General features: G+C 44.5%; 2 long non-coding RNA genes across 2 annotated transcripts; one reads left to right on the top strand and one right to left on the bottom strand.

The window, feature by feature from the left end:
* The first annotated feature begins 44113 nt into the window (after window positions 1-44113).
* Window positions 44114-68085, top strand: LOC141104478 (uncharacterized). The gene is made up of 2 exons (XR_012235484.1): window positions 44114-44390; window positions 66799-68085. It is a non-coding gene; the product is annotated as an uncharacterized lncRNA (long non-coding RNA).
* LOC141103602 (uncharacterized) lies at window positions 55531-57222 on the bottom strand. The gene is made up of 2 exons (XR_012235345.1): window positions 57165-57222; window positions 55531-56883 (listed from the first exon to the last, which is right to left on the bottom strand). It is a non-coding gene; the product is annotated as an uncharacterized lncRNA (long non-coding RNA).
* Window positions 68086-72089: the final 4004 nt, after the last annotated feature.

Genomic DNA, 72089 nt, shown 5'->3' with positions numbered 1-72089 from the left:
AGTGGACTAGTGGGATTCAGAACACAGGGGTCTCACATATGTGAGGGGCTCCAGAATTGTTTTTCTGGATGAAGAAAACAATTTCATTTGTTTTCTCATTCCTAGATTAGGGTCTGGAGACTCGGAGGCTTCAAAGAGATTTGGGTGGGAGAAGCCTCTACCCCTGTCCCCATTCCGTCCTGAACGAGGCCCTACTTCTGCCTGCTGCCTGTAGGACCTATGCCATCATGCCTCTGCCTGTCGCATGAACTGACCACACCACATGGACCTGCCTACTACCAGAACCAATGTATTGGCACTGCTGACAATCTCTGCCTGCACTGACCCTGGACTGTATATGGACAGTATCCCTGCCTGCTGCCTGTACTGACTATGGACAGTATTCCTGCTTGTTTCCTGGAAAATTACGTTCGCTTTTGCTGACCAAGTCCCTGCCTGCTGCCTGGACCAGTGCTATCCTCCTGTGTACAGCTGCGCTACTACAACTACAGGTAATCTTTTGTTTACTCTTTGCTCAGCATAATGTATTTTGGGGTGTAATTCTTGGTATGTGAATGCTATGTGTCCCTAGAACACCTGATGGTGTTCCTTGCATGTTGGGCCTCTGTATGTGGCCAGGCTGTGCAAAAGTCTCACACATGTGGTATCGCCGTACTCAGGAGTAGCAGAATGTATTTTGGGGTGTCATTTTTGCTATGTACATGCTATGTGTTGGAAATATCTTATAAATGCACAACTTTGCGTAAAAAAAATGCGTTTTCATTTTTTTTCCATATTTTCCAAAAACTTCTGGAAAAAAATGAACCGTTCAAAAGACTCATTATGCCTCATAGATTATACGTTGGGGTGTTAGTTTTCCAAAATGGGGTCACTTTGTGGGCGTTTCCATTGTCCTGGTGCTCCAGGGCCTTCAAAAGTGTAATAGGTGGTTGAGAAATGAGATGTGTAATTTATGCTCCTAGAACGCCTGATGGTGCTATTTCAATATTGGGCCTCTGTATGTGGCCAGGCTGTGTAAAAGTTTCACACATTTGGTATCGCCATACTCAGGAGGAGTAGCAGAATGTATTTTGGGGTGTCATTTTTGCTATGTACATGCTATGTGTTGGAAATATCTAATAAATGCACAACTTTGCGTAAAAAAAATGCGTTTTCATTTTTTTCCAACATTTTCCAAAAACTTCTGGAAAAAATGAATCGTTCAAAAGACTCATTATGCCTCATAGATTATACGTCGGGGTGTTAGCTTTTCCATGTATTTTGGGGCGTAATTTATGGTATACACATGCCATGTGAGAGAAATAACCTATTACAATGACAATTTTGTGGAAAAAATAAAAAAATAAAAAAATCTTCATTTTGCAAAGAAAAAAAAATGACAACATCAAAAACCTCACAATGACCTTACTAAATACCTTGGAATGTCTACTTTCAAAAAAGGGGTCATTTGGGGGGTATTTGTACTTTCCTGGCTTGTTCGGGTCACAAGAAATGAGATAGGCCGCCAGTACATCAGGTGTGATTCATTTTTTATGATTTGCACCACAGCTTGTAGACTCTCTAACTTTCACACAGACCAAATAATATCCACTAATTTGGGTTATTTTTACCATAGATATGTAGCAGTATAAATTGTGGCCAAAATTTCTGAAGAAAAATTAATAATTTGCAAAATTTTATCACATAAACTAAGAAAAATGCGTTTTTTTTTTTTTTTTCTAAATTTTCGGTCTTTTTTCATTTATAGCGCAAAAAATAAAAAACCCAGAGGTGATCAAATACAACCAAAAGAAAGCTCTATTTGTATGAAAAAAGGACAAAAAATTCATTTGGGTACAGTATTACATGACTGAGTAATTGTCATTCAAAGTGTGACAGCGCTGAAAGCTGAAAATTGGTCTGGGCAGGAGGGGGGTTTAAGTGCCCAGCTGTCAAGTGGTTAAACCATTTGGAAAAATAGTGTTGAGAAAATGTATCCAATGTACCTCTCTTCTCCTAAGTGGTGAGTTCACGATCACCACCTCTCCTGTTTTTTTCAATGCCTTCTAGTACCATATATTTTAATTGTGAAACTGTATGTCCTTGTTCTACAATGTGTCGGGCAAGTGGCAGCTGTATTAGCTTGTCTCTGATTGAGTATTTGTGTCTGGCAATTCAGTCTTTCACCTTCTGTGTAGTTTCCCCAATATACACTAACCCACATGGACACTTAATAGCGTACACTACAACAGATGATTGACATGTGTAGTGTCCCTTAATAGGAATATTAAAACCTCTATGAGGATGTGTAAAATATTTACCCCTAATCATTGAATTGCATTGGATACAGGATAAGCAAGGGAAGGATCCCATGTTTTTTGGTCCCAAAAAGGTTATCGTGGGAACAACTGAAGAAAATTTGTCCGATCTCACTAATCGGTTACGTATAGTCCTACCCTTTCTATATGAAGACATAGGTGGACTCCAAAATTCTTCAATAGTAGGATAACTAGTTCTAAGTAAACTCCAATGCTTTTAAATAATGTTAGAAATTATATGTGAGAATGAATGATATTGTGTGACAAAGAGGATTCTTCTAAGAGATTTTTTGGACGTCCTAATACCTAGATTTAACCGTTCCATTTTTATAAATGCTTCAGGATATCCTCTATTTATAAGTTTCCTCTCCATTTCATCTAGTCTCTGATGACAGCGACTCATCATCAATGATCTTATTTCTCACAGCAGTTGTCAGAACACCTTTAATTCTTTTTTGTACTTTAAACACTGGACTCATATCCATGTCAGCACTTACAGGAAATTGGATATGAGTCCGGTGTTTAAAGTACAAAAAAGAATTTTAAGCGATCATATAAACCATGACAAGCAATATGAATAAACTTGATAATGTGCACAGGTGAATCAAAAAAAGTCCTCTAATAGAACATTGCAACTTTTGAAAACTTCAAAAGAGCAATATCCAAGAAAAAAAACAGTGACGATCTTCAACTTCATATGTGTATATAAAATATAGTGATAGTCTTCAACTTCATATATGTGCATATAGTATGGGGACAAACTTCAACTTCAAATGTATACATAGGCTACGATAGTAATTAACTTGATAGTAGATCCACCACCAGAAACACCTAAATGCTTACCTATTCCCAAGAGGCGAATAGGTCACGTTTGGAGACCTATTGGATCCACCAATTACAGACCTATTTGTCTCTCGGATTAAACATCGAATGGGATATTAATGCTTTTATTAACCAAGCATGATGTCTTCCCACTCTAGATATTATAAGGTGCAGTTGGAACATATTAGAATATTTTTTATATTTTTATATTTTTTACATATATTTTTTATGAATATATTTTTAACATTTTTATATTTCTTATGAATTTTCCATATTGGATTAAATATTTGTTTGGTCTCTATCACGAATACCAGATCTATGAAAATTAATCACTAATTGTTAATTTTTTACATTAAATTGTCATTTTTTTTATATATCTCTTTTATATACTTATTTCTCATTTATCCCTGCATTTCATGTTTCCGCCAGGGTAATGTGTAGATGTATGGTAAATTCTGTCTTTATGATTACTACATGTAGCGTTTTTCCATTCTAACGCTGTTTGTGGTATTCTGCCTCTATGAGCGGCAATTTACTGATTATGCACCATGTTTTGTTGTTTTTTTGGCCCTCTGACAAGCGGCGCCATGTTTTGGGTTATACATACCTGACATGGCCCCGTTTGACGTTATATCCACTCTTACGTGTCCCTTTGAACAGCGCCACCATGTTTTAGGTTGTCTAAGCCTGACACGGTCTCGCCTGACGTCATATCCCCTTCCACATGTGAGAATGAGGTTTGGAGCGCACGCTACAGCGCCATTTTGGCAGAACCAGGAAGTATTCCCCATAATTGCATTTTCAATAAGACAGAGCTGCTATTCATTATGGGGGTATCCAGTATCTATAAAAACTCAGCTAGCACAGTGGTCCAGCACCCCAGATGATGACTTCGAAACGCGTCAGGAGATTTTGGACTGAGACCACTGTCACCTTATATCTAAGCACTTGTTTTTACTGCTATAAACGTCTATCTTGAGGTCATACCCGGATTGCGAGCCTGATATCCCCTTGGTATATTATACCACAAAGCCTGATTTACTCACTAGGTATACCCCTACTTGAGTTCAATCCTTCCAGTAAGCATATAGGTGTTTCTGGTGGTGGATCTACTATCAAGTTAATTACTATCATATACAATTTAAAGGCTGCGCTGCTAGTGCAAATACATGATCATATTAACTGAAAATACCATAATTATGAATGAACACAAGTGAATTGTTTCATAACACAAAAAAAAAAAAATGCACATAAATCGCATGCAAAAAAAAGAATCGCATGCAAAAAAAATGAGTGGAACATTCAGTAAACAAAAACGATTAAGTAGAGTCCATTTAGTCATAGATTGAAATGAACTGTAGGTCTTGTGGGTGTAGAAAATGGTTGGATAGAGGGAGAAAGACACCCTTCCTTCAAGTGATATAAAGATTATCTCCGTAGGGAGCGTGATGTTAAAATAGAGAGAAGATCCTCCACCTCAAGTAAGGTAAGCCCCTTACCAGATCCAAAGATCTCCTGTCACAGAGATCATGCACACATGTGGCTGTGTCCCCCAGCCACTGGGTCTCTGTCAGTGCGCAGATCGGAAGCCACCTCTCCAGGAAATCAATCCAAACGTGATTTATCCGCTCACAGACCATGGATAAATAGGAAAGAAATGCTCCATAGCGTAATACAGTTAAAATCCACTTTAATTTATAAAAGAAAAGCACTTACAATTTGTGCAGTAAAGATCGCTTATAAAAACATGTAGCGCCGGCCGGCTTCAGCTGCTGCCCGTTTCTTCCGGGTTCAGCGTGGTATGGTGGTGACGTCAGCACGCCGCTCCTCCCTACGCCGTTTCGACAAATCTGTCGTCTTCCTGGGGTACGGGCGGCATGCTGACACACCACCTATATGGGAACTCAAAGCAGGGGAACGCCCCCTTCTGTGATCAGGGCGTCCGAGGCCGCTGCCGCCATCTTTGTATGGGGCAAGCGGAAACTGTATGTTGTTGATTCACTACCATGTATACCGTCACAACCCAGGCAAAAAGGGTTATAACAGGGCGAATAGGATTATACGCTCCATTGTTGCCAACAGCGTATAGACCACAAAAAAATGGATGTCAAAGGGATGCAGAAATTCAGATCGGAAAATACCGCATCTGATATTAGATGCATAATAAGCAAAAAATGAAAACAAAAATACAAACTATCTGTTAAATAAATAACATCTATTTAAATAAAAAAATCTATGTAAAAATGCCCAGGTGGCCTGATATTATCATTAATTGGGGCTGAAACTAGGTAGATTCGCCACTGGGGACCCTAGTGAGCTAATGCAACATCAAGTCAAGGAAAATTTAACCCTTAGGTTCCAAGGTTTTCTTGTATAGAGTAACCCTTTGTGTTCTAATAAAAAATTAAATGAATAATAATAATAAAACTTAAAGACGATCACACCGTCAGTGTGTACCTATACATATTGGTCCATCTCTGCAACAATGGAGCATAGAATCCAAAGAGAAGTTTGATTGTAGAATGCCCTATGAAAGTCCAAATGTAAAATGAACATAGAGAATGATGCTCTATAAAAAACACAGCCCTCCATGTCCCAAATTTCATTAATAAAAATAAATAAACAGAAAAAAGGAAGAATGTGCTATGGGGAGTTTTTCTTTTCCCATACCTCATTAGCCCACCTCCGGACACCATGATCTCAGATGAAGGTTACACACATGAACAATTAACCATTATCAATGAAGGCGTTCACATCAGTGTCTATATTCAAACCATAAGGGGTGTAACACCGGACATTTTTGGGGATAGATAGGTACAGTGCACACTGGAGGGGTGGATCCTTAGTCAGAGAATTATCTAGATTGGAAATGACTTGGATCCATCGTGTCCGGTGTTACACCCCTTATGGTTTGAATATAGACACTGATGTGAACGCCTTCATTGATAATGGTTAATTGTTCATGTGTGTAACCTTCATCTGAGATCATGGTGTCCGGAGGTGGGCTAATGAGGTATGGGAAAAGAAAAACTCCCCATAGCACATTCTTCCTTTTTTCTGTTTATTTATTTTTATTAATGAAATTTGGGACATGGAGGGCTGTGTTTTTTATAGAGCATCATTCTCTATGTTCATTTTACATTTGGACTTTCATAGGGCATTCTACAATCAAACTTCTCTTTGGATTCTATGCTCCATTGTTGCAGAGATGGACCAATATGTATAGGTACACACTGACGGTGTGATCGTCTTTAAGTTTTATTATTATTATTCATTTAATTTTTTATTAGAACACAAAGGGTTACTCTATACAAGAAAACCTTGGAACCTAAGGGTTAAATTTTCCTTGACTTGATGTTGCATTAGCTCACTAGGGTCCCCAGTGGCGAATCTACCTAGTTTCAGCCCCAATTAATGATAATATCAGGCCACCTGGGCATTTTTACATAGATTTTTTTATTTAAATAGATGTTATTTATTTAACAGATAGTTTGTATTTTTGTTTTCATTTTTTGCTTATTATGCATCTAATATCAGATGCGGTATTTTCCGATCTGAATTTCTGCATCCCTTTGACATCCATTTTTTTGTGGTCTATACGCTGTTGGCAACAATGGAGCGTATAATCCTATTCGCCCTGTTATAACCCTTTTTGCCCGGGTTGTGACGGTATACATGGTAGTGAATCAACAACATACAGTTTCCGCTTGCCCCATACAAAGATGGCGGCAGCGGCCTCGGACGCCCTGATCACAGAAGGGGGCGTTCCCCTGCTTTGAGTTCCCATATAGGTGGTGTGTCAGCATGCCGCCCGTACCCCAGGAAGACGACAGATTTGTCGAAACGGCGTAGGGAGGAGCGGCGTGCTGACGTCACCACCATACCACGCTGAACCCGGAAGAAACGGGCAGCAGCTGAAGCCGGCCGGCGCTACATGTTTTTATAAGCGATCTTTACTGCACAAATTGTAAGTGCTTTTCTTTTATAAATTAAAGTGGATTTTAACTGTATTACGCTATGGAGCATTTCTTTCCTATTTATCCATGGTCTGTGAGCGGATAAATCACGTTTGGATTGATTTCCTGGAGAGGTGGCTTCCGATCTGCGCACTGACAGAGACCCAGTGGCTGGGGGACACAGCCACATGTGTGCATGATCTCTGTGACAGGAGATCTTTGGATCTGGTAAGGGGCTTACCTTACTTGAGGTGGAGGATCTTCTCTCTATTTTAACATCACGCTCCCTACGGAGATAATCTTTATATCACTTGAAGGAAGGGTGTCTTTCTCCCTCTATCCAACCATTTTCTACACCCACAAGACCTACAGTTCATTTCAATCTATGACTAAATGGACTCTACTTAATCGTTTTTGTTTACTGAATGTTCCACTCATTTTTTTTGCATGCGATTCTTTTTTTTGCATGCGATTTATGTGCATTTTTTTTTTTTGTGTTATGAAACAATTCACTTGTGTTCATTCATAATTATGGTATTTTCAGTTAATATGATCATGTATTTGCACTAGCAGCGCAGCCTTTAAATTGTATAGCTAGTAAGGTGGAGGTTGTTTCACATCTAAGGTTGCAGCAGCATTTTACATTTCAATTTTTGGTTTGAGATATTTGTCTTTTCATCACACACATGTGGGGATCATTTCCACTTATGGGATAGCGCAGTATTTTTTACGATATTATAATTACTATCATAGCCTATGTATACATTTGAAGTTGAAGTTTGTCACCATACTATATGCACATATATGAAGTTGAAGACTATCACTGTATTTTATATACACACATGAAGTTGAAGATCGTCACTAATTTTTGTCTTGGACATTGCACTTTTGAAGTTTTCTTCTTTCTTATAGAAAGAAGAAAACTTTATTAGAGAACTTTTTTTTATTCACCTGTGCACATTATCAACGATATGTCTCCTCCCCCAGTCAGTCTAATCCCCTCACAGTTAGAACACGTCCAGGGAACACACATTTGACCCCTTGATCGCCCCCTAGTGTTAACCCCTTCCCTACCAGTATTAGTTACACAGTAATCAGTGCATTACACTGATCGCTGTATAAATGTCAATTGCCCCAAAAATGTGTCAAAAGTGTCCGATCTGTCTGTCGCAATGTCGCATTACTGCTAAAAATCGCTGATCACCGCCATTACTAGTAAGAAAAAAATAATAATAATAAAAATGCCATAAATCTTTCCCATAGTTTGTAGACGATATAACTTTTGCGCAAACCAATTAATATACGCTTATTGCGATTTTTTACCAAAAATATGTAGAAGAATATATATTGGCCTAAACTGATGAAGAAATTTGTTATTTTAAAAAAATTGGGGGGATATTTATTATAGCAAAAAGTAAAAAAATATTGTTTTTTTTTTTTCAAAACTGTCGCTCTTTTTTGTTTATAGCGCAAAAAATAAAAACCGCAGAGGTGATCAAATATCACCAAAAGAAAGCTCTATTTGTGTGAAAAAAAGGACGCAAATTTTGTTTGGGTACAGCATTGCATGACCGCGCAATTGTCAGTTAAAGCAATGCAGTGCCAAATTGTAAAAAGTGTTAACTGTAAAAAGGTTAAGCATTATTAAAATCACTGCTCCTGAAAAAACGGTAATTTTAAAAACTTTTTGCTTGCATTGACATGTACCCTAGGGCAGTACCCGGTCCCCATACACTTTTTATGGCAATAACTTGCGTATAAGCCTTTCAAATTAGCACTTTTGATTTTTCATGTTCGTGTCCCATAGACTTTAATAGGGTTTGCATGTTCGCACTAATTTTTTGTCTGTTCGCATGTTCTGGTGCCTGGTGTTCTGGTCTGGAGTCAGGCTTGGAGGCCAGTAGCTATAGTAGCGGAGCAGATATTAACACAGGTCACCCTGGCTGATGATGCAGTTTCACCTAAGGTGTGGGGTCTAAGCACTAATCGGTATTCACCAGAGCTCCTGATGGTAGAGATGGGCTTTGCTGCCTGTTAGTACCAGGTCGCGGGCCTCAGAATAGCCCCACCAGGATGTGAGCAAGCCAGGGTCCAGTAGCAGATATAGCAGGTAGGGGTCAAGCAGAAGTGTAGTCGAGAAACAAGCCAAATGTCTGTAACAAAAGGTAGCGAAGATACGGTCGGCAGCAGGAGAGACAAGAGCGAGATATTGGCTGGTGAAGGCACAATATTCTGGCGACCAGGAAGTGCAGAGACATGGTTTAAATCAGGAAGTTCATGGGAGGAACAAAGAGTTCAAGGTTCAAGGCAAACAAGATTCAAGACAAGATCATTCAAGGAATTGTCTAAGGCACTGTTCAGCATTCCAGGTGGCTCAGCAAGTAAAGTCACCGTCAGACACAGCAGAGGTCTCAGGTTCAAGTCCAGGTCCTAACAGTACTCCTTCCTCCCTGGACATCTTAGAGCCAGGTTTCTGAGGAAACCTCTGGTGGAATTCCCTTGTTAATCTAGGGGCATGAACATTCTCTTCAGGCTCCCAAGAATTTTCTTCTGGTCCATATCCTTCCCATTGAACCAGATATTGCTATTTGTTCCTAGAGATCCTGGAGTCAAGAATTTTTCCCACCACAAATTCTTCTTCACCCTGTACCTCAACAGGTGGAGGAGGAGGATGAATTCTTCCAAAAAAAGGATTTTCATGAAACGGTTTGAGTAGCGATATATGAAAAAGAGGGTGAATCTTCATATTGTCAGGAAGTTTTAGGCAAAAAGTGACCGGGTTGATGTGAGCAGAAATCTCAAAAGGTCCCACAAACTTTTGACTCAACTTAGCACATGGAACCTTAACCTTCAAATGTTTAGTAGATAACCAAACTTTGTCAGCTATGTGAAATGTAGGAATTGCGAGCAAAGGTTAGACACGAAGCCACATAACTCTTGACATCTTTCTTGTACCCAGGCTACCAAAAGGAACGCAATAAGAGTTCTTCTGTCTTAGAAACCCCAAAATTACCAGCAAGTTTAGAGTGTCATGAACCAACCTGCGGGCTTCTACCCGAACTGATTCAGGTACATAGAGGCAATGCGCTTGAGTCTAAAAACCATTGTTGTACTTGAGGTTAATGTCCTTAAGAGGATTATTAAGAAGTGGGTCATTCTCAAACCCCACCTTGAGAAGATTAAGAAATGTCTTCGAACTCATGGCCCTAGAAAATTCTTTTGAGGCAGGATCGTACATTCAGAGTGGCTTTCCTGGAGAGGCCCGGACAACATCCACCCGAACTGATTCAAGTACATAGAGGCAATGTGCTTGAGTCCAAAAACCATTGTTGTACTTGAGGTTAATGTCCTTAAGAGGATTATTAAGAAGTGGGTCATTCTCAAACCCCACCTTGAGAATATTAAGAAATGTCTTCGAACTCATGGCCCCTAGAAAATTATTTTGAGCCAGGATCGTACATTCAGAGTGCCTTTCCTGGAGAGGCCCAGACAACATCCACAATAGGGCATCGGCCTTACCATTCCTTGAACCATAGCGGTACGAGATAACAAAATTGAACCTGGAGAAGAATAGGGTCCAACATGCTTGTCTAGATGACAGCCTTTTAGCAGAACAAATACATTCTAAATTTCTATGATTGGTGAGAACAGTTACAGGGTGCTTAGCCCCTTCCAGCAGATGCCTCCACTCAGAAAATGCTTCCTTAATTGCCAGCAGCTCCTTGTTTCCAATGTCATAATTCCTCTCGGCTGAAGACATCAGTCGAGAGAAGTAAGCGCAAGGATGAAGCTGCATTTTTTTCTCCAATTCTCTGAGAAAGGATAGCTCCTACATCAGAATTAGAAGCATCAACTTCTACGATGAAAGGTAGTTCTGGATCTGGATGTACCAGTATTGGTGCAGAAGTGAATGGAGTCATTCATTTACTAAAGGCAGCCTGTGACTCACTCAGGTGACAACAAAAAGGGCATCCCTTTCTTTGTCAGCTGTGTAATTGAAGCAATTACCTTGGAGAAATTCCTTATAAATCTTCTGTAAAAGTTGGCAAATCCAACAAATCATTGTATCTCCTTAACATTCCTAGGGACACGTCAATTCACCACTGCTTTGATCTTACAGAATCCATGCTTACCCCTTCAGAAGAAATTATGTATCCCAAGAACTGGATCTGAGTTTGTTCAAACTCGCTTTTCTCCGGTTTGATGTAAAGTTGATTCCGCCTTAATCTCTCGAAAACAATACAGACATGCTTGCGCTGTTCTTCCAAATTATCAAAGAAAATTAGAATATCATCCAGATATGCTATTACAAACTGATCCAGCAAATCTCAAGAAGCATCATTAATGAACTGTTGAAAAGTTGCGGGAGCATTGCAAAGTCCAAAGGGCATGACCAAAGACTAAAAATGTCCAATCAGCTGATTAATTTTGTGCTGGAGGTTGGATTACTGGCAAAGTGCATTCCTAAGAACTGAGTGAGAAGGGTGTTGTATTGTATTTGAGCAGAGGAGAAGAGATATTGTCATTGTGTGTGTTAAAAGATTCAATAAACAAACGACTTTCCAAACTACGAATCATTATCATGAATGTATATACATACATAAATATCTAATTTCCACTAATATGAACGAAATTATAGTGCATATAACAAATGCATTGGACACGATTCGAGATTCAGTATAACGAATATCGACACTCTACAGAAATAACGAATTATCCAAAAATGTATTAACGTAACATAACGAATATAACAGAACGAAATTATGTATTTTACGAAAGACAACGAACCAAAACTAAACAGAATTTTCCATTGTGCACAAGTCTATTCATCTCCAGGATGAATGCGGACAAGGTTGTATGCCCCATAAATCTAATTTGGTAAAGAGCTTGGTGGAGCAGAGTCTCTCAAGCTTTTCTGGAATCAGTGGGAGTAGATAGTGATTCTTAATTCTGATCCTGTTTAAATCTCTTTAGTCAATACACGGACGCAGGGTGGGGTCCTTTTTCTCCACAAAGAATAAGGCTGCCCCAGCAGAAGAGGTGGAGTGTGTGACAAAACCCTTCTCTAGATTCTCATTATTCTACTCCCTGAGCGCCTTCCGTTCAGGTTCTGATAAAGAATAAATGCGACCAAATGGTATTTCTGCCCGTGGAAGCAATTCAATGGGACAATCATAAGAGCGATGAGGAGGCAGCTGATCTGTGTTCTTTTTATCACAAATGTCCCGAAACTCAAGATATTGTGGAGGTAACTTGTCGTATGACTGTGTAGTTGCCAAAACTGCTTGCAAATCTTGGGTTGGTGGAGGGCTTATTTGATAAGATTCTTTGTAATGTTCTTTGCAATGGTCAGATGCAAAGTTTAAAAAACATGTCTCCTAGTTGATGGAGGAATTATGGATAGAGAACCAAGGAATGCCCAGGATAATAGGGAACTTGGGTGATGTGATCAGCTGAAAGCTCAGTCTCAATTAGGAGTTTAAACAGGACGGTCTCGTGGGTAACAGGTCCTGAAGACAAAAGGTGAGCCATCCACAGTTTCCATATCAATAGGGGTGAGTTTATTTCTTATTTGAATGCTGAATTGAAGGGTCAAGGGTGGATAAAAAGGTTTTGAGGGTTGAGAGTAGATTGGAATTTGGGAGATAAATGTTCGCAAAGGAACCATTCATATCCCCCCTCCTTAATAGATTTATCTTGGCCCCTAAGGATAAATCTGTTAAGGAGGGGGATATGAATGTTCTTTCTATACTACCTATTCCAGTCAGCACAGAATGGTTAACCAACTGCTTAAAAAAGCACTGGAGAGTATTAAAAAGTGATGAGATTCTGGGCCCTGCTTTCCCTGAACAACCAAAAGTGATCTTTAGGAAGGCCCCCAGATTGAGACATCTAATAGCCCCCAATGTTGTGGAACCACCAATTAGGCCCTCTTTCGTTGCAAATCTAAACATTTTTTTCCCTTGTCGGAAGTGTCCAGTATACAAATGTGTGGGTCCAAATTCCATCAGGACCACAACATTTTCATCTAAGGTAACAGGTAAATCATACCCGATTGAAAACTTTATATTTCGTAACACAAAGAATGTGGTTTACCTACTGGAATGCAGTTGTGGGAAACAATATGTTGGGAGGACCAAGAGGGCGCTACACGTTAGAGTGGGTGAACATCTAGCCAATATCAGTAAGGGATTTCCAAAACACAACCTTTCCAGGCATTTCACATTAAAACATAATAAGGACCCATCACAACTGAAGGTGGTGGGCATACCACATTGGAGGGGCATGAACATGGTCCGACATATATTCAGGCAAGAAACTCACTGGATATACGAACTCCGATCCCATCAGCCAAAGGGGTTACATGTTGAGTGGGACATCAACAGTTTTATTAATAATAGTTAAAGAATTTATTAGGGGACTACATTTATTCAATATTTTATTTAATAATTTATTTAGTATTTTATTGATAATATTTACCATCCACCATATAAAGGTACCAATATGCATATGCCATTAGAGTAATTGGAATATTATAATATATATTATTCAATCGTATGGTCTGGTCTGGACTTGTGTTGACATTCTAAGGAATGGAGTCGAGATAGAAGGTCGGACAAGTTTTGAGGTGACGTTTCTTGGCTGCATGACCATGTTTAAGTATGATTCCCCTAATATAGCATTTGTGTGTGGACCACACAGAGATCGGATTTTCCACAGAGCCCACATTAGTAGAGAAATATAAGGTAAGTTCCTTACGGATATCTGCCGCAATTTCGGGGTCATTCAAGAGGGCCTCATTGAGTCGCCACGTGGAAGTCTTGGGGGACGCTTGGGAGAGAGCAAGCTCCAGAGTGATTGGGGCATGGTCAGAGAGTGTGATGTGGCCAATGTCTGTCTTGGTGACCAGAGGTATCGCCGAATGTTTTCGAAAAAAATAAGTAAATTCTGGAATAAGAGCCGTGTAGAGGGGATAAGTTTGAGGAAGAATCCCTGTGTGGGTCCAAGGTCCAGTTGAAGTCCCCTCCTAAGACAAGGGTTCCCTCAAGAAAATAGTCAAGGGTGGATAAAAAGGTCTCGAGGGTTGGGAGTGGATTGGAATTTTTTAGATAAATGTTCGCAAGAGTGAAGGTCTGAAAATAACTTTTCCCCTTGAGAAGCAGGAATCTGCCCTCTTGATCATGGTGCTCATGAAGGATTTGCCATGGAAGGGATTTGGATATGAGGATACTTGTCCCTTTAGATTTATAGGTTGAGGACGGACTATGGTAGGCCATTGGAAAGTATTTGTTGGATAGTCTGGGTATCTTGTCTGTCCTGAAATGAGTCTCTTGGAGAAATGCAATGTGCACTCTGTGTCTCCAGAGCTTGGTTAGACAGCTAGTGCACTTCTCCAGGGAATTCAGCCCCTTTACGTTCCTAGAGAGGATCTTGACAGACATACTGCCAAAGGTTCCGCTTCTGCTGCTGCCCACTCCTGGGGCGTGGGGTAGTGAAATAAATAAATAGATAAAAAAGGGGGGGAGTTTAGAAAATGAGAGAACAAGTAAAGAGAAGGAAGAGTCTAGAGAGAGATAGGAACTCCGCAGAGAATAGCTACTGCCACCAGGGCAGAGTATACCTAGTGTGGGGAGTACTAAGTCACAGGAAAAGGCACAGAGCCCCAACCATTGGGGTCCCCGCGGCCAACATTGACCAATGTTGGAGCACCAGCATTGCCTAAAATGTGAGGTAATAAATGTAGAACAAACCACAGATTAAATACATTGGTAATAAATTGAATATTGAAAAATCCCCCTTAAAGGAGATGGCGAAGTCGGCACTGGTCCAGTGCTCTAAGCACGGGGCAATGCGACGGGACCTGTCCCAAGGTAGAGCCATGACTCCTAAGTGTGGCTGTAAAATTTACCGTCCAACCCATGACGCATAGAGTAATTAGGAAAGTAGGAGACAGTAAGATGTAATATCAATGGGCATAAAATGCAGTGTAACAAGTAATGTAAAAGTCAAAAGGGGAACTATATTAACTCATTATAGCGCAAGGGAGGCCCTTGCTGTTCAGCGGACCAAGGCATGCTATCATATCAATGAAACTTCAAATATAGAACCCTCTGTAGGAGGAAGGGTGAAATCAGTACTGGTCTAGTGCGCAAAGCCTGGGACAGGTTGACAGAACAGCCCCAAAATTTTAGGGGTATCCAGCCACTGGACCTGTCCCAAGGTGGAGCCACAACTCCTGAGTTCTCAGTCCAACCCTTAACACTCAAGGTACATAACTAGGGAGGCAACAGACAGTAATATGTAATATCAATGGGCAGAAAATGCAGTGTAATAAACAACGTGAAAGTAAAAAGGGGAACCATATTAACTCTTTATAGCGTAAGGGAGGCCTCTGCTTTTCAGTGAACCGAAGCATATCAAAGTTCATATCAGGAAGACCCTGGGCTCGCTGGTCATTCCTCTCACAGGCCAGGGTTGTCCCTCATAATAAAAAAATAAATATAAATATATATATATATATATATATATATATATATATATATATATATATATATATATATAGTAGAGGTAAGTAGTTCCTATCCATTCACAGGTTGCATCTGAAAGTATATTCGACATTGCTTAAGGAACCCTCTAAAATGGCGACGGTCTCCGTTAAACTTGAGTGGTAGGGGCATTCGTGTGTTAGTATATACGGCAGCAGTATCTCAGGCACGAAAGTCCCCCAATTGTCTATGCAGATCAAGGATGTCCTCTTGTAGCACTTTCACTTGAATTTGTAACTCAGCAAATTTGTTCTGGTAGTTAACACAAAATGTCTGCAACTCAGAGATTTGCACTCTGAGAGACGCCACAGCAGCTGCTACAACATCCTCCATGCTTTGGGCCAGAATATTCTGTCACGGTCTGGAGTCAGGCTTGGAGGCCAGTAGCTATAGCAGCGGAGCAGATATTCACACAGGTCACCCTGGCTGATGATGCGGGTTCACCTGAGGTACGGGGTCTAAGCACTAACCGGTATTCACCAGAGCTCCTGATAGTGGAGATGGGCTTTGCTGTGTGTTAGTACCAGGTCGCGGTGCTTATGATAGCCCCACCAGGAGGTGAGCAAGCCAGGGTCTAGTAGCAGATATAGCAGGTAGGGGTCAAGCAGAAGCATAGTCGAGAACATAGGCATGCCCACGGGGTGTGCCGGGTGTGCCTGGGCACACCCTAATCCCCCCAGCAGTGTTTAGCCCTATGCCGCCTGTATCCTGAGATCTGCCTGGGCTGATGTGCAATGTGTACCCTGCACTGCCTGTGAGGCAGTATAACATTGCCGATACTGGGGCTCGTAAGATCCACTTAGTGTGACACTGTCCTGAGGAGCTGTCAGAATTCATGTATGATGTTGGGGTGGGCGGGACCAAGCAGGTATCGAATACCAGCCAATGGGATGGGTCTGGCGGGGCCGTTACGTGTATGTAGTCCCGCCCCTTTTCTCAAGCTGCTCAATTATTAGCTGATGTTCAATAGCTGCTTGGTCCTGCTCGGATGTCACACAGGCACAGCGAGTGAAGCCGCCTCCCCCTCCAGTGTTTATGTGTACACAGGGGGAGGGGACCTGCTGTGCCTGTGCCGCGCTGATCTGAGGTACTGAATGGGATGGGGGGAGGGGGTCTGTCTGTGCTGAAGGGGGGGCTTGTGCTGAATGGGGGGCTCTATCTGTGCTGAAGGGGGTGTGTGCTCAATGGGGGAGTCCATCTGTGCTGAAGGGGGGTGTGCTTAATGGGGGGCTCCATCTGTGCTGAAGGGGGGGTGTGCTTAATGGGGGAGTCCATCTGTGCTGAAGGGGGGTGTGCTTAATAGGGGGGCTCCATCTGTGCTGAAGGGGGGGTGTGCTCAGTGCGGGAATCCATCTGTGCTGAAGGGGAACTGTGCTTAATGGGGGAGTCCATCTGTGCTGAAGGGGGGGTTTGTGCTGAATGGGGGTGCTCCATCTGTGCTGAAGGGGGGGTGTTTAATGGGGGGTCAATCTGTGCTGAAGGGGGGTGTGCTTAATGGGGGGTCCATCTGTGCTGAAGGGGGATGTGCTTAATGGGGGGGTCCATCTGTGCTGAAGGGGGGGTGTTGAATGGGGGGGGCTGTGCTAAAGGGGGGTCCATCTGTGCTGAAGGGGGGTCCATGTGTGCTGAAGGGGGGTCCATCTGTGCTAAGGGGGGGCTGTGCTGAATGGGGGGTCTGTGCTAAAGGGGGGGTCCATCTGTGCTAAGGGGGGTCTGTGCTGAATGGGGGGGTCTGTGCTTCCGACTAATGCCACCTGTCTATGCCAGTCAGTGCCGCCTGTCAGTTTGTGAGTGCCAATTAGCGCTTCTAATCAGTGCCACCTGTGAGTGCCAATCAGTGCTTCCAATCAGTGCCACCTGTTAGTGCCAATGAGTGCCAGCGCCACCTGTCAGTGCCACCTGTCAGTGCCAAACAGTACCAGCGCCGCCTGTTAGTGCCAATTAGTGCTTCCAATCAGTGCCACCTGTCAGTGCCAATGAGTGCCAATCGGTGCCAATCAGTGCTTCCACTCAGTGCCACCTGTCAGTGCCAATCAGTGCCAGTGCCACCTGTCAGTGCCAATTAGTGCTTCCAATCAGTGCCATCTGTTAGTGCCAATGAATGCCAAGTGCTTCCAATCAGTGCCACCTGTCAGTGCCAATGAGTGCCACCTATCAGTGCTTCCAATCAGTGCCAACTGTCAGTGCCAATCAATGCCAGTGCCACCTGTCAGTGCCAATCAGTGGTGCCAATCAGTATCGGTGCCGCCTGTCAGTGCCAATCACTGTCAGTGCCAATTAGTGTTTCCAATCAGTGCCACCCATTGAGGCGGAGCTTTTTTCTTTTTTCTATTTTTCGGGTCTGGGTGCTGTGATTGAAGATGGATGGACATCGCGGGACTCTTTTTTTAAAAAAATTTTAATAAAGGAATTGTCCAAAACTGTCTCCTGTCATTTTTAGTTTTTTGATGCTTTTTTGGTGAATGGGTAGGGGTACATTCACATGGGGGGGAGGGATCTGGGGGCCCCCTTGTTAAAGGGGGCTTCCAGATTCCAATAAGCCCCCGCCCGCAGACCCCCACAACCACCGGGCAAGGGTTGTGGGGATGAGGCCCTTGTCCCCATCAACATGGGGACAAGGTGCTTTGGGGGGACCACTTTTTCAGTGGATGAGTAGGGGTACAATGTACCCCATACCCGTTCACATAGGGGGGCAGGATCTGAGGGCCCCTTGTTAAAGGGGGCTTCCAGATTCCGATAAGCCCCCTGCCCACAGACCCCCGCAACCACCGGGCAAAGGTTGTGGGGATAAGGCCCTTTTCCCCATCAACATGGGGACAAGGTGCTTTGGGGGGACCCCAAAGCACCCTCCCCATGTTGAGGGCATGTGGCCTGGTCCCGTTCAGGAGGGGGGCGCTCGCTCATCCCCCCTATCCTGGCCTGCCAGGTTGCATGTCCAGATAAGGGTCTGGTATGGATTTTGGGGGGGACCCCCACGCATTTTTTTTTATTTTTGGCGCGGGGTTCCCCTTAAAATCTATACCAGACCTGAAGGGCCTGGTATGGATTTTGGGAGGAACCTCCATGCCATTTTTTAGAACAAAATTGGCATGGAGTTCCCCTTAATACCCATACCAGACCAGAAGGGCCTGGTATGGACTGGGGGAGACCGCACGCCATTTTTTTCAAAGGTTTTTCATCTATATTACCGGGAGCCGGCAATACATTACAGCTGCGAGCAATTTTAGATGAAATTTTTTCCTCTAGAAGTGTCATTGGAAAGATGCGGAACTTTACAGGCAGACTAAGAGGACCCCCCAGGTATGATAGTTAACCACTTCAGCCCTGGACCTGGCTGCCCAAAGACCAGAGAATTTTTTTGCGATTCGGCACTGCGTCGCTTTAACTGACAAATGCGCGGTCCTGCGACGTGGCTCCCAAACAAAATTGACGTCCTTTTTTCCCCACAAATAGAGCTTTCTTTTGGTGGTATTTGATCACCTCTGCGGTTTTTATTTTTTGCGCTATAAACAAAAAAGCGACAATTTTGAAAAAAACGCAATATTTTTTACTTTTTGCTATAATAAATATCCCCAAAAAATATTTAAAAAAACATTTTTTTTCCTCAGTTTAGGCAGATACGTATTCTTCTACATATTTTTGATTAAAAAATCACAATAAGCATATATTTATTGGTTTGCGCAAAAGTTATAGCGTCTACAAAATAGGGGATAGTTTTATGGCATTTTTATTAATAATTTAATTCTTATTAGTAATGGTGGCGATCTGTGATTTTTATCCTGACTGCGACATTATGACGAACAGATCGGACACTTTTGGCGCTATTTTGGGACCATTCACATTTATACAGCGATCAGTGCGATTAAAAATGCACTGATTACTGTGTAAATGTGACTGGCAGTGAAGTGGTTAACCACTAGGGGGCGCTGCAGGGGTTAAGTGTGTCCTAGGGAGTGATTCTAACTGTGGGGGGGCTGGGCTACGTGTGACACAACACTGATCACCGCTCCCGATCACAGAGAGCTGTGATAAGTGTCAGTGTCACTAGGCAGAAAGGGGAAATGCTTGCTTACAGCAGCATTTCCCCATTCTTCCTCTCCGTGAGACGATCGCGGGTATCCCAGAGGACATCGAGTCTGCGGGACCCGTGATCACACTCACGAGGCTCGCGGCGGCGCGCGCACGCCCACAATGTCGCGTCTTAAAGGGCAACGTACAGGTACGTCAATATGCCTTCACGTGCCCTTCTGCCGACGTATATCGGCGTGAGCCGGTCGGCAAGGGGTTAAAGGAATAATTCATTTTTATTGTTTCACTTTAAAGCATTCTTAAAATCACTGCTCCTGAAAAAATGGTCGTTTTTTTAAACCTTTTTTTTTTGCATTGATACGTGTTTCCTGGGGCAGTACCCCGTGTCCCCAAACACTTTTTATGGCAATAACTTGCCTATAAGCCTTTAAAATTAGCACTTTTGATTTTTTTATGTTCGTGTCCCATAGACTTTAAAGGTGTTCGCATGTTCGCACAAATTTTTTGCCTGTTCGCATGTTCTGGTGCGAACTGAACCAAGGGGGGTGTTTGGCTCATCCCTACTGAAGAGGTTTATAGCTAGCCTTTTTGACCCTTTGTTGACTCAGGGGTCCTATCATTGAGGTGAGCGGCAAAGAATGTTTTATGGTGGAGGTCACACTTCTAGCACCGATTTTCAGTCTTCATTAATGCACATTGTCACTTTTTGGAATCCTGATTTCTATATGAACTTTTTATGATTTTTCCTTTCCAATAACTATCTTTCATGTATTGATTTATTGGATGAGGAGATGTATTCATTGCGATATTTAGAGCTGCACTATTCTTTGTACTATTATTGCCTGGGATTTTTTTGTAAATTTGCCTTGAGTGTTCAGCAGCTGTTTATAGTTTAACAAATTTTTTGCACTGGTATAATTTTATACCATTAATGTCATACTTACCCCCTGTGCAAGGCCCCGATCCTGCTTTTCTGGGGTCCCTCAGCAGCTCTCCTGGCTCCTCCTCTTCTCGAGTGCCCCCACGGAGAGCCACATTCCATGGGGGCACTCGTGCGTGTACACTCCCGAGTCCTGCAGCTGCGTCCATTGACACAGACAGCAAGACTCAGTCAGGTAATAGGTAGGGGAAAATTGGCGCTCCCTATAGTGATGGAAAGCTGAGTTTCTACAAGAATGTTTAATACTACATTCAAGTATAGATGTGCTCCATCCACCTAAAAGTGGTGATATAAATAAAATAAAATAATTGAATAAATGTGGATTGTGTGTTTGTATCACTAAGTGTGTATCCCTTTAACACACAAAAAAACAAAAAAAGAAGAAGTGACTTAGGCCCCTTTCACACGATAGGACCGTTTAGGTCCGCCTGTCAGTTTTGATGGCGGACCTGAACGGGCGCTCCATGTTAGCCTATGGAGCGACGGATGTCAGCGGAGACATGTCCGCTGACATCCGACCCGGTCCGATCCGCTAAAAGCAGACGGATGGCCCTACGTCCAGGTCCGTCGCTGGCGGATCGGGTGAGATCTGATGAAAACGGACATGCTGTCCGTTTTCATCCGATCCCTCCATAGGCAGCAGCGGCGCCTGACAAGCCCCTCCCCGCTCAGTGAGCAGAGAGGGACCTGTCATCCGCCGGCTCAGCGGAGATCAACGGACTGATCTCCCGCTGAGCCGGCGGACCGAGGCGCCTCGTGTGAAAGGGGCCTTACATATGTATACTACACCTTGAAAATAAATAAATAAAATAAAAAAGAGAAATTAAATAAAAATGTGCCTCCCCTAGTATAGGCAAGGTGTAGAATGTGTGTGTCACTGTGTAGGAGATCCAATAACGAAACACCTGGTGCAACCACAGGACAGATCCTACAATTATGCACCAACACTGGAAAATGGAGATATCTCCACAGGAAATAATGTGACAACCACAAACCAATATATATAACAAACGATGGAATCCAAAACACATATGAGATTCCACAATTGTGAAAGTGAAATGCTAAATTGACAAAGAGTGCAAACCAGCAAATACAATAACAAAAAGTGATACAAGTGGCCAAAAAATAAATAAAATCAAAAATAAACCTCCAAAAATGGCATAATGTTCATTACAAAAAATGTTCATACAAAAAAATGCACAAAAAAATCGGGTCTGAAAAAGATATATATATATATATATATATATATATATATATATATATATATATATATATATATATATATATATATATATAAATGTTCATAGACATCTAAGGTGACTCTTGTGCTCCACACAGCATCCAGTGATATCTGTGATCCCCCTCAAGGGTCCCCACTCACCAGCTCCTGGCACCCCCACGGGGGTAAAAGCGTGTAGTATAAAGGTGGATGAGCTCCTATCCCGGATGGGATGTAACCCCCGATCCTGTATTCAGCACACCCGTATCCAGGAGATGATTAATCAGCTGTCAGTAGTCACATACTCTTTGGGAAAAGAAGAACGGGGCTCCCATAGTGTAGCAGTTTAAAACTTTTAATTGTAAAAATGAATAAAAACAATAGTCTCCCACCAGGGGAGAAAAAGCTACAACTGTGGTGATAGATTTTGCAAAAGTCCAGGGAGCGAACGGCACACGGTGTGCGCCTCAGCTACGATCCGAGCTCCCTGCCAGTAAACTGGGTGTGACGTAAGTGCGTAGCGCCGCCTTACGCGTTTTGTCATAGACATTATCAAAGGCGTAAGCTTCGTACTGCATCCCAGAGTTATATAGAGCGAGCGGTCATGCAGGGTCCTCCCCTACTACCTCCCCCAGTTCCCACATACAGATGTACGGGTTGCTATGATCCTCCCTCCTTCAAGTGCAACATTAAGGGGATAAGGGGATTGGATGGACACCCATCCAAGACTATTTCGCGAACCAGGTCTCATTAATCTAATGGCCCATATGCAACTCCGCTCGCCCCAAATTGAACAGCAGACATATTACAAGGAGATAGTCAGGTAACACACTAATGCGCACCCTAGTGGTGAACGCAAAAGAATTACACATATTAAGCCATAGTAGGATATTACCATGTAAAATCCGGTTACATCTGTATAAAACCACTAGGCTAAAACCATCAGATAATGTGCTTCCCAAAAAGAATTAAACATACATGCATTAATATATATGGCTATCATACAAACTATATATAAACTATAACCTTAAAAATTATAATAAAGGCAGCCTATATAACACATACATGCATTATTTGTCTCTACACCATACCAATGCAGTTATTATTATTAAAAATATATATGATAGGAAAATCTTATTGTGTAACCCCCCAGCCCCCAATACTCTAATTTGAGGCCAATGCATTCCCATCTATTAACTAAAATATGGCATATACATGATCTATAATGTATGCCCCAAAGAGAATCAAGCCTGTCCCATAACTTGAGAGAATTGAGGTATCACACCCATATATAGCTAAGTGCTGGCCCTCTTACTATGGGTCCTAACCTACACCCCCTAAGAGGATGAAAAGGGCAAAGTTGTTTATTGGTTAAACCACCCTCCAAGGGGCCAAAAAGTTTGGCTCCCTAGACGAGTTTATATATCCCAAGGTAGGACAATGTCTATGGGTTAGCTATGAAACAGTTGAGGTCTATGTCCACGTTAAGGCCCCTAGGGGCAAGGGACCCCAACCGGTATATCTACTCCGTTTCATTTCTGGAGATAAGTATTTGGTTGTTGCCCCCTCTCCAGTGATTTTCAACATGGTCTATACCATAGAAGATAAGTCCGGTAGGATCCCTATGATGTACTTCGGCAAAATGCCTGGATAAATTATGCTTTGGGAACCCTTTCCTAATATTATTAATATGTTCCCATATTCTCACAAAAAGTGTGCGGGTGGTTCTGCCCACCTATTGAAGATGGCATGGGCATTCTATTACATATGTAACGTGAGTACTCTGGCATGTTATTAGTTTTTTGATCTGGTATTGTTTCTGATCCACCATAGATGTAAATGCTTCTATTTTTCTTGGTTGGGGTTTGCTGACCCTGCAGGGCAGGCATCTACGACATCTGTAGAACCCTTTCAACTCTGAAAAAATCTTTACTTGTTTGGGAGGGTCAATGACATTGTGTACCAAAAAATTACGAAGTATAGGCGCTTTTCTGTATATAAATTTGGGTTTTCCTGGAAGGATTTTGGATAAAACACGATCTTCTTGCAGAATGGGCCAGTATTTCTTAATGATACGTTCGACATCTTTATATTGGTTATTGAACCCTGTAATAAATGCTGTTTCTGTTTGTTCTTTCTTTTTCCTGTTGTTGTTAATAAATAAAGCCTTTCTGTCCATGTTTCCAATGTCACATTTAAGCTTACACAAATTCTCCTTTGAATATCCCTTCTCTTGGAATCTGTGGATAAGCACGTCTGCCTGTGCTTCAAAATCAGCAAGTGAGTGGCAATTTCTACGTATCCTCAGTAATTGGCCCTTTGGAATGTTACATTTCCACTTAGGATGGTGACAGCTGGAAGTGGGTATATATCCATTACAGTCAGTAATCTTGAAGTACATGTGGGTACATAGGGATTCCCCTGATTTAAAAATTTCCAGGTCTAGGTAGTCGATTTTTTGACAGTCCCATTTTCCTGTAAATGTAATCCCATACCTATTCACATTGAGGTCTTCAAGGAATTTTTCAAACGCCTCTGATGTACCATCCCGTAAGATAATTAACTCATCAATATATCGCCTGTACATTTTGATTTGAGAGATGTTTCTGCTGTACACATACTCTTCTTCCCACATGTTCATGAACAGGTTTGCTACACTGGGGGTGTCCTGAGCCCCCATGGCAACACCTTTAGTCTGCACAAAATATTTCTTGTCATACCAGAAATAGTTGCATTCCATGGCTAATTTTAGGCCCTCAAGGATGTAATTAATTTGCTGTTGTTTCATCCCCGTGTTCTCATGTAGGGCCTCCTCTACTCCGGCCAATCCATCTTTTTGCACAAATGCTAGTGTACAGCGAGTTAATATCTATTGTTGCCAGCAAATAGTTTTCAACCCCCTTCAGTTCCTGAAGTTCTTGAATGAGCTGTTGACTATCACGTAGGTATGACTTGCCCTGCTGTACCAGTGGTTTCAGATATTTGTCCAGATATTCTCCCAACCGGGAGAAGACCGAGTTGATCCCACTTATAATGGGCCTTCCTGGTGGCTTAACCAGCCTTTTATGGATCTTTGGTGTATGATATATAACTGGGGTCTTGGTGGAGTTGGAAACCAGGTACTCCGCTTCTTTTGGGTTTAGTATCCCTATAGTTTTCCCTTTCTCCACATACCTCTTCAGTTTTCTCTTATAGTTTACTTTAGGGTTCCCCTTAAGCTTTTTTGTATGTGTTCTCGGCTTGTAATAAGTTGTTCATCTCTTCCTGATAGTTGCTTTTATTCAAAATAACTAGTCCTCCACCCTTGTCCGCCGGCCGTATCACTACATCATGTCGATTACTTATCTCCTTAATGGTTTTCCATATGTTGTTACCTTTTTTGTTTCTCTTATTCATATTCCTCAGGTCTTCTTCCACCATCTTCTTAAAAGCAGTCAAACATTGACTTCCTGGTGTTGTAGGGTTAAAGATGGAGTTATTTTTAAGATTAGTATGGATATATTCTGAATCCTCTTGCATTCTATTGTCTGTATTAAGGGCAAAATGTTTCTTTAAATTGAGTTTCCTCACAAATTTTTGGAGGTCAATATAGGCTTCAAACTTGTTTAGCATCTTGTCAGGGGCAAATTTCAATCCTAGATCCAGAACCTTGAGTTCTTCATCAGAAAATGTTGAATTACTCAAGTTGTAAATACCTTTCCCTAATATACTCTCCTTCTTTTTCTTTCTCCCTCCTCTCCTTCCTCTTGTCTGCTTCTTCTTTCTGGGTTTCTTTGCACTGGTCCCCTCTCTCTCACAGACAGCAGGACTCAGCCCCACCCCCGACTCACGTGTCACTGGATTTGAAAAACCTTGAGGGTTTACAACCCCTTTAAGCTAACCCCAGTCCCAGACACGTGAGGTATTTCACTTTGCTGTTCTTTCCTTCCTTAGGGTGTATGGCTGGCTTGTACTCACATACTCTCTTTAACCACTTCTGGACCGCCCCACATACATTTACTGCACCAGGGTGACCTCTCTGTGCAAAATCACGTACCTGTATGTGACTTCGCTCTTCCGGGTCTGGGTCCACACGCACGCCGCCAGGGACCAGCCAATCAGCAGGTCCCGATGTCCATGGGGACCCACCGATCGTTGTAAACAAGCGTTTTTTGTTTAATAAAGGACTTGTAAAAAACTGTGTGTGTTTTCATTTATTTTTTACTGTTTTGTGAATGAGTACCCTATACCCATACACAACTATTGTTTAAGGGGGCTTCCAGATTCCGATATTGCCATTCCCCTGGTCCACAGACCCCACCACCATTGGGCCTGGGTTGTGGGGAAGAGGCCCCCATTCTTATCAACATTGTGACAAGGTGCTTTGCCTTGTCCACAGAACATATTTAACATTTTGAGATGTTTCAAAGTGGCATTCATCCTTTGCACAGCATTAAAGTGATATTAAAGGCTCTTTTTTTTGTAAAGAAACCTATGTTATACTTACCTGCTCTGTGCAATGGTTTGGAACAGTGCAGCCCCGATCCTCCTTTTCTTCGGTCCCTGCTGGCACTCTGCCCCCCCCCCCCTTGCCGAGTGTCCCCATAGCAAGCTGCTTGGGGGGCACTTGTGCATGATCACTCCTGAGCCGCCTCTGTGTGTCCATAAGACTCAGCTTTGCTTGGCTTGGCCCGGCGCTCCACTCCCTCCTCACTGGCTGTGTCAGTGGCGGTGTGCCACGGAGTCACCGCTCGCTACCGAGGCGGGTAAACAGCGTTGGACATGGCTGTTTACCACGTGATCAGCCGTGATGAAGTCACGACCGATCACAGATGGTTCCACCCCAATGTACATGGCGCATGCGCGCGATCGCGAGTGCGCTGGGCGTGCATGTCGGTGGCGGCGTGTTCCCGGGAACTCTGCTCGTCACAGACGCTGGTAAACAGCCATTGGCCGGCTGTTTACCTACGTGATGGGCTGTGATCCTTTCACAGCCAATCACTAAATGTAAACACAGAGCGGTAACTAGCTGTTACCAGCTCTTCTCTCCTCACACACCGTTTCCATTGTGAGGAGAGAAGAGCCAGGAGCAGTGAGTTACCGATCTGTGTTCTGTAGTGTCTGCACCAACACCACACTTGTCCCATCGCCCCCCCTCGATTGTCATCTGTCACCCAACAGTCACCCCATAAAGTGCACCTGTCACATAAGAGACTGCCATCAGTGACCGTCAGCGGTGCACCTGTCACCCATCACCCGTCACCCATCAGTGACCATCAGCCATCACCCGTCACCCATCAGTGACCATCAGCCATCACCCATCACCCATCAGTGACCATCAGCCATCACTCGTCACCCATCAGTGACCATCAGCCATCACCCGTCACCCATCACCTGTTACCCACCAGTGACCACCAGCCATCACCCGTCACCCATCAGTGACCATCAGCCATCACCAGTCACCCATCAGTGACCGTCGACCATCACCCGTAACCCATCAGTGACTGTCAGCGGTGCACCCATCACTCATCAGTGACCATAGCCTGTCATACATCACACGTCAGCCATCAGTGAATGTGCCCTGTCACCCATCAGAGACCATCAGCAGTGCATCCATCACCCATCAGTGACCGTGGCCTGTCACCCGTCTGTGACCATCACCCGTCAGTGATCATCACCCGTCACTGTCCGTGGCCTGTCACCCATCAGTGACCATCGCCTGTCACACCGTCATCACCTATCAGTGAACTTCACCTGCCACCCATTGCACAACCCATCAGTGACCGTCACCTGCCACCTGTCACATAGCCATCAGCGTCATGTCCAAAAGAGTATACAACAGTGAGGAGGCGTTCCAGATCCTCTCCATGACCGATGAGAGCAACGGGGAGTTCTCATCAGATTCCAATTCTGATTCCGAATCAAATTCGCCATTTGAACTGAATAGTGAATCGGCAAATGATTCAGAGGAAGAATGGGTCCCTCCTAAAAGGGCACTCTGGAAAACAGGATTATATTCCCAGGCCCAGTACCAGCGCTGCCACCAGCAATAGGCCCCAAGAACAAATTTCCAGTACCAGCGCTGCCGCCAGCATTAGGCCCCAGGAACAAATGCTCAGTACCAGCGCTACCGCCGGTGATAGGCCCCAGGAACAAATGCCCAGACCCAGTACCAGTGCTGCCACATCACGCCTGAGTACCAGCAAAGAAAATTCCAATCCAACTACTGGAGTGTCACGCCCCCCCAAGAGCCAGGGCCTCTACATACATGCCAGATGGTCTTGCCAACCCAACATGGCTGCCTTCCAACTCGGCATCACCAATTATTCCCCCTTTCACAGCACAGCCAAGTGTGCAGACCAACACCCAAAATTTCTCAGAGATTGGTTGCTTTCATCTGTTTTTGCCCGACACTTTGCTGCAATTTATTGTGGACCAGACAAATTTATATGCCCAGCAGTATATTGCCAATAACCCCCAATCATCATATGCCCGTCCGTTCGAGTGGAGAGATCTGAATTTGGAGGAGTTCAAATTGTTTATGGGCCTCACCATAAACATGGGGGTTACAAAAAGAAATGAAGGACATGCCTATTGGTCCACCAACCCTATCCACAACATGCCCATTTATTCTGCCGTAATGTCCAGGTCCCGATACAAGATAATAATGCGCTTTCTTCACTTCAGCGACAACATCCAGTGCCCTCCCCACAATCATCCAAATTAAGACAAGTTTGCCCACTGATAAATTTCTTTTCCCAACAATTTGCAGAACTCTATGTCCCTGATCAGAATATATGTGTCGATGAGTCCCTGGTACCCTTTTCAGGCCTGCTAGGAATAAAGCAATATATTCCTAGCAAAAGGGCCAGATACGGAGTAAAATTATACAAGCTCTGTGAGAGAGCCACGGGATATCTGTATGCGTTCCGCATATATGAAGGAAGAAATTCCCAGCTCCAGCCCCCTAAATGCCCGGCCTATATGGGCACAACTGGAAAGATTGTATGGGACCTGGCATACCCACTTCTGAACAAAGGATATCACATATACCAGGTGTTGCAAAACTACAAGTCCCACCATGCCTCTGCATGGTTCTGCAACAGCTGGAGGTCCGCTAATTCCATATCACTGACATATACCTTGACAACTTCTACACCAGCCTGCCCCTTTTCAAACACTTATACATCGCAAAAACCCTGGCCTGTGGAACCTCCAGAAGGGCTTCCCACAATCTCTAGCGAACAAAAAGCTGCAAAGGGGGGAAAGAGCATCATTGAGATGCAAGGAAGTGCTGGCCTTGAGGTGGAAGGATAAAAGGGACGTGCACATGATGATGTCCACCATCCATGACGACACTACAATCGAGGTTCAAAGAAGACGAGGTCCCATTGAAAAGCCAGAATGTGTCCAAGATTATAGTCTCTACATGGGGGTGTGGATTTCAATGATCAAAGGATTCAGTCCTATTTGTCAATAAGGAGATCCAGATTCTGGTACAAGAAGGTAGCAATTTATCTCATCCATTTGGCCATTTATAATTCCTACGTAGTCTACACCAAATCCATGGAAATCCCCGCCCCCTTCCTAAAATTTATAGAAGAAGTTGTCACAACCCTCATCTATCACCAAAGACCCCCCCCAGAAGACCTTCGCTCTGAGGCTGTTTGTCAACCTTATGAGCGCCACTTCCTCTTCAGCATTCCACCATCTGAAGCAGGCCGAAGACGGCAAAAGAGGATTTCGAAAAGATACCAGCTACCATTGTCCCCAGTGTCCCTCCCAACCTGGCCTTTGCATTGGTGAATGCTTCCAACTTTATCATACATCCCTAAAATATTAGCCCATTTTTTTAACCATTTCCCCATTTTCATCATCTGTGCTGACCATTTTCCATGTTTCCCCAAATAACCATGCCACTGCCTTCCACGTGAGCTGACCCTGGCCTGTTTTTTGACTATGCTTCTGCCTACCGTTTGGACTGCTTCCACGTGAACTGACCCTGGCCTGTTTTATTAACCAGGCTACTGCCTACTGCTTGGACTGCTTTGCATGTGAACTGACCCTGGCCTGTTTTATGGACTATGCTCTTGCCTACCGCTTGGACTGATCTGTTGCCCTGCTACTGTAGTACACAAGGGTCTCACATATGTGAGGGGCTCCAGAATTGTTTTCTCCGGGTTTTGGAATTTCCAGATTAGGGTCTGGAGTCTGGAGGCTTCATAGAGATTTAAGTGGGTCAAAGCCTCTACCCCTGTGCCCCTGTGGACAGGTCTTACCTGTATGTTTATGAAGGGCTGGAGAGCAATACAATAATGAGTGTCTGCAGGTAACAGTGTACAAGGACCAATATTATGGCTGTGCTGGCTGTCTCTGCCTGGACAATTTCTATGGACTGTGCTGTGCTGACAATATCCTTGTGCTGACTATAGACAATATTCCCGCCTGCTGCCTGGATAATTACTATTGCTGTCGCTAAGCACATCCTTGCCTGCTGCCTGGACCAGTGCTCTCCTCTGTGGATACTACTAAAAGCACAGGTAATGCTTTTTTTTACCCTTTCCGCAATAAAATTTATTTTGGATTGTAATTCTTGGTGTGTACATGCTATGTGTTAGAAATATGAAGAGCTTTCAAAAATGATAGGTTGCCAGGAAATTATATAAGTCATTTATGCTCCTAGAACGACTGATGGTGCTACTTGGATGTTGGGCCTCTGTATATGGCCAGGCTGTGTAAAAGTCTCACACATGTGGTATTGCCATACTCAGGAGGAGTAGCAGAATGTATTTTGGGATGTCATCTTTGCTATGTACATGCTATGTGTTGGAAATATCTGATAAATGGGCAACTTTGTGTAAAAAAAAAAAAAAGCGTTTTCATTTTTTTTCCACATTTTCCAAAAACTTCTGGAAAAAATGAACCATTTAAAAGACTCATTATGCCTCATAGATTATACATTGGGGTGTTTGCTTTCCAAAATGGGGTCCTTTTGGGGGCAATTCCATTGTCCTGGTGCTCTAGGGCCTTCAAAAGTGTAAAAGGTGGTTGAGAAATGAGATGTGTCATTTATGCTCGTAGAACGCCTGAATGTTGGGCCTTTGTATGTGGCCAGGCTGTGTAAAAGTCTCACACATGTGGTATTGCCATACTCAGGAGGAGCAGCAGAATGTATTTTGGGGTGTAATTTGTTGTATGCATATGCTCTGTTGGAGAAATAACCTGTTAATATGACAATTTTGTAAAAAAAAAATTTAGGAAGTATTTGCACTTTCCTGACTTGTTAGTGTCTTAAGAAATGAGATAGGCCGTCAGTACATCTGGTGTGATCAAATCTGATCAAATTTCAGTGATTGGCACCATAGTTTGTAGACTCTGTAACTTTAAACAAAGACCAAATAATTTACACTAATTTGGGTTATTTTTATCAAAGATATGTAGCAGTATAAATTTTGGCCAAAAAAAATTATGAAGAATTTGCAAAATTTTATGACAGAAACAAAGAGACATTTTTTTTCACAAAATTTACGGACTTTTTATTTATAGCACAAAAAAATAAAAAACCCACTAGTGATTAAGTACCACCAAAAGAAAGCTCTATTTGTGTGATAAAAGGACGCAAATTTCATATGGGTGCAGTGTTGCACGACTGAGTAATTGTCATTCAAAGTGTGAGAGCGCTGAAAGCTGAAAATTGGTCTGCACAGGAAGGGGGTGTAAGTGCACTGTATTGAAGTGGTTAAGTAACCTTCTCAAAATATCACAATTCCTTGTAATTAAGGCAGTATTCTTGAAATAATTAGAACAATCCTCAGTTTCTAGGCACGGCTCCTGTCAATGTTGTTTTCTTGCAATTCCTTTATGGATTATGTGAAAAAAGCATGTCTCCTCCGAATTAACTCAGACTGGAGCAAGTTCTTTTGCTACAAAACAATTTATTTTCTGTAAATGTCAAGTTTTGCCAACTTTTGAACTATAGAATGGAGGGCAAAAACTCTGGAACAGAAAATTGCTTTTAGTTCATGAAAATTGCAGGGAAGAACTGTTTGAAATATTCATAGTCATTATTTAAATGGACTGCCATCCAAAAATATTTCTGTTTTGTAATGTGTAAGGAATTTGTCGACAAATGTGTTTATTTATAAACATCATTTACCTTCTATGCCTCCATGTTCCAAAGTTTGCAAACTGTTATATACTGCCATTAACCTGTCATAACTGACAGTTGTATTTATTCTACAGAAGTACCAATAGATTAGCCTGACATTGCTCTGTTTGGAGCACATTTAGACAAATATGCAAAAATCTTTATCCCAAAAAGAACAATACTGTTGCTGTAACTGCTTAAAAAGGGTTGGCAGGAGTTTGGCTTCAATTTCTGAGTGTATTTAAATCAGCTAGTCCATCTAACATCTCCACCCCACACTGACAATTCTGCTGCCCAATGGTGACTCTGTTGCTCATACATCCAGAGTGTAGGCACCTTAATGCAGGATGTGTGCTGCAGGTCCAGTCACCAGGTGAAAACAAAGGGAAAAGCCTAAAAAAGAAAACAAATGCTGCCACCACATCTAATAACTGGTAAGCTGCAATATAATACATTTTTTATTTTGGGCCAAATACTGCTTTAAAGTGGTTGTAAACCCACTTAAAAAAAAAAAACTAACACCTGAAAGACAAAGGCATAATGAGCTAGTAAATATTACCAACAAGTGGACTGACTGCATCTTCTGAATTCATGGCCTTCGCCTACTGTCAGAAACCATGAATCAGACTGAGACTGAGTACAGTTAATCACACTTGTTTAATAATAATAAAAAGGTAAACAGAGTAAGCGTAGTCAATACATAGCCAGAGTTCAGTAACCAGATCGGGTAGTCAGCCAATGCCAATGTCAGAGAGCCAGAGATCAACGTAGTAGTACAGCATGCAGGATCAGGAGCCAGAAGGGACGTCAGCCGAGCAAGTCTTCGACAGGAACGTAGGAGAAAGTCTCAGAGATGTGACCAAAGGCAAAGGCAGAGATGAAGTGAGCTGGATGGCTTTAAGTAGGCAGGACTGACGAGCAGATCATCAACAGCTGAGTCACTGTGGAGAGAAAGGAGCTAGCAATTAGCCGACAGCTGAGCGGGCAATCCCTTCAGGCTACAGATCCTGCTTGATGTTCCACTACTTTGATCCCTGACTCCTGGCTTGGCTGACGATCTGACGTTACTGAACTTTGGCTATGTTTTGACTACGTTTGTTCTTTTTACTTTTATTATAAAAAAAGTGTGATTTAACTGTACTTCTGTCAAAGGCCATGAATTTAGAAGATACAGTCGATCCACTTGTTGGTAATATTTTTTCCAGATTGGATGAGCAAGATCACCACATGGATCAGTTTGCCATAGTGTTACAAATGCTCCTGAGTCGCATGGCTCACCTGGAATCTCCCACTGTAGCTGCTCCGGTACAACCTGTGTTGCAGACCGCCCCTGCTGCTGAGCCAGTCTCTGTGCAGGCACCCGCCTCGATACCTCTATAAGAGGTATGTCTGGTTCCGCTCCGCTTCCCCAGCGATTTGGGGGCGATCCAGTTCAATGCAGAGGGTTTTTCAACCAGGTTGAGATATACTTTGAGATGCTGCCCCAGGCATTTCCCACGGACAGAAGCAAAGTAGGTTTCATGATATCTTTGCTTTCTGAGAGAGATGGGAGCTGGCAATTAGCCGACAGCTGAGCGGCCAGCTCAGAGAAGGAAGGGCTGAGCCCAGCCCTGACAGTGAATGAGGGAGTTTGGGGTGGAGGAACTTGACTGGCCTGCACAGAGTCCTGACCTCAGCACGATAGAACACCTCTGGGATGAATTAGAATGGAGATCCGGCGTGACTGGATGGAGGAAAGAATGAGTGAGCGTGTCTGGTGTCTCTCCCTTGCTCCCTGTCTCTGCACCAACTGGGCTGTCCTGTGTGGTGAGCTGGTCGTACCTGGCGTTCTAAGGACTGCTGAGGTGCCGGAGCGGAGGCCTGCCTGTCTCCTCTCTGATGCCTGTCTCGTCCCTGGCACCTGAGCTGCACCCGGATCCGGAGTCGTTTGGGTGGCCTCCCGGCTGCATGACGTGCCGCAGTCGCCCCAAAGCCATAATCCCGCGAGATCTGCAGGATTTGCTGAGACGCCACTGAACTGATCAGCTGTTCGGAGGACACGTACGCTACGGCGAGAGAGGGGAGAGAGGTACAAGCAGTGAGTGCACTGCGGGGGGAGCAGGTAGCCCCCCCTTGGAGATTCAAACCCCCCCTCTCTGCACTAATAGCCCGCACAATAGCCTGCATCATAGCAGGCACAATAGCCTGCATCAACAGCTTATAAAAATTCTTTTTTTTTTTGGTCAGTTTAACTACTGAATTGTTGCTGAAGCCTTGTGACATATTTAACAAAAAATGACCAGCTGATGAGCAGCCACCCCAGGAAGGGACGCAAATGACTCGCTCCGCAAAAGAGAAGGAGAAGGGGAACCAGGCAGCGGTAGCAGCATCCGCCTGCAATCAAATTGGAACATTTTGCTCATACAGTCTCCCCGTCTCCCATTAAGGGGGGTCAGCAGCAGACAATGGCGCAAGCCAAAACTCTGGTGGGTCCTGCACTAGATAGGAGTCAAGGGCATGGCCAGACATCTTCAAACTTTACCACCCCATCCAGCAATAAAATCACGAGTACCAAGGGGATAGGGGGTGGAAAAACAGCACCAGTATCAACAAAATCCGTGGCAGCTGGGGCGGCCAGTATGACCAGTACCATTTTTGAGGGCGAGAAGCCGACATTGAGGGATGTTTTCTTGCTTGTTAACGCCTGCAAAGACTCAATTGTTAGCCTCGACAGTCAGCTAAAAAGCATTAAAGATTAATTACTCTCAATGAGCCAGGTACTGGGTAAGACTGTAGAGAGGACTACTGCCTTAGAAGAGAGACTGAGTACAGTTGAGGATAACCTATTCCCATTAAAGCAAGAAATCAAGGGACTACAGGAACAAATGACCGCACAGGCTATTAAACTTGATGAAATGGAAAATAGAAATCGTAGAAATAACGAGCGAATGATAGGCCTACCAGAGAGAAGCGAGGGTCCCGATCCCATAGCTTTCCTTGAGGGGTGGTTTAGGGAGACTTTTGGGGCCACTACTTTTACAGCATTATTTGCAATTGAAAGAGCCCACCGAGTCCCCCTCAGGGCTTGTCAGTCAGGCGAATATATTAGGCCACTGCTCCTGAAACTTGTAAATTACAACGACAAGGTGATCCTATTACGCAAGGCCAGAGAGATGGGGGTCATTATGTACAATGGGGTTAGGGTCTTGCTGTACCCAGATTTCTCTCCGGAGCTCCAGAAGCGCAGGGCGGAATTTATACCTATTAAGCGAACTCTGCATAAATATAAGCTAGCATATGCTTTGCTGTACCCAGCTCGCTTGCGGGTGACAGCATTGGGTGGAACTTTGTTCTTTGGCTTCTTTGGCGGAACAGTGGCTGGAAGCAAATAAGAAGGATCTGTAAAGGACATTGAGCATGGAACTATTTTTATTTTTTTTGGGGGGGGGGAGGGGAGAGAGGGGGTGATCTGGCTGAGTTTGTCAAGCCTTGTCGGGTTCGTGGGCCCCTCTCTTTTCCTCCCTCCTTCCCTTTTCTCACCATTTCGCTTTTTAAAACATTGATTGCACTATTTTTGCTCATCATTGTAACATCACTACTATACAATGGAAATTAGTCTGTCTGTTTGGTTTGGAGGGAGTGGAGGAGGGGAGACACTTTTTTGGGTGTATGCTTGCAAGTAGGGGAGTGAGTGAGTGTAAGGGACTCCCATGATTAAGCTTTATATTAAAGTCACGGGGTCGGAATATGTGGAGGATAAGATGGGAGTGGTATGACAAGGTCAAAGGTGAAGCCATTAGGGTAGGCCCTGATGGGCAGGTGGGGTGGGTATGGGTGGGGGGTGGGAGAAGGTAAGAGTGGGTCTGGGCCTGGGTGGGGGGGAGAGGGGTAGGGTGAGGGTTAAGAAACACACATCACTAATATTAGTATTTTGCAAGATACAAATTGAGAGAGGGTATGGAGAGAGGGAGAAATACACAGATTGGAAAAATCACTCGCGTTCAAGAGTAGTGAGTGTGACTGCTAGGTTGATCACTCGTTCACTTAATTTTGTGTTGCTTTCTAGTGTTGAGTTATTTTTATTTATTTTACCATGCAAGAAAAGAGTCGGTATAATCTCATGGAATGTCTGGGGCCTAGGGGATCCAATTAACAGAGCCACTGTTCTATCGGCATTAGAGGGGAGGAGGCCAGGACTACTTTGCCTGCAGGAGACGCATTTGACTAATAACACGGCGATACAATCGCGCAGTCGCAAGTTCCAAGCCCAATACCATTCGGTCTATTCCTCCTATTCAAGGGGGGTAAGTATCCTGGTTGGGAGAGGAGTGGCGTTCTCCTGCAGGGAAAGATGTATTGACGAACAGCGCCGTTATATTTTTCTGCTTTGTTCGATTGAAAATAAATTATTTGTATTGGCGAACATTTACACCCCCCCCCCCCCATTCAAGCTAGAGATTCTATGTAAGTCATTGGAGTTTGTGCTGGATAAAGCAAGAACTCCGATAATAGCAGTGGGTGATTTTAACGAAGTACTCGACTGGAGTCTAGATAGATTCCCGTCCGGGCATAGGTCCAATACAGCAGGCGAGAGTCGGCTATCCCGATTCCTAGTGGAAATGGGATTGAGTGACATATGGCGAATGCGCTATCCGCAAGAAAGACAGTTCTCATGCTTCTGAAGTTCTTATCTCACCCTTTCTAGAATTGATTTGGCCCTGGGTAATGGGGAGGCAATATCAACAATAAGTAGTATAGAGTATGGCCCGAGAGGAGTCTCAGATCATTCTCCGCTTGTGCTGACAATAAATGCTGGGGGTAAGACCCTTCTTAGAGCGTGGAAAATAAGCACCTGCTGGCTGGAATTGATTGCCAATTCTGGAGAAGTGGTGTCTAGTCTAAAGGAATATGTACAAATAAACACAGGTTCCGCATTGCAGGATGTGGTTTGGGAATCCTTGAAGCCCTATCTCAGAGGCCTCCTGATCCAACAGGTGGCAAGAACCAAGAGAAAATCCAGAGAGTGGGAAGGGGATATTAGGAAAGAGGTGACACTGGCAGAGATATGTCGAAGATCCAACCCTAGATAGGCAGAGGGAATGGTTAGATAAACAAGTGTACAAAATGGCTATTACCAGAAGGACGGAAAATAGGCATATATTTCAGAGGCAGTGCCATTTTGGGGAGGGGGAAAGGGTTGGCCGTATGCTGTCCCTCCTGATTAAATCGAACACTCCCCCCTCTTCCATCTCGGCGATTAGGACTCCAAGAGGGGACATCATTACCGACGGGATAGATAATGCAGGTATTTACTAATTATTACTAGTCTTTGTATAAATCTAACAGGGGTGAAGGGAGTGAAATAACGGATGATTTTCTCCAGGGAATATCAATCCCGTCCTTGTCAGAACAGGATAGAATAGATTTGGAGGCACTAGTGACTTTGGAGGAATTAAAACGGGCAGTAGCTGGAATGTCCAGCCAAAAATCACTGGGCCCAGGTGGGCTTCCAGTGGAAATATATAAAAGATATGGAGAGGTACTTCTCCCAGAATTGCTGGAAACATTAAGATGGGCACTAGCTATTGGGAGACTTCCTACCTCAATGCCAGGAGCCACTATTATCGTAATACACAAGGAAGGGAAAGACCACCTGGATGTCTCCTCCTATCGCCCAATTTCATTATTATGCACTGACGTTAAAATCTTGGCGAAAGTTTTAGCAACCCGTTTAAATAGATATATTCAAGGGTTGATACATCCGGACCAGTCGGGTTTCATTCCCAATAGATCAACAAGCATTAACATCAGAATAGTCTTCTTAAACATGCAGATTCCCACTGATAATTTAGGCCCTAAGGCCATTTTTGGCCTTGGATACCACCAAGGCTTTTGATAGTCTAGAATGGGACTACCTATGGAAGGTGCTAATCCGATTTGGGTTTGGTCCCTCCTTCATTAGCTGGGTGAAGCTACTATATAATGAACCAAGAGCAAAAATTTTAATTAACAACAAATACTCGGAAATGTTCCAGTTGGAGAGAGGGATGAGACAGGGCTGTCCCCTGTCTCCCCTATTGTTCGCCCTTGTAATGGAACCCCTAGCAATCATGACTAGATCAAGGCCAGACATACAGGGGTTCCGGCGCCAGCAGGAAGTGGACAGGATAGCACTGTTTGCAGATGACGTCCTGTTCTTTCTTAGGGAAGTTGAAGCCTCACTAAGATGTTTATTGGGGTGTTTGGAGGAAGATAGAGTCTTGCCCGGTACTACCGAAGTAGTGTTGAGATGTTTGTTCCTAGTGAGAAAATTAATTGCACAGAAATGGCAGGCTCAGACCCCCCCGAAGGTGGAGAGTTGGATATCAATTCCATGGTTTGGAGTGAGAGAGTGCTGTATATTAGACAGGACAATATCAGAAAGTTTGAGATAATGTGGTGACCTTGGCTGCAGAAAATGGGATGGCCCGTATGAGCACCTCGGCCTTTTCTTTTTTTTTTTTTCTCCCTATTATATGGTCTCTTCTTTATACCTTCCATCTGTCAATGGTGAGGTTTTCCTTTTCTCTTTGGTTATAGAGTTAGATAATTGTAATGATGACAGGCATAGATAATGTTTGAGCGATGTGTGGTAGGGAGGTGGGACTAGGTTGGGTTGGAGGGAGGGGGAGGGGATATAGTATGATAATGTTTTTGCAACTTGTAATACTATATGTCAATTTATGATGCTGTATGCTTTTAACTTTTGCAATATGAAAAACAATAAAAAGAAGTAAACTAGAAAAAAAAAAAAGAATGGAGACTGTGAGCCAGGCCTTCTCGTTCACATCAGTGCCTGACATCACAAATATGTTTGTGGAAGAATGGTCAAACATTTCCATAGCCTTCCCAGAAGAGGTAAAACTGTTATAGCTGCAAAGGGTGGGCCAACTCAATATTGGACCCTATATTGGATATTCAATATTGGAGTAAGACTAGGATACCATGAGGCTGGGTTCACACCATTGTGAATTGGATGTGAGTTCCCCACATCCAATTCGCAATAGCAGGAGATTTTGACCGGTTCTCTATGGAGCCGGTTTACATATCACTGCTGTGGCTCCAGTGCAAATTTGCACAGGAGCCCTGTGCGTCTTTTGATCCGTTTCAACTCAGAATTCAGCCAAAAATTCGGGCTGAAATGGTTAACCAGGATGCACCGGACCCCTGCTGGGAGCCGCATGCGGCGATGGTGTGAACCCAGCCTTAAAGTTTATGTGCGTGTAAAGGCAGGCATCCCAATACCAATACTTTTGGTGATATAGTGTGTGTGTGTATATATATGTGTGTGTGTGTAGCGCTGGTAGATTTACAATCTACCGCAGGTTAGGTAAATTTAGTAAATTGTGCGTTAGGAAGGTAAAAGTTTGCCTCTGTTCCAGCTTGGCTGACGTTGTGTGTGTTTCCGTGCTGACCGGTGGGTGTCGCTGTTACCACTAGTCAGTGTTGGAAAGGCAACGTGTCAAAGTGTATAGATGCTCCTCTGTCTCGGAGACAAGCTCGGTGGAGGTGGTCCTCCGAGTTGCATTCTGGGAAGAGGGTATTTATGGGACAGACTCCATGTTCTAGGGTCGTTTTACAGCCACCTGCTGGCCCTCCTGGCCGACAGCTATGCGTTAAGGAGCTACCTCGTGGTCCTCCGATCGTGAGGCCCATGATGCTGCGGCGCAGGGGTGGGTCCAGAGGCTTGTCTGGGGCCTACCACCGCGGCTGAGGAATGGTCCTGAGCTATCGGTCCTGTGTGACGAAGCTGGACAACCGAGGAGATCCCAGGGGAGGACCCATCTTGGAGAGATCACGCGGTGAGGTGGTCTATAGAGGGGCCTGGTGACTCGGTTGGAGGCCGTATCCAAAAGAAGTGACCATACAGCATAGTGTTGCCGGTTTGGCTTAAAGGTTCAAGCACTGTGACTGACTTTCATTGCAGAAAATCTGATACATCCTGTGGCAGAGGATCGTACGGATTTATTCCCCCAAATAAGTCTGTGGCAGAGACTTTTGATTCGTGCTGCGTACTGGCTGCTAGACTGGTGAGAGAGGCCTATCCAGACGAGCAAGGAGTGTGTCCCACGAGGGGAGCGCATTCCACATAATTATCTGAATTCTACCAGGACATTTGTCACTAAGTTTCTACAAGAAAATATTTGAGTTTCTCCTGAAAGTTTCCTTTTCCACCTCTTTCCTGCTACTTCCTAAAGTTTGTGTGTTCAATAAAGCTTTGAAAACGCACTCCAGTGTTGGTGCGTGTGTCGTCCACAAGTAAATTCAACGGAACCCCTAGACCCGGTGCCGGTGAAACAGAGGGAAGCAAAGTGAAGGTAACAGACCCGCTTAAACCAGCAGCTCCACTGTGAGTTAGTGCTACACATACATACATATACACAGTGCCTTGAAAACGTATTCATACCCCTTGACATTTTTCATATTTTGTCATGTTACTGTCAGGGCTGGGCTCTCAGCTCTTCCTTCTCCATGCTCCGGTTGCTCTGCTGTCGGTTAATTGCCAGAACTCATCGTCAGTCAAGCCCACAGCCAGCCCCTCCTGGCTATTTAAACTGCCTGGTTCATTTCATCAATCGCCTTTGTCTTAGTCAAACATATCTAGAGACTCTCTGCTGTGTTCCTGTTGAAGATTTGCCTGGCTGAGATCCCTTCTGGTTGCTGATCCTGTCTGCTGCTTCTGACTACGCTGATCTCTGGCTCCACAATTTCCTGGCTTGCTCTGACTACCCAATTTGGCTACCGAACCCTGGCTATGTTTTGACTATGTTTAACAGTTGTACCATTTTTACCATTGTATTAATTTTCTGTCTCCGTCTGTTTCATTCCTGACAGTTACAACCAAAAACGCAAATGTATTTTATTGGGATTGTATGTGATAGACCAGCACAAAGTGGCACATATTTGTGAAGTGGAAGGAAAATGATAAATGGTTTTCCACATTGTTTACAAATAAATATGTGAAAAGTGTGGCGTGCATTTATATTCAGCCCTCCTGATTCAATACTTTGTAGAACCAACCTTTCACTGCAATTACAGCTGCAAGTCTTTTTGGGTATGTCTCTACCAGCTTTGCCCATTTACAGGGTTAGATTTTCACCCATTCTCCTTTGCAAAATAGCTCAAGCTCTGTCAGATTGGATGTAGAGCGTCTGTAAGCCCAACTTCACACTGAGCTGTGGGAATGAAGCTGTGCAAAGTTCACTCCCATATGTCATTCCAGATTTCAGCGGTGATTTCACAGACATCTGTGCGGGTTTCTGCACAGATGTAAATGGAAATCCCAACGTGAAATCGCAAAAAGTAGTACAGAAACTACTTTTTGAAATTGGTGTGGCACCGCAAATGCGGTGTCGCACTGATTAGGACGGGGCCATTGCTGGCAATTTCCGCCGATTTGACATGCGATTTGACATGTCAAATTGCATGTCAAGTCGCACCAGTGTGAACCAGGGCTGAACAGCAGTCTTCAAGTCTTGCCACAGATTCTCAATTCCTTCAATCTTCTAATAAAGGGCAGTTTTTAATTGGTCACAGGTGCTTGAGGTCCTATATAACTTTCTGTAGAGCACATCTGAGTTGAAAACAGGAAGTTATAACAGGTGTCATCAAACCTGTAAGTAACATCTGAAATTTCCTGTTAGTAATATTATTGTAACTTGGGAAATGGGTGTTAGCAAGATTGAAGGTTTTGAGCAGTGGACAGTGTGCCACATGTATACAACAATGGAGCAACAGCTCCAGGATGGAAATCGCTGCAACAGATGTGAGCAGGTTGCCCTTTCTCAAAGCTTGCATTGGAGATCTGGAGGAGCAAATTGCAACACTGGGTAGAACTGACAACCTTGAAAGGGGTCCTCTGCTCACTAAGCAGGTGGCTAGTGGGGTTAATGGGGAGGGTGGAGGGGTAAGTCAGGACAGGCATGTACTGGCCATCGGGACTACCGGGAGTTTCCCGCTGGGCTGATGGCTCAGTGGGCCAGTTTCAGTGACAGCGGAGGTAGAATGGGCAGGGACTCCCAAACCCTGTCCACCAATAAGCTAATCTCACACTGTGCAGCTGTTTAGAAAAAAGACTTCTCTGGATCGCCCCTGTGTTCAGTGGGGCCGGGGGACAGAAAGCAGACTATTTTAACATTTTCGGCTTTGGGCGGATTAATCTGCAGTAGCGCACTACACAGTGCCGTGCTATATCAGTACACTGGAGCCGGCTGGGAGCGCTGCTGCAGATTAATCCGCCTAAAGCCGAAAGTGAAAGTGAGCCCCCACTGAACACAGGGGAGACCCGGAGAAGTTTTTTTTCTAAACAGCTACACAGTAGGAGTCAGGAGATTAGGTGATTGGTAGACAGGATTTGGGAGTCCCTGCCCACTCACCTGCCCCCCCCCCCCCAGTTTCCTCCAGCCCCAGTTACCCAGCTCTGTGGTGCCCAGGAGAAAAGGGGAGGACCAGATGTACCAGCAGTGCACAGCTGGTTCCGGGCTCCCAGCTCCAGAGGAACCACCTGCGAGGCTGCACTGATGGGCACTGATCAGGTTGCATTAATGGGCACTGGTGAGGCTGTGCTGATGGGCACTGATCAGGCTGCATTAATGGGCACTGGTGTGGCTGCTTTAATGAGCACTGATCAGGCTGCATTAATGGCCACTGGTGTGGCTGCACTAATGGGCACTGATCAGGCTGCATTAATGGGCACTGGTGAGGCTGCATTCATCGGCACTGGTGTGACTATGCCCTGTCCTATGCCCAATAGTGGAATGTTTTTACTTATGTTTTTTTGCGAAATTGCATATAGTTTATATATTGTTTTTGTGCTAGCTTGCAGAATTAAAGTGGGCCAGTCTGGATGAAGTCCAGGGCCAAATTTTTGTCCCAGTCCAGCCCTAAATCAGGATTATCAGGTAGGAAGATGGGTTAATACAGTTAGAGGGAGTGGTAGGGGCTCACAGAAAAGGAAGGCCAGCTGTGGGTTTGAGCACCCTAACTGATTTGCCAAGTTGAATGAAGAGGTGGGGGTATTAAGTTCAGAGGTGGCAGCCCTAGATGTCACTGCTCCCACTAACAGGTGAGAGAGCAGCCCATCTAGTAGGGGTGGTAAGGGGAGTGCAGGTAGGCCTAGACAGTTGGTGGTAATAGGGGATTCTATAATCAGAAAGACTCATAGAATAATTTGTCGCCAGGATCGTCTCAACCAAATGGTTTGCTGTCTCCCCGGTGCTAGGGGTTCGGCATGTCATGGACCAGGTTGATAAATTACTGGGAGGAGCTGGGCATGACCCAGCTGTCTTGGTCCATGTTGGAACCCATGACAGACTATATGGAAGGTGGAGGCTCCTTAAGAACCAATTTAAAGAACTAGGCTGCAAGTTGAAGGGAAGGACCTCCAAGGTGATATTCTCTGAAATACTGCCTGTGCCATGCGCAACACAGGAAAGGGCAGGGGGTGATTAGAGAGCTGAATGCACAGCTAAAGACCTGGTGTAAGGAGGAGGGATTTGGGTTTTTAGAGTACTGGGCTGACCTTTCATTGGGGTGCAACCTATATGCTAAAGATGGTTTGCACCTAAATGGAGGGGGGTTTACTGTGCTGGGGGAGAGGTTTTTGGGAAGGCTGGAGGAATATTTAAACTAGGATTGTGGGGGAGTGTGAATTAGATTATAATGGGACAGACAGGTCAGACAGGGGCCAGCCCCTATTGGTACGTGGAATAGGGAAAGCTAGGGGGAAGGCTATGGCAGATGATATGAAGGTTCCTATGTTACAAACAACCATTGGAAATGGTACTATTTGTACTAAAATAAAAAATATGCAACATATGTTTGCAAAATGTGACAATGAATTAAAGTGTTCACCAATGCCAGAAGTCTGCCAAGCAAAATAGGTGAGTTGGAAGCTCTGGTGCATGAGAACTATGATCTAATTGGTATTGCTGAATCAATGCCTCATTCTTCACATGACTGGGCTATTAACAGGGCCGGTGCTACCACTAGGCGGACTAGGCAGCCACCTAGGGCGCACTGCCGCCTAGGGCGCAGCCACGGCCACTAGGGGTGTTGTTGATATAATTGGCGGCAGAGCAGCTGAATCACGATAGTGCGCCCTGCTTCCCCTGGCATCTTCCGGTCCCGCTCCTTCAGTCAGAGGCACCCCCCTCCCTCTCCTCCTCGTTCGCACCGCGGCTCCCTCAGATCGCTCAGTAACTCCTCAGAAGGCGATCTCGGGGGCGGAGTCCTGTTCCGTCCGAGTTAGGAGAGAGGATGAGCTCTGAAGGGCGGAGCTGTAGGACGTCGCTGAGGAGGCGGGGTTGGACGGTCCGGAGTGAGGAAGAGGGCGGAGTGTTTGGTCAGTAATGGAGGAGAGTGAAGTCAGTGTCCAGTGATGTGAGGAGCCAGCATGGGGCTCGGTACTCATCACACTGCTTGTCATCTGCCTGACGGTGAGTCACCTCTCCACACACCTTGACTGCCTTGTGTGTATGTGAGGGGACCTACTGCCAGGGGAATACCGACCTTCCTACACAGCTGTCTGTATTTTGACTGTGCCCAGGGGAGTGTATTGTACCACCCCCCACCTGTATCCTGCACCCCCCCACCTGTATACTGCACACCTCCACCCCCCACCTGTATACTGCACACCCCCACCCCCCACCTGTATACTGCACACCCCCACCTGTATACTGCACACCTCCACCCCCCACCTGTATACTGCACACCCCCACCCCCCACCTGTATACTGCACACCTCCACCCCCCCACCTGTATACTGCACACCTCCACCCCCCACCTGTATACTGCACACCCCCACCCCCCACCTGTATACTGCACACCCCCACCCCCCACCTGTATACTGCACACCTCCACCCCCCACCTGTATACTGCACACCCCCACCCCCCACCTGTATACTGCACACTCCCACCCCCCACCTGTATACTGCACACCCCCACCCCCCACCTGTATACTGCACACCCCCACCTGTATACTGCACACCTCCACCCCCCATCTGTATACTGCACACCCCCACCTGAATACTGCACACCCCTACCCCCCACCTGTATACTGCACACCTCCACCCCCCACCTGTATACTGCACACCCCCACCCCCCACCTGTATACTGCACACCTCCACCCCCCACCTGTATACTGCACACCCCCACCCCCCACCTGTATACTGCACACCCCCACCCCCCACCTGTATACTGCACACACCCCCACCTGTATACTGCACACCTCCACCCCCCACCTGTATACTGCACCCCCCCACCCCCCACCTGTATACTGCACACCCCCACCCCCCACCTGTATACTGCACACCCCCACCCCCCACCTGTATCCTGCACCCCCCCACCTGTATACTGCCCACCTCCACCCCCCACCTGTATACTGCACACCCCCACCTGTATACTGCACGCCTCTACCCCCCACCTGTATACTGCACACCCCCACCCTCCACCTGTATACTGCACACCCCCACCCCCCACCTGTATACTGCACCCCCCCACCCCCCACCTGTATACTGCACACCCCCACCCCCCACCTGTATACTGCACACCTCCACCCCCCACCTGTATACTGCACACCTCCACCCCCCACCTGTATACTGCACATCCCCACCCCCCACCTGTATATTGCACCCCCCCACCCCCCACCTGTATACTGCACACCCCCACCCCCCACCTGTATACTGCACACCTCCACCCCCCACCTGTATACTGCACACCCCCACCCCCCACCTGTATACTGCACACCCCCACCCCCCACCTGTATACTGCACACCTCCACCCCCCACCTGTATCCTGCACCCCCCCACCTGTATAGTGCACACCTCCACCCCCCACCTGTATACTGCACACCCCCACCCCCCACCTGTATACTGCACACCCCCACCCCCCACCTGTATACTGCACACCTCCACCCCCCACCTGTATACTGCACCCCCCCACCCCCCACCTGTATACTGCACACCCCCACCCCCCACCTGTATACTGCACACCTCCACCCCCCACCTGTATACTGCACACCCCCACCCCCCACCTGTATACTGCACACCCCCACCCCCCACCTGTATACTGCACACCCCCACCCCCACCTGTATACTGCACACCCCCACCTGTATACTGCACACCTCCACCCCCCATCTGTATACTGCACACCCCCACCCCCCACCTGAATACTGCACACCCCCACCTGTATACTGCACACCTCCACCCCCCACCTGTATACTGCACACCCCCACCCCCCACCTGTATACTGCACACCTCCACCCCCACCTGTATACTGCACACCTCCACCCCCCACCTGTATACTGCACACCCCCACCCCCCACCTGTATACTGCACACCTCCACCCCCCCACCTGTATACTGCACACCTCCACCCCCCACCTGTATACTGCACACCCCCACCCCCCACCTGTATACTGCACACCCCCACCCCCCACCTGTATACTGCACACCTCCACCCCCCACCTGTATACTGCACACCTCCACCCCCCACCTGTATACTGCACACCCCCACCCCCCACCTGTATACTGCACACCCCCACCCCCCACCTGTATACTGCACACCCCCACCCCCCACCTGTATACTGCACACCCCCACCTGTATACTGCACACCTCCACCCCCCATCTGTATACTGCACACCCCCACCTGAATACTGCACACCCCTACCCCCCACCTGTATACTGCACACCTCCACCCCCCACCTGTATACTGCACACCCCCACCCCCCACCTGTATACTGCACACCTCCACCCCCCACCTGTATACTGCACACCCCCACCCCCCACCTGTATACTGCACACCCCCACCCCCCACCTGTATACTGCACACACCCCCACCTGTATACTGCACACCTCCACCCCCCACCTGTATACTGCACACCCCCACCCCCACCTGTATACTGCACCCCCCCACCCCCCACCTGTATACTGCACACCCCCACCCCCCACCTGTATACTGCACACCCCCACCCCCCACCTGTATCCTGCACCCCCCCACCTGTATACTGCCCACCTCCACCCCCCACCTGTATACTGCACACCCCCACCTGTATACTGCACGCCTCTACCCCCCACCTGTATACTGCACGCCTCTACCCCCCACCTGTATACTGCACACCCCCACCCTCCACCTGTATACTGCACACCCCCACCTGTATACTGCACCCCCCCACCCCCCACCTGTATACTGCACACCCCCACCCCCACCTGTATACTGCACACCCCCACCCCCCACCTGTATACTGCACACCTCCACCCCCCACCTGTATACTGCACACCTCCACCCCCCACCTGTATACTGCACATCCCCACCCCCCACCTGTATATTGCACCCCCCCACCCCCCACCTGTATACTGCACACCCCCACCCCCCACCTGTATACTGCACACCTCCACCCCCCACCTGTATACTGCACACCCCCACCCCCCACCTGTATACTGCACACCCCCACCCCCCACCTGTATACTGCACACCTCCACCCCCCACCTGTATCCTGCACCCCCCCACCTGTATAGTGCACACCTCCACCCCCCACCTGTATACTGCACACCCCCACCCCCCACCTGTATACTGCACACCTCCACCCCCCACCTGTATACTGCACACCTCCACCCCCCACCTGTATACTGCACCCCCCCACCCCCCACCTGTATACTGCACACCCCCACCCCCCACCTGTATACTGCACACCCCCACCCCCCACCTGTATACTGCACACCCCCACCCCCCACCTGTATACTGCACACCCCCACCCCCCACCTGTATACTGCACACCCCCACCTGTATACTGCACACCTCCACCCCCCATCTGTATACTGCACACCCCCACCCCCCACCTGAATACTGCACACCCCCACCTGTATACTGCACACCTCCACCCCCCACCTGTATACTGCACACCCCCACCCCCCACCTGTATACTGCACACCTCCACCCCCCACCTGTATACTGCACACCCCCACCCCCCACCTGTATACTGCACACCCCCACCCCCCACCTGTATACTGCACACCCCCACCCCCCACCTGTATACTGCACACCTCCACCCCCCACCTGTATACTGCACACCCCCACCCCCCACCTGTATACTGCACACCTCCACCCCCCACCTGTATACTGCACACCTCCACCCCCCACCTGTATACTGCACCCCCCCACCCCCCACCTGTATACTGCACACCCCCACCCCCCACCTGTATACTGCACACCTCCACCCCCCACCTGTATACTGCACACCCCCACCCCCCACCTGTATACTGCACACCCCCACCCCCCACCTGTATACTGCACACCTCCACCCCCCACCTGTATCCTGCACCCCCCCACCTGTATAGTGCACACCTCCACCCCCCACCTGTATACTGCACACCCCCACCCCCCACCTGTATACTGCACACCCCCAACCCCCCACCTGTATACTGCACACCTCCACCCCCCACCTGTATACTGCACACCCCCACCCCCCACCTGTATACTGCACCCCCCCACCCCCCACCTGTATACTGCACACCTCCACCCCCCACCTGTATACTGCACACCCCCACCCCCCACCTGTATACTGCACACCCCACCTGTATAGTGCACACCTCCACCCCCCACCTGTATACTGCACACCCCCACCCCCCACCTGCACACCCCCACTCCCACCTGTATACTGCACACCCCCACCCCCCACCTGTATACTGCATACCCCCACCTGTATACTGCACATCCCCACCCCCCACCTGTATACTGCACATCCCCACCCCCCACCTGTATACTTCACACCCTCACCTGTATACTGCACACCACTACCTGTATACTCCCGCCCCCACCTGTATACTGTACATTGGGGGCATTACACAGGGGGCTTACATTGGGGGTATTACACTGAGGTGATTACATTTGGGGGGGATTACAAAAAATCTCCACCTGCCACCTCCACCGTATACATGGGCAGGGCAAAGGGGGTGGAGTCGGAGCGGAGTTGGGGCGGAGCCAAGGGGGCGCAAAATGAGGTTTCGCCTAGGGTGTCAAAAATCCTTGCACCAGCCCTGGCTATTAATATTCCTGGCTATGCTCTCTTTTGGAAAGAGAGGTGTTAACCACTTAAGGACCAGCCTCGTTTTGGATTTTAGGTGTTTACATGTTTAAAACAGGTTTTTCTGCTAGAAAATTACTTAGAACCCCCAAACATTATATATGGTTTTTCTTCTAACACCCTAGAGAATACAATGGCGGTCATTGCAATACTTTTTTTTGCACCGTATTTGCGCAGCAGTCTTATAAGCGCACTTTTTTTGGAAAAAATTCACTTTTTTGAATAAAAAAATAAAACAACAGTAAAGTTATCCCAATTTTTTTTTATATTGTGAAATATAATGTTACGCCAAGTAAATTGATACCCAACATGTCATGCTTGAAAATTGCGCCCGCTCGTGGAATGGCGTCAAACTTTTACCCTCAAAAATCTCCATAGGCGACGTTTAAAAAATTCTACAGGTTGCATATTTTGCGCTACAGAGGAGGTCTAGGGCTAGAATTATTGCTCTCGCTCTACCGGTCGCTGTGATACCTCACATGTGTGGTTTGACCACCGTTTTCATATGCGGGCGCTACTCGCGTATGCGTTCGCTTCTGCGCGCGAGCTCGTCGGGACAGGGGGATTAAAAAATTTTTTTTTTTAATTTTTATTATTTATTTTACAATATTTTATTTATTTTTACACTGTTTAAAAAAAAAAAAATTGTGTCACTTTTATTCCTATTACAAGGAATGTAAACATCCCTTGTAATAGAAAAAAGCATGGCAGGACCTCTTAAATGTGAGATCTGGGATCAAAAAGACCTCAGATCTCATATTTACACTAAAATGCAATAAAAAAAAAAAAAAAAAAAGTCATTTAGAAAAATGAGATTTGAAAAAATATGCCTTTAAGAGGCGTGGAAGGAAGTGACGTTTTGACGTTGCTTCCGCCCAGCAGTGTCATGGAGACGAGTGAGCGCCATCTTGGCCTCACTCGTCTCCAGATACACCAGAGAACAGGACGCGATCGCCTCCGCCGCTACCGACGGCTCCGGTAAGCGGCGGAGGGCACCGGATCGCGGCGGGAGGGGGGGCCCTCTCCCGCCACCGATAAAAGTGATCTCGCGGCGAATCCGCCGCAGGGACCACTTTTATCTGAAAGCCGGCCGCCGCACGAAAACGGGGATACCGGGGTTATGGCAGCTAGCTGCTGCCATAACAACGATATCCCCGTTCAAACTTAGGACGTACATCGTCGTGCGGCGGTCGGGAAGTGGTTAAGATACAGAATATCTGGAGTCCAGAATTATAAAGCTTCTGGACTCCCGCAGAGTTTCCCTTTATATTGAACTTTAGTAATATGTTCTCAACTTCTTAGGTATTAAGCAATGTAGCGATGTTGTTGTGTTAAAGGGATTGTAATGTGCTGCCAAGTGATGTCTGGACTAGTTTGGCTGTACATTGGCCCTTTTCTGGGAAAGAGCTATTATCATAAAAAGTCCCGTTTGGACGACTCCTCTCGTGTAACTATAAGATTGATGAAGTATGACAATATAATGTAGAGGTCAAGATGGCCATATGTAATGTAGAAATAATTAGTTAAGGATGACTTGTGCTTTGGGATCATGCCATACATAAACAAACATTCTGCAATTTCTGTATAAAAGCTGAAGTTATATTTGTATCGGGACCAAACCCTATTGAGCTGTTGGTCCAGTGTACACTGTATTTATCCGTATGTATCATTATTATAGTAAACTCGTACTTGCAAAGAGTGCTACTGGATCGTGAGTGCCTTTTATTTCAAAGCATGAACATAAATGTTCAAACTTAACAGAGGGTAAAACGGAGGGGTGGTGGTGTCTGTCTCTATGTGAGAAGTGATTTCAAAGCTAGTGTGAAAGAAGACCTAGTTACATAGTTACATAGTAGGTGAGGTTGAAAAAAGACACAAGTCCATCAAGTCCAACCTATGTGTGTGATTATATGTCAGTATTACATTGTATATCCCTGTATGTTGTGGTAATCCAGGTGCTTATCTAATAGTTTCTTGAAACTATTGATGCCCCCCGCTGAGACCACAGCCTGTGGAAGGGAATTCCACATCCTTGCCGCTCTTACAGTAAAGAACAATCTACGTAGTTTAAGGTTAAATCTCTTTTCTTCTAATTTTAATGAGTGGCCATGAGTCTTGTTAAACTCTCTTCTGCAAAAAAGTTTTATTCCTATTGTGGGGTCACCAGTACGGTATTTGTATATTGAAATCATATCCCCTCTCAAGCTTCTCTTCTCCAGAGAGAATAAGTTCAGTGTTAGCAACCTTTCCTCATAACTAATATCCTCCAGACCCTTTATTAGCTTTGTTGCCCTTCTTTACATTCGCTCCAATTCCAGTACATCCTTCCTGAGGACTGGTGCCCAGAACTGGACAGCATACTCTAGGTGCAGCCGGACCAGAGTCTTATAGAGCGGGAGAATTATCATTTTATCTCTGGAGTTGATCCCCTTTTTAATGCATGCCAATATTCTGTTTGCTTTGTTAGCAGCAGCTTGGCATTGCATGCCATTGCTGAGCCTATTATCTACTAGGACCCCCAGGTCCTTTTCCATCCTAGATTCCCGCAGAGGTTCTCCTCCCAGTGTATAGATTGCATTCATATTTTTGCCACCTCAAATGCTTTTGCAAAATCCAGATACACCACGTCTACGGGCCTTCCTTTATCTAGCTGGCAACTCACCTCCTCATAGAAGGTTAGTAGATTGGTTTGGCAAGAACGAGTTGAAGGCAGTGGCGTTGCTAGGGGGTGGCTTATGGGGCTATAGCCCCGAATCTGGGGCCAATAGCCCCAAGTCTCTTACCGGTGCAGCGGTGTGCTAAAGTGCCCATGTGTCCCATATTGAAATAGAGGACAAAGCCACCATACTACATTGTCAGAACTGGTTGCTAGGGCTACCCCATGCCTAGCGTCTAGCAACCAGTGATGTCACAGACTCTGAGTGAGGCCGGAAGCGAGGCTTAGTGCTGCACTGCTGTCTCCAGTCTCCACCCACCTCCTCCTTCTCCGGCGCCCAGCAGCATACAACAGGGACTGGTGTGATCTTCACTTTTCCAACAGTGCGTCCACCTTCTCCGGCGCCCATGGTCCACCCTACCATCTGAGGGATCACTCACCAGAGGCCCCTTTCCAAAACACAGAACAACAGTGGCCCGAATCTCGCTGACATCGTTTCCTCAGAAAGTCTGTCTGGCTTCCCTGTAACCAGAGCTTTTTTTTTTAGCCAGCCCTGCCTGTCACGTCTATACACAGTAGCTCGGCTCTCCCGGCAATTCTCTCCCGGCGGCTGCAGTAAATCTTCCCTGCCCTTCACATTCTATGAAGAGCAGGGGAGGGGGCGGGGAAAGTACACAGCCGCTCTGGTCTGGTGGTGGTCTGGCAAGTTCCATGAAGCCCGCATGACTGGTGGAGACATTAGGTTAGGTTTATACATGGATGTCAGAAGTTTAATAATGGAGAAATTGTGTGAATAAAAGAGGGGAATATGGATAGGAGTTCTGTTTTTTCTGTTCTGTTGCGTTTTCTGTAATTGTATAATACTGTATATGGCAGGTCTGCCCTAATTCCAGCTATTATCTACTTACTACTGAGAATTATATTCATTGCAGTGTGTGGGTGGATATATATATATAAAGAGAGAGAGAGAGAGAGAGAGAGAGAGAGAGAGAGAGAGAGAGAGAGATAAATATCTCTCTCTCTCTCTCTCTCTCTATATATATCTCCACACACTATATTCCATTCCAGAGTGTGTCTACACTTCTGAACCCTGCACTTTGTACAATGTAGAAATGTAAAAATCTGAAGTGAGATATATTGTGTAAATATTGTTTAACTTATATATATAAAATATTGTTGCACGTCTGAGTGAAGATCCAGTGGTTTGATATCATATATATATATATATATATATACACACATACACACAGTATCTCACAAAGGAGAGTACACCATTCACATTTGTGTAAATATTTTATTATATCTTTTCATGTGACAACACTGAAGAAATGACACTTTGCTACAATGTAAAGTGAGTGTACAGCTTGTATAACAGTGTAAATTTGCTGTCCCCTCAAAATAACTAACTACACAGCCATTAAAGTCTAAACAGCTGGCAACAAAAGTGTCAATATTTTGTGTGGCAACCATTATTTTCCAGCACTGCCTTAACCCTCTTGGGCATGGAGTTCACCAGAGCTTCACAGGTTGCCACTGGAGTCCTCTTCCACTTCTCCATGATGACATCACGGAGCTGGTGGATGTTAGAGACCTTGCGCTTCTCTACCTTCCGTTTGAGGATGCCCCACAGATGCTCAACAGGGTTTAGCTAGTCCATCACCTTTATTCTGAGCTTCTTTAGCAAGGCAGTGGTCAACTTGGAGGTGTGTTTGGGTTCGTTATCATGTTGGAATACTGCCCTGCGGCCCAGTCTCCGAAGGGAAGGCTCATTCTCTGCTTCAGTATGTCACAGTACATGTTGGCATTAATGGTTCCCTCATTGAACTGTAGCTCCCCAGTGCTTGCAGCACTCATGCAGCCCCAGCCCATGACACTCCCACCACCATGGTTGACTGTAGGCAAGACACACTCGTCTTTGTACTCCTTACCTGGTTGCTGCCACACACGCTTGACACCATCTGAACCAAATAATTTTATCTTGGTCTCATCAGACCACAGGAAATGGTTCCAGTAATCCATGCCCTTAATCTGCTTGTCTTCAGCAAACTGTTTGCGGGCTTACTTGTGCATCATCTTTAGAAGAGGCTTCCTTCTGGGACGACAGCCATGCAGACCAATTTGATGTGGCGTATGGTCTGAGCACTGGCAGGCTGACTCCTCACCCCTTCAAACTCTGCGGCAATGCTGGCAGCACTCATACGTCTATTTCCCAAAGACAACCTCTGGATATGACGCTGAGCATGTGCGCTCAACTTCTTTGGTTGACCATGGCGAGGCCTGTTCTGAGTGGAACCTGTGCGGTTAAACCACTGTATGGTCTTGGCCACCGTGCTGCAGCTGTTTCAGGGTCTTGGCAATCTTCTCATAGCCATCTTTATGTAGAGCAACAATTCTTTTTTTCAGATCCTCAGAGAGTTCTTTGCCATGAGGTGCCATGTTGAACTTCAACATTGAGGCCCCGACTAGGAATGAAGCTCTGCTGGACCTGGTAATCTTAAACCCTGCAGAGCTTATTACCAATATTCATATAAAAGAACATCTGGGTAGCAGTGACCATAACATGATTTCATTTAATGTTAGCTGTAAGCAAAAAACACATACAGGTAAGATAAAAACACTTAACTTTAAATTTTCCAAGGATGAGGGCTGCTCTCCAAGACATAGACTGGGAGGGAATATTGGCATCAAAGGGCACAGAACAGAAATGGGAATTCTTCAAAGTGACTGTATGTAAACTCACTGCAGAGTATATTCCCATGGGCAATAAGTTTAAAAGGCTAAAAATAAAACCTGGTAGTGACACAGCCCCAAATGATCCACAATGGCTCAAGTGATATGGCCCAGAAATATTTAGACAGAATAAAGGTGGATAAAGCACCTGGACCAGATGGCATCCACCCACGGATCCTTAAAGAATTGAGCTCTGTCATTTCAAGGCCATTTTTTCTAATATTTAGGGACTTGTTAATGACTGGAATGGTACCACTGGAATGGCGCAAGGCCAATGTGGTGCCCATATTTAAAAAGGGATCAAAGTCTTTACCAAGTAACTATAGACCTGTTAGTTTAACTTCTATAGACGGGAAGATACTGGAGAGTTTAATAAAAGACCACATAGACAACTTCTTGCTGGAAAAAAAAATATTTTAGGCAACAGACAGCATGGATTCATGAAAGACAGAAGTTGTTAAACAAACCTGATTTATTTTTATGAGGTAAGTGAAACCTTGCACAGAGGGGTGGCTGTGGACGTGGTATACCAGAATTTTGCAAAAGCTTTTGACACAGTTCCCCACACATGGCTCATGTGTAAGGTAAAGTCTACAGGCTTGGAAAGAGCAATTTGTAAATGGACAGAAAACTGGCTAAAAGGCAGAATTCAGAGAGTAGTGGTTAATGACTCTTATGCCGCGTACACACAGTCGGACTTTTCGTCTACAAAAGTCCAACGGACGCTGACGGACTAAAGCTGGCTGGTAATCCGATCGTGTGTGGGCTTCTCCGGACTTTCAACGGACTTTTTTAGCCTCAAATCCGACGGACTTTAGATTTGAAACATGCTTCAAATCTTTACGTCGTAACTACGACGGACCCCGAAGTCCGCTCGTCTGTATGCTAGTCCGACGGACAAAAAAACGACGCATGCTCATAAGCAAAAACTAAACGGAAGCACTCGGTCTAGTAAAACTAGTGTTCGTATTGTAGGTAGCACATTCCTCACGCTGCAAAATCTGTGATCGTTGAATGCAGCGCATTTAATGTCTTCTTTACGAATGCTATAAAGAACGAAGATGTTTTGCTGTTCATATTCAAACAGAGTTCTCCCAAACAGATTTCTGGATTCTTTTTCTCTTTGATCTCATGAATGACATGGTATGCTTTTTCAAAACAATGTTTCCATACTAATAATACTTTTTAAACTTTTTTTTTTTTTTGGTGGAGTCATCTTTTCTTGTAATTTTTATCCAGATATTTATTTTATGATTGTTGTGGAACTTTTTTTCTGTTTATCTATAAATTTTTTTGTAAAGTTACCACAGGGAACCCATTTTTATATATATTTTTTAAATTTTTTTTAATGTTTGTAAAGTTACCACAAAGAACCCTTTATAATTTTTGTTTTTATAGTGATTTGTTATTTTTTTTATATAAAGTTAACCCAAAGAACCGTTTTTGGTTATGTATCTTTTTTTTTTTAAATACTTACCACTCGAACATTATTAACATTATTTTAATCTATTTTTGTTGTGTTTTTGCAAAATCAATGAGATTTTTGTCCCTTGTTAATTTAAAACATTGTGTCTAAAATCTATGATTTAAAATAAAAAACCTAAACTCAAAAAAGATCCATTTATTTATGGTCTAAATAAAATAAAGAGGAAGTCAACGCTGGAAAAAGTATGTGTACAAGAAAATGGGGATCTTGAGGAGTCCATATAAGAGGGAGCACAATCTGGTCCAAGAATCCCAGAGATCAACAGCACCAGCAGATGATATAGATGTCCCCAGACTGTGGTACTACAACAGCCTGCGTCTTCTGTCAGACCAGACTGAACCCAAGTCATCACTTTCTTCTCTTCCCTGCAGCCTTTCCTCCACGCTGCCCTGCAGCCTTCCCTGCAGCCTTCCCTGTAGCCTTCTTTCGAGGCTGTGGCTCTGGTGTTTCAGTTGTGGCAGGAGGAGGAGGAGGAGGAGGGGGGGCTGCCTCATGTAGTTGGGTGTTTCGTGTTAGCGTGCCCTGCAGCCCCTTCTGGATTGTTTCCCCAAATAGTCGCTCACAAATGAGGCGCTGCTCCCAATCCATTTGAAGCAGCCTGCTGGCTAAGTAGCAGCCATAGGACTCTTCCGCTTCGGGGGGGCTCTTTAAAAAACGGGTGGCCTCTTGCATGAGGCGCAGGGATGCCTCCTGTGTGACCATCCCCTTCCTGGCCCTTTTTTTGGGAAGGTGGAGGGGAGGCACTTGGGATTCGGTCAGGCTCCTACTGGGCCCAGCCACCTCACTTGGCCCAGCCACCTCACTTGGCCCAGCCACCTCACTGGGAGCAGCCACCTCACTGGGAGCAGCCACCTCCTGCCTGACACTGGGCCCAGCCTCCTCCAGGATGATGGTGAATCCGGCCTCCTCCAGGCTGTCCATGGGCCCGGTCTCCTCCTGCCTGCCACTTTCCCCACATTCCTCCTGGATGGACTCATCCTGTGTATAAAAAAAGGACAATAGTTTTAGTATATTTTTTGGGTTCATCAATGACACACAGTTTGCTTCTCATGACTAGCAAATTCAATGTGAATACATCTCTTTAATAAAAGAGTCTAATCAGACACCCTAATTATTTCAAGCAGGTGCCAAACATATTTAGCCACTACTGTCAATTTATATGTATACACAATTTTGAGGGCAAAATTATTTTAGACAATTATAACATCCAGTTAACATCATTAATATTAGTACAGTAAATATTTGTTAAAATAATTTACCTGACTCCAGATGGTCATATCCGGTTCATCCAGGATGGAAGACCCAGCTTGCTCCTCATCAGTCTCTGCTGGGGTGGAGGGAAGGGTGGAGGGAAGGGTGGAGGGAAGGGTTGAAAGTGATGCCCTGGCTTCAGTCTGGTCATCAAGAAAACGGAGTTGATTGTAGTACCACAGCCTGGGTACATAAACATCATCTGCTGATGCTCCTGATCTCATTGATTCCTGGACCTTCTTATGTTCCCTCTTATACATGTTCCTCAAGACCCCAATTTTCTTGAGCAATGTCTCCATTGTTGCTTCCGGGATGGTCGCCTGGACAAAGGACAGAAGTCTCTCCAGCGTTGACTTCCTCACATGCTTTGCATAATACTGTGGGTGTTTCACCTCCCACAAATTCCTCATCTCTCTATATTTAGAAATAAAAGCAGTAAGGAACTCTGGATCCTTAAATAGGGGATTCATAATGTCTGTATAAAAGATAAAGTCACAAGACAAAAAACACTTATTAGGTTTCTGCTAAACCCTCATCATCTTATCCCTATGTAGGCCTCATCAATCTGTCAAGCCATATAGGCCGATTGCTACAAAGTCTTGACCAAAAGTATAAATTTTAAATTACCTTCGTTTAGTAGCGTCCCGGTCCACTATCACCTACGCACAGAACGTACGTACGACACAATACGTAACAGCGCTTTATACACTGCACATGCGTAATACTACGCCTATTTGGCCCGCCCCTGACGTTCTTTTTGTTTACGCATATAACCCGCCCTTGACTCTACGCACAGAACGTACGTACGACACGTGCACAAGGCCCCTCTTTATACACTACGCATGTGTGAAACTCCGCCTGCGTCGCCCGCCCCTGACGTTCAATTTTAACTCATGTTCTCCGCCCCTTAATTCTACGCACAGAACGTACGTACGACACGTGCGCAAGGCCCCTCTTTATACACTACGCATGTGTGAAACTCCGCCTGCGTCGCCCGCCCCTGACGTTCAATTTTAACTCATGTTCTCCGCCCCTTAATTCTACGCACAGAACGTACGTACGACACGTGCGCAAGGCCCCTCTTTATACACTACGCATGTGTGAAACTCCGCCTGCGTCGCCCGCCCCTGACGTTCGATTTTAACTCATGTTCTCCGCCCATTTTTAGTTACGGCGCGTAGTGGGGTGAATAATGGCGGAGACACATGACATGTTTACTACCTCAGGTAGCGAAAAAAGCCCGGAGGCCGGAACGTCAAGATCTGTGAGGCCTAGATTTAAGGCCTCCAATATGTCCTTTGAAGAGATGGTGGAGATGGTGGCCATTCTTCAAAAAAAGGACTATGATGGGAAGTATGGGCCGTACGCCCGGCCAAATTTGCGCAAGGCCAAAATAATGGCGAAGGTGGTGGACAATTTACAGGCTTATTTTGGGGTACAGCGCTCCAAGGATCAAATTAGAAAAAGATGGTCTGACCTGAAACTCCGGATCAGTTCAGACGGATCCGTAAAGTGCTGCAAAAAAGTAAGTACCTGTGTTTTCATCTTGTGTTGATTACCTCGTATACCGCTCCATGTGCTTTTCATTCCTATACGATTGTTTGCATCGTTTGAAACGATCTTTTAATAAACATCGTTACATATCTATATATAATATATACATATATCTCTCTCTCTATATATATATACACATAGATATATATATATATATATATATATATACACACACATATATATATATATATATATATATATATATATATATATATATATATATATACACATATATATACACATATATATATATATATATCTATATCTATAGATATATATATATATATATATATATATATATATATATATATATATATATATATATGTATATGTGTGTGTGTGTATATGTGTATATATATATATATATATATATATATATATATATATATATATATATATATATATATATATATATATACATATACATATGTATGTATATATGTATGTATATAGATATATAGGTAGATATATAGATAGATATAGAATTTTTTTTCTTTTTTTTTAATTAAATTAATATCTATTTTTAGATTTAGATTTTGTTTGAGATTGAAGATTTATATTTAGTTATAGATATATAGAGAGAGAGAGATCCAAAGATTTTTTGATATATTTTGATATTGATATCTAGATATCAAGATATCTATCCATCTTGATATGTCTTTAGAAATTAAAATCTTGAAGTCTACTAGGAACTCTACACAAACAGACAATTTGTACACCACTTCACTACAAATGTTTGAAGATTAGTATGTACTAAAATATCTGTGTGCTAAGTATATTAATTTTTTGCTTCACATAGGGGAAAAATCACTCAGCCAACAAGAGGAACCCAGTCCCCCCCCAGCAAAAGAACATACTTGGGAAATCAGCCCAAGCCCCACTGAGGATGTGGAGGAAGGAGAGGTGGATGACATGGGCACCCCACCAGGTGAGTGTCTGACACACCAGCTTACGGTAATCTATGCATGGCTGCCTTTTCTTTTATGTAATTTTTCTACTCTATTTTAGGTGATCTGGTTGTGCTTGAGTCAAGCAACAGCGCCACCCCCGAGGATGTTCAGGAATTATGCGACATGGGCACCCCACCAGGTCAGTGTCTGAGACACCAGCTTTATGGTAAGGTAAACTATGTATGTGTGCATATTTCTAAACACATTTTTTTGTTTCATTCCACTTTAGGTACAAGAAGTGACTATTTCACCTCAGACAGTGCCCAACGGCTAATTGGTCAAATAATGGCCTGGAATGGGGAGATCGATGAAATGCGTAATCGGCTGGATCGTATGCAGCAGGAAATGAAGGACATGATTGATGTTTTGGGTCGAATCTAAATGCCCTTTTTCAAACCCCAAAACATCGATCATGTCCTTCATTTCCTGGTTTGCTGACCCCATTCTGGGCCTTCTCTTTATTATTTTTGGTCAAATTATATGGCTGTTTAACAGCATTTAAAAAAGGAGGGCTGTTTAGAGAAAATACCTTAAAAATCAAAAAAAAAAAAAAAAAAAAAAGGGATTTTAAAAAACCAAAAAAAAAAAAAAAAAAATGGATTTTAAAAAAACAAAAAAAAAAAAAATGGATTTTAAAAAACCAAAAAAAAAAAAAAAAAAAAAGGATTTTAAAAAACAAAAAAAAAAAATAAAAAAAAGCATGTTTGCTAAAATCAAAATGCCCAAAAAATTGTATTTTTGATTATGTAAAAATATTTCACTATAATTATATTTTTCTAAATTATTAAGATATCATTATATTTTTGGCTAGGAACATTTTATTCTAAATGCATAACTGAATGCATAACAACGATTAATAAAAACATCTGCTTAGGAATTAAATAAATGTGTGGTTTGTTATTTCAATGCTCAGTATCAGTTTGGTTATAATTTTAAAAAAGTTGTTTACAGTGGCAATGGAGCTTATTTAGACATTTAAAAGGAAAATACAGTTGGCACTACAACTGCTCGACCATAACCTAGGAGAAAGCCCAAAAGAAAGGCAAGCAATAAATATAATTCACGATTTCATCAAGATTTTTTTTATTTAAAATATTTAGATATCCTGGCCCATTGCAATGGCCCCCCCTACCCATAAAATAATTAACATATTGCTGTCTAACTTGACGGGCACTTTGGGGGGCCAAGCCAGTACGGACAGTATCCAGGCCCGTAAGGTTGTCATCGATAAGTCCGGCCTCAGGCCCAACTGTTACCATATAATTTGGAGAATGTTGGTGTAAAAAGTTGTGCAGGATGCAGCACGATAAAATGATAAAATTAAGTTTGTATTCCGCCAAATTAATGGAGGTTTGAAACAGGCGGAACCGGCTGGCCAGAATCCCAAACGCATTCTCAACCACTCTTCTAGCTCTGGCCAGCCGGAAATTAAAAACCCTCCTCTCCGGGGTGAGGGTTCTTTGGGAGAATGGCCTCATGAGGTGCTTGCTCAGAGCGAAGGCTTCATCGGCAATGAAGACAAAGGGGAGTCCTTCCACGTTATCCGCATCAGGTGGCAATCCCAGGCCACCACTCTGGAGACGCTGGCAGAACTCCGTCTGGGCAAATACTCCTCCATCCGACATCCGGCCATTCTTCCCCACGTCCACATATAAAAATTCATAGTGTGCCGACACCACCGCCATTAAAACAATACTGTGGAACCCCTATAATTAAAATAGTATGACCCCGAATGGGGTGGTGGCACGATGTGGACATGTTTCCCATCTATAGCCCTTCCACAATTGGGAAAGTCCCAACGGGTGGCAAAATGGGATGCCACAGTCTGCCATTCCTGTGGCATTGAAGGAAACTGGGGAATCAAACAAGAAAACCAAAATCATTAATTTTGAAGATAACATTGCAAGAAAATTATACAATTAAAAACATTATTCCCCAGCATCAGTATAACATTAAATAATTTAAATCTTCGGGAAGAACTAATATGGAAAGGCACACTTATCAGATTGCTCGCCCCCTCTGATGGAACATTGATTACATTTTAGGGGGTTGTGAAATCCCTAAAAAAGATTACTTTTAGGACACGCAGGGATTTAGGGACTAAAAAGGCTACAAGACTGCAGTTGTCGCACTCTGCAAGTGCAGTTGCTACCCAGCTTACAGTAAATGAGGTAAGGTAAAAAGGCAGTCATGTTGCAAGGAGTACACAATCACATGCAAGGGCAATTAATGAAAACACTTTGTGGCTTGCATATGATTTGATGATGGAAATCAGCAGAGCTTCTGCTCATTTACTAAAGCACTGGAACAAATGCACTTGGAGAGTGCACATGCATTTTGCAAAGTGCAACATATATTTGCTTTATACAAATCAACACCACAGAACATTCTAGCAAATTTTTACGAGGGTGGGGGGGGGGGTTGGGAAATCAAGCTAATTGCTAATTATAAGCACACTATTTGGATTGAGTTTAGGTGGGGGGGAGGGGGTTGGGAAATCAAGCTAATTGCTAATTATAAGCACACTATTTGGATTGAGTTTAGGTGGGGGGAGGGGGTTGGGAAATCAAGCTAATTGCTAATTATAAGCACACTATTTGGATTGAGTTTAGGTGGGGGGGAGGGGGTTGGGAAATCAAGCTAATTGCTAATTATAAGCACACTATTTGGATTGAGTTTAGGTGGGGGGGAGGGGGTTGGGAAATCAAGCTAATTGCTAATTATAAGCACACTATTTGGATTGAGTTTAGGTGGGGGGGAGGGGGTTGGGAAATCAAGCTAATTGCTAATTATAAGCACACTATTTGGATTGAGTTTAGGTGGGGGGGATGGGGTTGGGAAATCAAGCTAATTGCTAATTATAAGCACACTAAATACACTCAAACAAAATACATTCAAAATGAGTAGACTAGGTGGATATGTGCCCATCATTGCATGCTGGGGAGGTTATTGAAGGAAAATATACATGCATGACAAAAAAGAACAGGAAAAAAATCCTGCATGTGTGAGGATAAAAAGGGGACATTCACACTATATTGCAATGATGGTAAGTAGTGTTTGAGGCAAGAAATACATTACATTATCAAAGATTACATAAAAGAACATGTGATGCTAATAAAAGAAAAATATCTTACCTTAATATAGTCCTTCTGCAGGACCTGGATGATGGCAGAACAGGTCTCTGGGATAATGATCCCCAGAGCCTGGGGGGAGATGCCTGTCGAGAACTTGAGGTCCTGCAGGCTTCTCCCTGTCGCCAAGTACCGCAACGTGGCAACTAGCCTCTGCTCCGGAGTGATGGCTTGCCTCATGCAGGTATCCTGCCTGCTGATATAGGGGGTCAGCAAAGCCAACAAACGGTCAAAAACGGGGTCCGTCATCCGGAGAAAGTTCCTGAAATCCTCAGGATTATTCTCACGGATCTCACGGAGCAAAGGCATGTGACAGAACTGGTCACGCTGGAGCAACCAATTCTTGGTCCATGAACTCCTCCTCGCCCTGTTCATGGACTGGTCTTGGTCTGAAGAATAAACTACAGCACCAAACACATACAATGCACGAGCTCGACGACGAGTACGTACAGGTAACATGGTTTCAAAACGGTCGGCTGGTCAGAACGCACTAAACAGAACGCACTGAAGAACAGCAAGGCCTGTGAAGAGCGACCTGAAAATCAGGAACGAGCGGACAATAAAACAAAGATTTCTCAATGCCAACTGACCAAACGCACTGAAAAGCAGATACAAACCTCACAAGCACAGACTGAACAACAGTTAAAACGAACTGAAAAATACGAGTCTCACAAGCGCGAATCGTCTCTCACCAAACTTCTACTAACACGAGATAAACACGAGATTAGCAGAAGGAGCCCAAAGGGTGTCATACGGGCTATTGAACTTCCGTTTTATAGTCTCGCCGGACTTGGTGTACGTCACCGCGTACTAGGCTGTCGAACTTTTGTGTGGTCATGTGTAGGCAAGTCCGTTTGTTAGAAAGTCTGCCGCAAGTCCGCCGAAAGTCCGCCGGAAGTCTGTCGGACAGGCTGTCGGACTTTTGTAGCTGAAAAGTCCGACCGTGTGTACGCCCCATTACTCTGAATGGTATATGGTTATCACCCCCAAGATTCAGTGCTTGGACCCTTACTTTTTAATATCTTTATAAATGATATAGGGTCTGGGATTAAAAGTAAAATTTCTGTCTTTGCAGATGACACTAAGCTATGCAGTGAAATGTAAAGTTATGCACTTGGGGGCTAAGAATATGCATGCATCATACATACTAGGGGGAGTACAACTGGGGAAATCCATAGTGGAGAAGGATCTGGGGGTTTTGGTAGCTCATAAGCTCAATAATAGCATGCAATACCAAGCTCCGGTTTCCAAAGCAAGCAAAGTTCTTTCTTGTATTAAGAGAGGTATGGACTCCAGAGAGAGAGAGATATCATTTTGCCCCTGTGCAAATCATTAGTAAGACCTCATCTGGAATATGCAGTTCAGTTTTGGGCACCAGTTCTCAAAAAGGATATCAGGGAACTGGAGAAAGTGCAGAGAAGGGCAACCAAACTGATAAGAGGCATTGAGGAGCTCAGCTATGAGGAAAAATTAGAGGAACTGAATCTATTCCCTCTTGAGAAGAGGAGATTAAGGGGGGATATGATCAACATGTACAAAAACATAAGTAGTCCATATAGTGAACTTGGTGTTGAGTTATTCACAGAGGACAAGGGGGCACTCTTTACGTCTAGAGGAAAAAAGATTTATTTTCCAAATACGGAAAGGTTTCTTCACAGTAAGAGCTGTGAAAATGTGGACTAGACTCCCTCTAGAGATGGTTCTGGCAAGCTCAGTAGATTGCTTTAAAAAAAGCCTGGATTCTTTCCTAATTGTACATAATATAACTGGGTACTAACATTTATAACTAAAGGTGATCCAGGAAAAATCCGATTGCCTCTCGGGGGATCAGGAAGGAATTTTTTCCCCTGCTGTAGCAAATTGGAGCATGCGCTGCTGGGGTTTTTTGCCTTCCTCTGGATCAACTGTGGGTGAAGGATTGTGTATATGGGATTGTATTTTTTATTTTTTTTGGTTCAACTAGATGGACTTGTGTCTTTTTTCAACCTGACTATGTAACTATGGCATTAGGTCTGAACTTTGACTGGGCCATTCTAACACATGATAATGCTTTGATCTAAACCATTCCATTGTAGCTCTGGCTGTATGTTTAAGGTGGTTGTCCTGCTGGAAGGTGAACCTCCGCCCCAGTCTCAAGTCTTTTGCAGACTCTAACAGGTTATCTTCTAGGATTGCCCTGTATTTGGCTTTATCCATCTTCCCATTAACTCTGACCAGCTTCCCTGTCCCTGCTGAAGAAAAGCATCTCCACAACATGATGTGCCACCACCATGTTTCACGGTGGGGATAGTGTGTTCTGGGTTATGTGCAGTGTTAGTTTTCCGCCACACATAGCATTTTGTTTTTAGGCCAAAAAGTTATATTTTGGTCTCATCTGACCAGAGCACCTTCTTCCACATGTTTGCTGTGGCTTCTCGCAAACTGCAAACAGGACTTCTTATGGCTTTCTTTCTTCTTTAAACAATGGCTTTCTTCTTGCTACTCTTCCATAAAGGCCTGATTTGTGGAGTGCACGACTGATAGTTATCCTGGGGACAGATTCTCCCACCTGAGCTGTGGATCTCTGCAGCTCCTCCAGATTTACCATAGGCCTGTTGGCTGCTTCTATGATTAATGCTTACCTTGCCCGGCCGGTCAGTTTAGGTGGACGGCCATGTCTTGGAAGGTTTGCGGTTGTGCCATACTGTTTCCATTTTCAGATGATGTATTGAACAGTGCTCCCTCCGTGAGATGTTCAAAGCTTGGGATAATTTTTTATAACCTAACCCTGCTTTAAACTTCTCCAAAACTTTATCCCTGACCTGTCTGATCTGTTCCTTGGCCTTCATAATGCTGTTTGCTCACTAAGGTTCTCTAACAAACCAATAAGTACTTCACAGAACAGCTGTATTTATACTGAGATTAAATAACACACAGGTGGCCTCTATTTACTAATTAGGTGACTCATTAAAGCAATTGGTTCCACTCGATTTTAGTTAGGAGTATCAGAGTAAAGGGGGCTGAATACAAATGCACGCCACACTTTTCACATATTTATTTGTAAACAAGTTTGAAAAACATTTATCATTTTCCTTCCACTTGACAATTATGTGCCACTTTGTGTTGGTCTATCACATAAAATCCCAATAAAATATATTTATGTTTTTGGTTGTAACATGACAAAATGTGGAAAATGTCAAGGGGTATGAATACTTTTTCAAGACACTGTATATAGCAGTTAAAACAAAGTATTTAAAACGTCACAATTTTTCTTTGTAAATATAAATATATATTTAAGGTGCTATTGACATTAAATATTCACCACATGTCAGTAACAACCCATGCAATCCATACATACAAAGAAACTAAAACAAATAACTTCAGAAATTAAGTTATGTGTAATAAAATGGAATGGCACACAGAAAAGGTACCTGGAATTAGCAGGTACAATTGTTTAAAAGAAAACAATAAGTAATGCACGCTCACCACGCCATGGCCTGTATGCACGCTCACTATGCAAAACTCTATTGATGAAGAAAAAGCATGTTGAAGCTTGTTTAAAGTGGAGTTCCGCCCAAAAATGGAACTTCCGCTGTCCGAATTCCCCCCCTCCGGTGTCACATTTGGCACCTTTCAGGGGGGAGCAGATGCCTGTCTAATACAGGTATTTGCTCCTACTTCTGGCGAAAGATCACCACAGTATCTGCGGAGATCTATGCCAGGTACGGCCCCTCCTCCGTCCTCCCGCTGTCTTCTGGGAAACACACAGATCCCAGAAGACAGCAGCGACCACGCAGAACACGCAGCACGACTTGCGCATGCGCAGTAGGGAACCAGGCTGTGAAGCCGCAAGGCTTCACTTCCTGATTCCCTTACTAGCAATGCTGGCACCTCCACCCAGGACCGAGGGGACGGGTCGGCTTCGGGTGAGGACATCGCGGGCGCCCTGGACAGGTAAGTGTTCTTGTTTTAAAAGTCAGCAGTTGCAGTATTTGTAGCTGCTGAGTTAAATTGTTTTTATTTTTTAGGTGGAACTCCGCTTTAAAATTTTTGCTGCACACCATTTAGACAAACCTGTGAAATACTGGGAGAATATAGTCTGGTGAGATGAGATCCAAATTGAACCCTTTGGATGCCATATTACACACCATGTTTGGAGGTCAATTGGCACTGCACATCACCCCAAAAACACCATACCAACAGTGAAGCTTGGAAGTAGGAACATCATGGTGTGGGGCTGTTTTTCAGCATACGGTACTGGCAAACTTCATATCTTGAAGGAAGAATTAATGGAAAAATGTACAAAGACATTCTTGATAAAAATCTGCTGCCATCTACCAGGATGAGGAAGATAAAGCGAGGGTGGACATTTTAGCAAGACAATGATCCCAAACACAAAGCCAAGGAAACTCTCAATTGGTTTCAAAGAAAGAAAATAAAGCTGCTAGAATGGCCCAGCCAATCACCTGACTTGAATCCAATAGAAAATCGATGGAAAGAACTAAAGATCAGAGTTCATAGAAGAGGCCAGCGGAACCTTCAAGATTGGAAGACTGGGTGGAAGAATAGGCCAAAATCACACCAGGGCAGGGCTTTTTTTACGAGACTAGGTGCAGGAACTCCTCCTTCTGAGTCCCCCCTTTGTCTCTGCCCCCTACCAACCTTTAAGCACTGTCTCTTGGCTCCACCCTCCACCCACTTCCCAGTATTGCCCCTTTTAGAGAATACGGAACCAAGTATAATTTTGTGCTACATTCTATTTTGTTTCGTTTGTATGGAATTTGATAGATTCCACCCCAGTAATTGTAGACCCACCCAGAAACAATAGACCCTACCCCAGCAACAATAGATCCCCCACACAACAACAGACCTGTCCCCCAGCTACAATGGACCCCTCCAAAACAAAATACCACCTCAGCAACCATAGACCCCCACCAGCAACAACTGATCTCCTAGCTGCCAGCATCAATAGATCCTCCAGCAGCCAGCAACAATAGACCTCACCCTTAACAGTAGATCCTTCCCAGCAACATAAGACCCCCCCTGCCAGCAACAATAGACCTACCCAGCAACAATAGAACCCCACACAAATACAGATCCCTACCAGCGACAATAGATTGCCCAGCAGCCAGCATCAATAGACCCTCTAGCACACCCCACCGCTTTTTGCTATAAAATCCATTCGGTACTCATGGTGCCAGGACTGCGTTCCCCTGCGTCCCCACTGAAAAAAGCCATGCATCTGAGCAATGCATGCGTCTAGTTTCTCCATATTTTGTACAAAGTGTTAAATAAATTACAGTTAGCGCGTTCAATACTTTTTTCCCTGTGTCATTCCATTTTTACTACACATACCTTAATTTCTGAACTGATTTGTTTTGTTTTTTTGTATGTATGGGTTGCATCGGTTGTTATCGACATGTGGTAAACATTTCATGTCAATAGCACCTTTAGAAATATATTTACCTAGAAAAATGGTGACGTGTTCAATACTTATTTTACAGTGTGTATATATATATATATATATATATATATATATATATATATATAATATTTGAAAGAAGCTTAAGAATAATTCCAACCATTGAAACAATCACCCCATTGAAGTAATTACATTATAAAAATATTATAAAAAACGTTACCTATAGGTGGGTTATAATTCATTGTAATAAGAGGATACCATAATACTTACTCAACTCCGTACGCCACTATTTATAGTTGTGGGAAAACCATTAAATAACTATAAACATTTCTACAATAAAGATATTAATCTGGATATTTATGATGGGCAATACATATTTATATTAGACAATGGGTCTCCAATTCTTCATTCAAACCATTTGGAAATAATGTATTGAGCTTGAAGATCCAAAAGGATTCGCCTTTACACAGTAGCGAGTATCTCTAGTTATCAGTTAAGAGTTCTGTCCGAGATACATTTAATAGCAAGAACCTCCAGATACCTGATGTCTTTATTGTGGTGCAAAAGAAAATGTTGGGAATACCATGTTCATCACATCCTTTCTGGCATTACAAAAATTTCTCTACAAGGACCTCTCTGAGACCTCTCAACAAGCCCATTTTCTGATTGAGGGCATGGAATTTTGTTTACAACACAATTATTTCACATTTTTAGACCAGTTTTACCTCCAACTTCAGGGCATAGCCACGGGGGCAAACTTTGCTCCTTGCTATGCCAACATCACAATGGGGTATTGGGAGGAATTATACCTTTGGAACCATAACCCCTTTGCTAGACACATTGTTTATTATGGGAGGTATATAGATGATGTGCTCTTAATCTGGGCCGATGTGCTGTGCAACAATTTTCCTCCTTTGTAGCCCACTCTAATGATAATCAGCTAGGACTCAAATTTTCTCATGTCCTTAATCCAGAGAGAATAGTGTTTTGGGATCTTGAGTTGGCATATGAGCATGATCAATCACTGTAAACCTATTGGTGGAAACTCTTATTTGCACTACTCAAGTTGCCACCACCCCTCTTGGCAGAACAACATCCCAGGGGGACAGTTCCATAGGTTGCGACGTAACTGCTCAAAATTGGAGGATTATGAGAGACAGGGACTCTGAAGAACACATTTCTGGAGAAAGGTTATCCTGCTACATTGATAGAACAAGCATATGCAAGACACTGCTCCCCCTCCCACAAGTGTTTAAATAACAATATGAGCATCCAACAAACTAAGAGCCATGAGACAAAATCAGTTTGAATCATTACGGGGTATAATGACAAACGGAATGATTTCATATATAATTCGCAAACACTGGAAGATTTTACAACTAGGTTCCAAGTTAGCACCTACATTGCCATTTGTCCCTCAGATCACATTTAGAAGGGCCCGGACTCTTGAAAACACCATAGTGCTCAGCAAGTTAAAAACTCACAGATATTCGGTCATATTTTGATAAGAGAATCAGTATCTTTCAATGTCGCAAAAGGGGCTGCCTGACTTCTTAAGTTATTGCTCATGGCAGATCCACTTTTTCCAATAGGGATGGTATAGAATTTTCCCCAGTCTTCTTCCAAGACAGGTCTTGAGAGATGGTGTCCCACCCATCGCCACAGGAAACACATTGCCACAGTTCAAAAGGCGGTCCCGCAGGTCCCTGGTCAGTCATTTGTGTTTCCTCCGTCAGAGGAACATGTTGCTGAGGAACCAGGAGGGGGACATCATCTCTCATGGGCTGCCTGAAGGGAGTGGAGACTGCACAGGGGGACTAGGTCCTATCTGTCGGCTCCAGTGAAGTCTTACCGTTTTTTCTTGGGGCTCTGGTACCGTCCAGCACAACAGGAGCAGACCCATTACGCCGAGACTTCTGGTTCCGGGTCTCCAGGGCGCAAGGATGAGGGGAAAAGCCCAGGCTGGGCCTACTAATCCCAGCGTCCAGCAATACCGGACTAGCGGCAGGATCCAGAGCAGGAAGGGGGAACCATGGAGGCGAATCCCCAGGACACTCCGGCGGATGCAGGCACCAGCCAAACCCAGGTAGGCTGCTGGGCAAGTCCTGCATTGTGGTATTTACATGTTGGTAGTTGTAGGGCTGGGACTAGTATACTCCATGGTGGTGGATACCTCACTGTCCTGGGAATATGCAGTAGTGGTGGTTGTAGTAGCACAGGTGTTTAAAGAAGGTAAAGGTTTGATGCTAAGATCATCTATTTTTATTTACAGGCTAAGGAGGCTCCAAGGGAAGACAAGTCAGGCCGCAAAAAGTGCCCTAACTGTCGGAACAAGTTATCCTCAGGCTCTAACAAAGCCTTATGCAGGCAGTGTATTGCAGGCTTACTAAAATCAGAGACAGACTCTCCTTTGGCTAAATTCCTTAGCTCCCTTAAAGATGAGATGGCGTCAACCTTTAAATCTCTCAGGGAGTTAATCGCAGATGTAAACACGTCTGATTCCACCAGTAGTGCAGCTGCGATTCCCTCTTCACCAGGCCCTACAACATCCAGCTCCGGGGAGCCCAGTAGAGTGAGGGAGCAGAGCCCCGTGTTAGTTAGGCCTGAATCTTCTAACTCAGACTGGGATAAGGATCAGGCTGTAGCTAATAAATCCGCAAATTACAAGCTGTTCCTTGAAGAAGTGGACGAGCTGTTGAGCGCTATTTATGATACGCTGGGAATTGATGAGGAAGAACTTCATTTGTTCAGACATGATAAGATGTATGACGCCCTCGAGAAAAAGAAGGCAAAATTATTACCTATACATAGCGTACTTTCTGACCTTGTCCGTAAGGAGTGGGCTGAGCCGGATAAGAAAGCTTTTTTTCCAAATTCTCTTAAAAGAAGATTCCCCTTTGACGAGAGCCCAGAGGCAGCCTGGAATAAAAATCCAAAACTAGACGCCCCACTGTCCAAAGTGTTGAAACAGTCTGACCTTGCCTTCGAGGATATGGGACATTTAAAGGACCCAATGGACAGGAAAACAGAGGTAGTCTTAAAGAGGGCCTGGGATGCATCAATGGCAGGCCTAAAGCCAGTTCTGGCCACTTCTTGTGTAGCTAGAAATCTTGAGTTCTAGTTGTCACAACTACAAGAACACCTAAAGGCAGGCACTCCTAGAGGGGAGCTCTTAAAAACTTTCCCTATGCTTTTCAAGGCGACAAGTTTAATTTCTGCCGCTTCAAGTGATTCCGTTAAATTTGCGGCTAAAACTGAGGCACTTTCAGTCGCAGCCAGAAGGTCAGTCTGGATGAAAACTTGGGGGGGAGACACGGCGTCCAAGACACGCCTGTGCAGTGTCTACTGGAGACTAATGCCCCGTACACACGGTCGGATTTTCCGATGGACAATGTCCGATCGGAGCGTGTTGTCGGAAATTCCGACCGTGTGTGGGCGCCATCGGACATTTTCCATCGGATTTTCCGACACACAAAGTTGGACAGCAGGAGATAAAATTTTCCGACAACAAAATCCGATCGCGTCAATTCCGACCGTGTGTGGCCTGTTCCGACGCACAAAGTGCCACGCATGCTCAGAAGAAATTCCGACACGGGACAGCTCGTTCTGGTAAACTTAGCGTTCGCAATGGATACAGCACTTTCGTCACGCTGCAATGTAAAAAATGGTTTAATATAGCACACTCTCTTCTTCTTTATAATGTGACAAGAATTAAGTAGTTTTGATGCTCATATTCACACACACTTCTCACAAAGTTTTATTTGTGTTTTTTTAGTGGGATTCCCTGAATATATTGTTATTAGTTGTCACATCTGACAGTTTTATATTTTTTATGTTTTTTTTTTTTTTTTGATTTTAAGCCTTTTTTTTTCTTTAACCACTTGCCGACCGCCGCAC

The sequence above is a fragment of the Aquarana catesbeiana genome, linkage group LG01 (genome assembly GCF_042186555.1).
Source record: "Aquarana catesbeiana isolate 2022-GZ linkage group LG01, ASM4218655v1, whole genome shotgun sequence".
Taxonomy (NCBI): Eukaryota; Metazoa; Chordata; class Amphibia; order Anura; family Ranidae; genus Aquarana; species Aquarana catesbeiana.
Note: the sequence above shows the minus strand (reverse complement) of the source record. Positions and strands in the feature narration are given on the sequence as shown.